We start from the raw sequence: 72,089 nt of genomic DNA on the forward strand, positions 1-72,089 counted from the left end.
GATCTTGAAGCGTTATGATGAAATCTTTTTGGTGAAACGAAAAAGTTGTAATCCTGGGATTTAGTTCTGCTCTTTTTTATACTTCTCTGAGGTATCGATAGTTGATTGAAAAAAAGTTAAATTCCAAGTTTTATTTAGTTTTTTTTTCATAATATAATAAATGGCTCTGTAGTGACTTTTTATTTAATTTGTGATAGTTTTGTGACAAAATATTAAAAAAAAAGTTTAAACGTAAAATTTATTTTTTCAGTTAAGTGAAACACGTATAAATAATAACGAAAGAGAAAAATATTATGTGAAAAAATAATGTAATAAAAAAAATTATTAATCGGCAAGTAATTCAAAGCATTTAATTGAATTTTTTTTTTTAATTCTCATCTAATGATAAAACACAATTCTCGGCAAACCCACTAGAATGTCCCCACACGAATAAACGTACAAAACAAGTAGAAAAAACCACCCAAGCCAGCAGTAGGGTGAAATTAGTCAAAAGCCATAAGCTCTTAGTTGGTGTTATAAATTGCCATATCTGTCGGTTATCGAAGCCCGCTCGTCTCTCCACTAGTCCCGGTAACGAGCCATCGCCAAAGTTCCAACACATGGGGCTTCGCGCAATATAATTCAGAAGGGGCTACCGCGCGCTTGCCTCTCATTAAAAAAAAACACGTACACAAACATACACCAAAAAAAAAGGAGCATCAGCAGACAGAACCATCAGCACTCTTATCTCTCCGGCCGATCCTTTCACCCCTTGCACCCCTTCAGTGCCTTGGCTCCTCGATTCCAATTTAGTCCATGTAGCATTTACCTTGACTGTACGCGTACATGTATGAATACACATACACACGAAGCGAGAGCATAAACGCGTTCGCTCGCTGGCGTCATCATCATTCACTCGAGATAAATAAACAGTAACCCCCGTCTGACACGCCTGTGTGTATACCATACAGGCTCCCCCTCTCTAATGATGTTCGGAAAATGGCAAGCTCGTAGATATATATACACACCGCTCGACACGATGTTAATTAGACGCAGACACAGGCACATTCTCTTTCTCTCTCTTCCTCTCCTCAGAGACTTTATTGACTCGACTCGATTTCGAAGTTTTAGGCTCGACTCCCATCCCCTTCTCGCTTTAAAGCAGGAGGTAAAAGATCATCAGAGACTGCCTCTCCTATCTATATATACAGCTCACAAATCCTATATTGGGTTGAGGATTACCTCAGACATCCATCACACCCTTAAAGAACCACGGTGCGGTGACTTTCATTGTAAGCGCGAGCGCTCGTGTTGGAACACATCTCTCTTGCCTTTTTTTTCCCCCAGTTGTTCCCCGTTTGGAGAAACTTTCCGCTTTGCCGGAGCCGAACAACTGAAAAATCTTACGACAATTACGCGAGAGGTGTCGAAGAGAAAGACCCGCGCGTATAGATAGATCCTCGAGGAGGGGTCGCCGAGCTGAGATTCATGGGGTGTTGGGAGTCACAATTATAGCGGCCGTAAATATACCGGAAGGCCTTTGACACTCAAAATCCCGCGATAATGGTCTGTTTTGGGTTTTAATTTACAGGCCGGATTAACACCGCCGCTCGTCGTCTCTCTTTTGTTCGTGATTAAAACGTACGCTCGAATGGATATGTCTGGGGGTGGTGCAACTTGTCCTCCACGAGCATCGAAAATTTATTAGTTCGCGACTTTTAAATTGTAGTCTCGGATCTTATTTGGAAAAAGTCGGAAATAAATACCCACAAATATATTATAATTTAGGGTGAACCATAAATTATGGTCACTGTGGTGGTTTATTTAAAACATAACATGCCAACAATACGCTATCCATTAAAAATTATTTATTTTAGGCGAAGCCAAGATAAAGCGATTGTGATGGTTGGTTTAGTGGTTGAAGGGAGATCCTAATGATGTAGGCTCGGCAAAAATATCGTTTTGCAATGGACGACGAAAATCGAAATCTTTCAAATTTTATAGTTGACAGTTTTGTACAATGTATTAATATAAATATTACATAATTTAATTTGAAATATGAATCCTTCCCTTTAGAAATTACTGAACTAAAAATCAACTGCAATAATGCAAGTTTTTAACTGATATTTATGTATATGCTGGGTGTAGTGAACACATATTAAATGAAATTGTCAATTTTGAGGAATTTTCACAAGTGAACACAGCAAACATTGTGAAAAAATGTTTGCTGAAACGTATAAATAACAAAAGCTGTAAGTCGATTTATTACTATTCTTACCAAAAAACACACCTATAGGAGTATACACTCGAGCACTGTAGCTCTGCGTAAAACAACCCATGATTACAATGATTGGCTCGTGCACGCGTGCGCGTATACATGGTAACCCGACACCGTCATAAAATACGGGCTCCATAGAGCCCGTACGCGCACACCACCTTTTTTTTCCGAACGAGAGCGGCGCCGCTGATCTCCTTTTAAAAAGGCATTAAATCTCGTGCCGATGATTAGTGGGGCGTGATTCGAGAATAATATCTTATAATTAAACCGAAGCGTTCGCGTCAGCGCTCACCGGACCATCGGTTAGACTTAGCGGACCGATCCGTCAAACGGGTGCAGAAAATGTAGCGAAGGGGTTGCTCGGTTGTCCGGAAAATTCCAACCCTTTACTTGGCACAGAGGAAGTGAGGGGCAGCTCGTGTCACGTGACCCTTTGTTGAGGAGAACTAGCGGCTAAAGCCTGACACGTGACCCTCAGCTCGTGTGTTTTAGATACGCGTGTCAAGTCCCGAAACGAAGGCTCCCTTCGCTCCCGTCTCTCTTGCACCTTTTTTTCTGTACCATCATCTTTTCCGCTTGCTCTCCATTCCGATTCTTTTATTCGCGACTTCGGGAGCTTTTGTTGGGCTGTGAGCTCCGAGTCTCTTGTAATTCACACCGGGCATGTTGTATGTATTTATGCGACAGCGCTCGTAGCGTTTTCGATTACAGCCACCGGTATGGTTACAAGGCCTTAGTAGCAGCTCACGGGAAGAATGGCGAGGCAGTGAAGAGTGGAGAGGGAGAGAAAAAAAAAAAAAAGAGTAAAATGGGCGTTCGCCTTGGGGATGATACGGGCGGTCACAAATTATGTCTCGCGATGACAATGAGCGTGGCTGCTGGGTCACGATGGTTTCTGTCGCGCTCTCTTGTCGTGTAAATAGGTATGGAACGGAGAATGTGGAAAAGAGACAGTAAAAACGACTATTGATGAGACGCATTTGCTTTCGTTTTGTCTTTTATTATTTTTTACAAAGACTGTTTTTTGGCAGCATAACAATTCCCCGGTGACGAGTACTAGAGATTTTTTATTGTAAGTTTCATGTAAATCATCATCAAAGATAGTTTTGATTGGTCTTAATATTGTACTGCCTTTTTTCCTCATACTCAATAGAAATTTTATCTTTGGGCATGGAAATCACGGAAACTCTGTATTCCAAAGCTATGGGACAATGATTGTGTGCACATTACGAAAGGCAGCTCACATCGAAGGAAATGATCATGTTGGCAGGAGCATCGCTAATTTCACAGCAGAAGAGAAGGAAAAGAAGAAGAAGAAGCTCCTTCGCTAGGCTACTCTTTCCCTCTGCCCAGTTCAGTCCAGTTTTCTTTTGACGCAGCAAAGAGTAAGAAAGACGCGGCGCACGTTAATAGCCTCGTAAAAGTTAACGACAATGTCCCATCGCCCTCTCTGGCAATTTTCTCGGTACCGTTCTTTGTTCCGCTGCTTCCATCACGCCATGCGAGCGTGCGTATACGTTTCGAATTATTGGTGCGGACGTGGAATTAAATTTCTACGACGACGGATGCAATTCACTCGTACGGAGAATCATCTGTTCCCTGTGCGAGTGCACATGCGAGTGTGCGTCGGTGAGTATGTGGCGCCGGACTGCTTCTGCTTCTGGACTACGAAACGGAATGAAAAAGGAAAAAAAGGGTGGAAGCTGGATATCGAATGAAGAATTTTTTTACGGAAGAGTGTATCCTGTTGCACAGAATATAACATGCACACATGTGCTGAATGGGCACGAAATTTCGCATCTAGTCGTGCATGCGTTGTGAAAAATTTCTAGAAGACGTTTTAGAAATTTTTATATCGATAAATAAAATAAGGCTTGTGGTGTGCTCTTTATTTTTGGGGTATAAAAACTACCAATATTTATCAAAGAGGATGGAAAAACATTTATTGCGGTTGTTATAGGCTTAAGTATTCCAAGACTCGATCTATTTTTTAAGATATGCTTAATAATTACACCAACTTTATTTATACAACCAAAACTTAACCCTTGATACTAGGAACAAGGCTCGATAGACACTCCTTTCAAAATAATGACAGTACTCCCTTTACAGAGTATGTTTTGATAATAAATATCCAGAAATACATTTTAAATTGAGGCTTATAGGTGTAGGTAGCTATGAAATGTGACCCCACCACGTTAAATTGGATAAAAGAAGATATTATGAGTTACACTACGATGTATATTCCCAGGGTGGACATTCACTGCTCCGTTAATTCAAAAAGTTAAATGATATCCGAAATGAATCACGTTGCTCGAATCCCTGACTACATCACGCGACAATTAGACGAAGGCTTAAGTCATATAACCTTTTACAATTACGAGCAGCAGCTAGCTAATAACTAATGGCTGCTTAGGGTGTCTAATAATTCGAGCTCCCTGCGTATACGTATACATGTATACATGCCTACATACCATCCCCTTGACTATACTGTGCCAGAGTCTCACCTTCTAATCACCCTCAGCCAGTCAGTCATTGCGTGTAAGCGTACGAAAAAGAAGGGCTGTGCAGGGGTGAGACCAATCTGCTTACGACCCCTTTTGGCTTGAATAATTAACCAGAGACCAAACCGCCTGGCTATTTTCTTCCCCCTTAACTCTTTCTTTCTTCCTTTCTTCCTCTTTTGGCTCGACTCTATCTCTCTCTGTTTTTTTTTTCTCTCGTTCTCCGCGGCACATCATTTGTTATCGAAGATCAACGATGTCATTTCTATTTGACTCGAGATTTACATGTCTGCAGGAACAGGTAGCCACGAGGTTGTTTGATCGATCGCACCGAAATCTGTCTTTCGTTAAGCAAACAGGGTGCCGTCGCTTCATTCTTGAAAGTCGTTGGCCGCGCGTTACGCTTGCTCTTTAATTTTTTTCTTACGCTTTTGAGCGGTGCATCGTTGTTTGATCGTTACCTTTTTTTTTTTTTTTTTTTTTTTTTTCTGCCCTTGACGAAACACTTAGATCCTCGTACGGGCGAGTGAAATAGCGTGTCTAATCTCCGGAAGTCATTAGTCAAACTAAAACGACTTTGCTTCTGTCTATGTGAAAAATTGATTACGCATGCAAAGCTTTGTATTGTTCCATGTTGACAGTCACTTTTGTTTACACTTAAGCAAAAACGTAGTTTTTTAAAAAGTTTCAATGAAAAATGCACAAGTGGAAGAATATTTTTTTATTGAGTAACATTTGCGATTAGTTTAACACGAAGAGTTTACCTATGGAATTGTGATACTTAAAGATACATAAAATTTGCTGAGATCAAAAGAAATTTGCTCTTTCAGTTATCGCCATAAATGTAAAGTAAACTTGTATGTTTGATGTTACAGATAAAAGCACGGCTGTACCCTTTTTTCGTGAGATTGTGCCCCGAGGATGTTTGAGAGGTACTGTTTATTTTCTCTTGCTTCGTTTTAAAATAAACTTGGAAGATAAAACTCTGTGAAGAGGCAAATGGATACCTACAAAGTAAGTAATATTTATTGAATATGTTTGAATATCAAATTGAGAACTTTATAAGAAGATATTGTACTACAATTTATTTCATCAGTTGCCACAAAAATTTATACTTTTGCAAATATGCATTAGGACATGAGCTACAGGTAACAATAAGTATCGCAAAAATCAATGCATGCTCATCAACTTGAACAAAATTCAGGCATCTTTTATTTTCAACTGAAAGTAATATTATTCAGTCGTTGTATTCATGAGCCAAAAAATAAGCCGACAAAAAAAGCCAAAACTTCCCCTCCAGCTGTTATTCAAAAAAGGTTAAATCTTCTTAAAGCATGCGGAGCCCGGCCAACTCTTTTGTTTGGCAAGTGCGCGCCGAGCCAGCCCTTCGTTCACTTTTAAAAGCCAGTATAAGCCGCCACTGCTGCTATCGATCCGCAATAATATGCGCCCATAACGCGACTCCTCCCGCCCCCCCTCTCTTTGGCTCTGCAATTAATTTCCCGTGCCCACTAGGAATGGCAATTATACCGATTTGTCAAGTGTCCAAAACGCGAGCGCGCGAAAGATCACGAGGGTCGTTAGGTTTATTACAAATTTCGTCGGACCCACCAGTATAGAAGCAGCAAGACTCTCTTTATGCTTGAAATGCAGTGAAGTCATGGAGCCGCGAAATGGATAAGAACGCGTTCAGGGTGAGTGCGTTCTATTCCCCCGGCGTGATATTAATTAATAATCACGAGATTTCCGAGTACGATAATAAGATGCTGTCGTGAATCTCTCGAGGGAGTTTGCATTTGAAACGCAATTTTGAAGCAGAGTAACAAGACGAGCACGATTTTTTTGCGAATAAAAAATGTTTTACTACAAAAGGAATCCCAGTTGACAAGTAAATAATATCAAAGCAATTAACTTTGATTGTTTGAGATTGATAACTTGTGATGAACACGATTTCCCTAAATTTTACTATATTAAACATAATTATTGACGATTGAGTTGATTAACCTGTATTCTCTCTTAGTACATAATAATGAAGTGCAAAAGAAATTTACGATGGCTAGCATATAAGCTGAAGTTAAAAGGAACAACGTTTACTGAAGTTTATTTAGTGAAACTGATGAAATATATAGAGTAATAAAATATGAAATTAATGACAAAATAAATACATGACATTTACCTTTTGTAATTTAATAAAACTATGAATAAATAATCGATCTCAAAGATCATCGCAATGTACATACTTTCCTATGAACACCATTGTTAAAAAGAAATAGTAGCCAAACATCCAAATACCGAGCAAGTGTACGCAAACATTGTACTTTCATACGGAACTAGGGTGCAAGAGATAAAGGGATGTTTAAAGGGATCTATAGAGAAAGTAGTTCAGTTTGACACCGAGCCATTTGCGACAGCATGTACGTACACGCGTGAGCAAATGTACGCTGACTGAGTAAGTACAATTGCTTTATAGGCCATAGTCTGCGTGAAGCGGAGCCAGACCAGACCAGATAAGCCAAAAGGGGTTGGAAAAGATCATTATCGGAAGCCTAACCACGCGAAAATTTTTAATCAAAGGGTCCTGTGCATCATACTCGCGAAAACGAGAAGCTACTGCCATCGAACGCCGCTTATTTGATTCGAAGCTCCGGGACAATACTTTTGACGCGAGAAAGGGGTAGCGTGGGCGCTTGCTGTCATGTTAGTCTCTATGTTTGACGCATATGGACAAGCCATTGAAACCATGTGATGTGCTAGCAACGTACATCTACCCACCCGTTACCAATTAATCTCCATGCGCTTTAATTTCTTTTTTGACGAGGAAAAGTGGCCATGTTACACTATCCAAGAATGAATGAATCATTGAAACCTACTCTCACTAAAATAGCTCTTGATAATTCGAATGAGAATAGTTGCTTCTTTTTTATTTTTTTTGATTCAACAACTAACTAAAAGCGATTGATTCCAATAACAGAATAAGAGTAACAATAAAATTTCGAAAAAACCGTTAAAAAACCATAGATTAGAACTTTCAAGGGTTAACCAATACATTCGTTCCTAAATGCTAGCTTTAATCTAACATCTAGCCCATGCATACATAACACATCCCTGTTCCTCTATTAGAGCACCCTGCGCCTATAGTTAAGTGATAGAAGCCTTGTCCTCAAACGCGTTTACAACGTGTCTTCGCGTCGCTCGACTCTGGGGTATTAAAGCAAACGAAGCATGAGAGCCACCTCGTCCGAGCCTACCGACGACAACATGCTAGTCAACAACAACAACAACAACAACGCCAACCCTACGGGGTCCCTTCTCTGATTAGCATCATCTTGAGGTCGTCCTTGTATACATCGCACGAGCGCTCCTGAAGAAGAGGAGAACCACCATCAGTGCTACTCGTGCGTTCCTTTGGCATTCGTATGCAAAATTTTGGCCAGAAGATGCCGTTGGCGCAACGTTAGATTGGCCGTGATTTAATTTACCGGAAGTCCAAGGGACCTTTTGGCTACCAGTAACCGATATCTGTATAGGTGTTGGATGAGAGGACTGCGGCTCAAGATGCTGGTTGCGTCCGTACGGCCATCTCGGAGACTTTAGATGCAAATGAGTAACGAACTCGGCGAGAAAGGGTCCTCGATCGTCTCGGCTGGCCTAACTGAAATTGACAGACACGATGCTCAATTTCGGCTGGCATATTGATTCCGCCTCTCTCTTTCTCTCTCTCTCTCTCTGGTTCCATCTCTGCTACAGAGGATGGCTGAGAGCTAAGACTCTCGTAGTGTGGTAGAATTTTAATGGGTCCTTATAGATAGATGGATAGTGATAGTAGTGAGTTGAATTATTTAGAGAGTTACACGATACATATTTGGTGGAAACTATAGTTCTTGTGGTAAACTAATATTTTTGCTGTTATGCTATTGTAAACACATAAATCAAGAATAGGATATGTAGGACAGGACATATCCTACTTTTTTTATGGTTGGCTTTCTTTCGGATACTTTTTAATAATTTACTTTGGTCAAAAAGATTTTCCCAGTAGAGTGTAGCTTTGACACAATGCTAGTTTTTATATAAGCAATTCAATAAAAAAAGGCTAAGCTATTTTGCAGATTGTCTAATCTTTCTCAGAGAATACTAAAGTCTATCGCCAACATCAAAGAACTCGATTTTTTGTTTGTTTGATTATTATTAACGATGAAAATGTTTAGCCGTGGTGGTATTCAAGCGCTGATGTTTTCCTCCAGATCGATATAATACACCACACTCCAAGAAGCCTACAGTATAGCCTGTGTGCGTGTATGGCATGTCACATTGGGGTACATTTAAAGTTAATACGCTCAGATTCCAGATGCGTCGAATTCTCAGAGAACCGTGAAACACGGTATTAATCGTATATGTGCGCACATAAGTGCGTTTCCGAGGGTACGCGCGGTTATCCCTTGATTGTGACAAATGATAGGAAGCCTTAATGGTTTTTCTGGGCTTGATTGTCGCGAAATACTACCGGCCTTAGCTAAAAGTATTTCTCATGATTCTCGACTATCGGGATCGAGTGTACACACATACGTGGACTTTTGATTGATTGTTTTTGTCACTTAAGCCACACCAAAGACCATGGAATGACAAAGCTTTACTGGTAAAGTTCACTACAGGATTGCTTCACGCGGCTCTACGAGAATGTTTTAATTACAGCCTTCGATTATCTTTGCTGCCACGGCTTCGTTTAATGGTTCTTTTGTAACGAGCGTGGAAAAAGGATTGGAAATTTCGCTTTTGGGGATGAGGACTCCCTTTCTGAGGGGACATCCTCGAATAATTTTTATTGTTGGTTGCAATGGTCTGTCTGATCGGATGGGTGTGTTTTCTTTTCGGATTTAGGCTTTCTGATGTTTTATTTAGTAGTTAAGTACATTCTTACGGCCCTTTACGGCATCTTTTTATTTTAAATAACGCAGTTACTAAGTAACAGTGTCACTTTGGAAAATAGAATAATTGCAACAGCGTAAAAAAATGTTACGGCTCTAGCATAGGATCCAGAAATACTGGCACATTTGTTAACTTATTTATTTACTCAATTCTTGCACGAGAAAGTTTTGCTGAGGAATTTACAAGGGTTACTCGTTAAATATCCGTGGTACTGTAGGTGTAGAACTAGTTTATACGAGTTTGGCGTACATCCATGCATCTACGTTTGAATGTATTCAAGCAGGTAAGCTCACACATGTGTACTCACGTGTATGTTACAACTCTAGCGCTGACGACTCATGTTGTACGTGGAAGCATGCGTGGGTAACGTAACAACCGGCACTAATAGAGGATGGGGTGAGCGGACAATTCCTATAATTAAATCCGTTAATCAAGGCTTAAAACTTAGTCCCAGGACTGACTCTATAAACTTGCTTTATTGTGATCTAGACGTAATCTATGTGGAAAGTACGAGTATTAAGACAGATAGTCCAAGTTGGACTGGATCCATTTTCTTCGTACCACAAGGTCATATTTTGAGTGCTAATAGGTGACAACATGTATTTTTACTAATGTGTTTTTATGACTGTCAATTGTCAGTTCATACCATATAAATTTTCTGAAATTTTGTATAGAAGTATCAATTGAAGGTGTTTACTTGCAGCGTTAAGCTTGTAGTAGAAAAACTATTCAATAAAGATAAAATTGCAATACAATCAGATATTATCGATTTTCAATGTTTTATTATTTCAAATGCGTACATCCAAATATCTTACGGGTGTGTAAAAAATCAATGCACATCCTGGACAAAAAAAAGTTCTGCTCCTTGCGGACTCCTTAAAATTAATTGTCTGGCTTATCTTTTCGTTCCAGGTTCTCTCTTTGACGCATAGCGTAGAAAAGCTGTGTATACGCGTCAAGTCAGCAGTGCTCTTCATAGAAAGAAAGAAAGAGAGAGAAGAAGATGGGAAGTATACTCGCTCGACACATATTGATCGTCTCTTCTACAGAATTTTTTCTTTCTCTTCTCTTAGCAGCTTTAAAATAATAAGAGTCAAGTATTGGTGTGCCAGAATAAATAGAAAAAAAAAAGAATATAGAAGCACAATTGGCACTGAAGTGGCCACTCATCTTAGTTCATTAGAAAAAATATCATCCCCCTATTGTCGACGACTGATGACGACTGAAACATGTAATGTCTTTGTATCAAGCAGAACTTTGTTTTTCCCCTCCCGTATCTGGTGGATGGTCAACTCTTGTGCGTACTTTTTTTACTTTTCTTTTGTGTTTTTATTATTTTCTGTGTATCGTTACTGGCTGTTAAACAAGAGCCTATAAGAAGCTTGTGACAGTCTTATCTGGTCGAGTGTGACGAAGAATGGGTGGGTTGATTTAGAAGTGGATTCTAGCTTCCTCTCTCTCTCTCTCTTTCTTTCACTCGAAGCTGGATTAAGGAATCTATGTTCACGTATCAGTTTTGTATCTATGCTTTGTCATATTGTTAACCATTATTTTCAGAAATACACGAGAATAAAATGATTTATTATGAAAAAAATCTATAATGTTGAAAGATTAGTGTAAAAAAATCTAGTTATTCAAAATTTTTGTTGAAATAAAGCATAGGTATCGCTTGTTTCCGTGCCCTATCGTATAAGTGGCTAATACTTGTTTTTAACAATACTTAGGTATAAAAATTTTTTTTTTTCAAAAATACAATATTTCATGTGCAAAACTTGACTTTTTCTATGCCAGAGATGATTCTCACAACGAATAGAAATTTAGATTTCTAAATTTATTACGTTACCAAAAAAGCCTTTGAGGAAGTGTGGTTCGACTATTCATGGTAAATGAGCTTGTGATTGTCTTAGATGTGTTAATAGAAATGCTGGAAATGTGTATACCAGTTTAAGAATTTTTAAAAAATTTCATGAGGTATCACCACGATTTTAAAACTAGAAAAACATCAAAAGGATTCGTTAATATTTGAGTTGTAAGCTATTTAGTATTAATGTTTAAAAATGCAAAATTTTTTTCGCTTATATTTAATTTGTAACATGTATTCAGACTCTTACGGCAACCTACCCTGATCATCGAAAAGTTACCCATTATTTTTTTAGAAAAATCTCATTGAACGCAATTTGCTCTCAAACTACTACTTATCTGAGCCTGTTCAGATCTAAAAAAAAAAGAGACCAGAACTCTGCATTTTTTCGCGCGACCTACTCAATGACCAGCATATTTAGCCGCATGCTATTCGGCACCGCAAATTAAGCCCTTCCGCTTCTTTAAATTCCCAAGTGCTATGGCATATCCTCGAGAAAAGAATATACTCATCCTGAGAGAAGACAAAGATCGATCGTTAGCGAGACAACGACTCTTCAGCAGTTGCAGCGAGCGATGCAGAAAAAGTCGCCAAAAGAAGTATACGGGCACGTACGCTTTTGTACTGTAGGCATGTGTCTGAGTGTGTGCCATTGTAATAGTGTGTTTGTTGCGGCAACTTGTGCACGAGAGAGATACGAGTGGCTTCTTGCCACCCCGTTGGCCCTTTACATGCATACCTGCATACGTGAACGCGCTGGATATGTGCCCTTTGTTCAGCCGAGTTTGGAAGCACCTGTTGAAACTTCGCACTTTCCCTCCTTCTCTTTTCTTCACCCTCCAAAGTTTGTGCTCAAGTATGCGGTGTGATGCCGCATGTACGAGTACTTTGTAACTCAGCTGTGCAACCGAGAGCTTGCACACACTGCTGTAGAATGATATGATCGATTTTCATGCCGGAAGTAGGGCTTGAAACTTTGTGATTCATGCAGCATCGGGGTACGTTTTTTTTTTTTTTTAGTTATCCTCACTTTACGAATGTACTTGTTTGTTACAAGCGACACATATCATGCACCCAAAAGAGTAATGTTCTCTATTTTTTTTTTGTCAGTAAGTATACAAAAAAACTATTAGGTGCGATACCTCGATGAAATCAAACAATCTAACACATTATAACATGCTACTTTCTTTTTTTTTTTTTGCACGAGTGAACCCCAATCTGTAATTATAGCAGATACACAGGCCATCAGCCTCAACTCGTGCGCGCAAGCAAAAAAAAATAGCTGTCACGCAGCGCGAACCTCTGCTCGGCTAATTGCCTCCCTTACCCTCGCTCCATCGTGTTCATTTTGCAACCATTGGGTTATTTATAGGGCTTGCACAAAACAAAAATGAAAAAAAGCGATGCAACAGTGTAAAAAAGCTCAAACATCAGGCACCTGCTAAACGGTAAGTGTACGCGCATTGAGAGAGCTTGAGCGTTCCCATGCGATCTGAAATAAACTTGCGCGTACTCGGGTACGCGATAAAAAGAGGGCACTCGTATATGACAAGGTGGCTTCGGCCTGCTTTGCCTCTAAATATATAACAGGTGCACACATCCGAGTGGTGGTGCCCGAGGAAAACGCGGAGCAGTGGCTTCTACGAAAATAGAACACACATCCAAACATGGAAGCTCGCGCTCGGCTATATACGTGTGATGATGCGACTCTCCCACGAAGCTCCAGCGTATTTCGTTGATTTATATACACGGGAGTGCCCCGCGCGTGTATATATGCTGTGCTCCCGTCACTCTTTGAAAGCTTGGCGCTCGTTAACGTAACCACCGAGCGAGGCATATTTAGATAACAAAAGGACTTTATGACTCTTTGCTGGTTGTTGTTGTTTTGTTGCTGCAGTATGGGGTAGGTAGGAGTAATTGGACACGTGCGGTTGGTCCGTTGGGTATTGGTTTTCAGCGAAATGAGGAGTGAGTTTTCACAGAAGAAAAATGTATCGTAACCTGCACCTCTGCTCTGACGAATCGACGAAAAAAAACGAGATCTGTGATATTTTGTAAAAAGTGAGCTTTTGGACAAACAATGGTTTTTCAGGAGGTAAAGATTAGATTCACCGATACACACCGATGGTCGTAAATTTCACGCTAAAGAAGAAACATAATGTGAGTCGATTATCGTGTATCGGTACACGAGAGATTTATTAGAAATACAGCAAATCGCTAGTGCAACAGTCGTCCGTGTCGCATTAGGCTTGATAAATAACCGCTAGATCATCATTATTTTCATACAAAAAGTGTAACTCACCCGCTATCGTACGCATATAATGTATACCAGCTCGATCTAATCGCGTGCTGGAAAAAATGGGAAATCCAGCCGAAATCTCGCACTCGTTCTTCTTCCGTGACACATTACCCCTCTTCTCGCGTTGTAAAATGGAAAAAAAGTGGCCAACGTCCTCGTGTCCGGTACATTAAGGTTGTAGCCCCCTCGAAGGCGCGTTGTCATGTCCATATGAAGAATCGCTGCCGAGGGGTGGAAAAACACTGAAAAAGGACCTGCAAACATCCCCTAACAAAAAAACAGTCCAAATGACACACACGGAGATGCGCATGTAAGATAACCAACTAACCAACCAACCAACGAAAAAAAAAGGGCGAACCAAGTGCCGCTGGCCACCCTTGGAATCATTATCGTTGCCGCGATATGGATTTTATCGGATGAAAAGTGGACGGGGAATGAGAGATGGAGATACGCACGGTGAGACGGCTCATTACCCTGCTATGGTGGCGCTGGTCAGCCTGTGCAGTCTCCCTTTCTGTGTGTGCAAAGCCCCGCGAAGAAAAAGGCCATGTGTTACGCCAGACTCGACCCTCTTCGGTACCCTGTCCCCTTTGCTTCCTTCTTTTGGTCAGTGGCTGCTACTACAGCCACTCCTTTCACATTATAAAACCATAAAACGCACATTTTCCCGCGACGCTCGCTCGGGCTTCCTGAAAAATGGACCTCTCTTGTCGAGTGGCTTTTAAAGATATTACGAAAACTTGTTGTATGTATACATTCGCGCTGCTATTGCCTCTATTTTTCTTCACGTTTGGGGAGGTAATAATGTCGAACGAAGGGGATGAAGAAAAAAAAATAGCAACGTGACATTCATTTGATTCTTTTTTTTTGTTCCCTACAAAAATAAGGATAGTGCTCTGTGTCTTCTTCTACTTAGATTTTTCATTTTTGGCGAAGTATTCGAAATCAAATTACGAGGCAAGAGTTCGTAAAAAGAGTTATACCGGGGGTAGAAAGAGTAGATGGGGCACACGGGGGTAAGAGTGTAGAGTTGATGCTGCGCTATGTTCAATTGCCATTGTTATGGGTCAGGGATAGAGGGAGAAAGAGCGAGAAAGTGAGTCGAGCAAGAAGAGCTTTTAAGTCTGCTGATGAGATTTGTCGGTGGCAAGACACTGTAAAGTCAGGGGGGCAGGACAGAGATGGGCCAAACGAATAAACGGACTGCCGTCTTTGTTCTGATGGCTTGCGGGATACGATTTAATTATTTTCCCTGCTCTTGGGACTCCATTAGCCCAGAGATGTTTTTGTGGCTTGGTTGAAGCAAGAATCTTATTTATGAACAGCAAGAGTTATTTATCAGTTGTTCGGCTTCACCTTGAGTGTTATAACACGTACGCGTGGAAGTTCTGTTTCCCCCTTTGTAAAAAAACATACTATGAATATGATTCAAAGTCTTTGCAAATCTCCGTAAGTCTTAAAAAACTTAACAATTTTTTGAGACTCTCGCAAAGTCTTACAAACATTTCAAAATTTTCATCGAGCCCTGCAGAATATTGACTTTGTTGATTGAATAAAAAAAACTCTGAATTTTTTTTTAAGTTGTTGACTTCTTTTTACTCACTTATACATTATTTTTTAACAAAACCAAAATTTTAGCAAAATAATGTGAAGTACTTTGGTCTTGTCTCGTTTTTTTATTTGACACTTGTTATTTTGTCTGGAGGTTTTTTGACAAAAATCTTATGTTAATTTTGTCTCGAAAAAAAAGGCAAGATTAAAATTTTCTCAAGCTTTGTGACAGTCATGTTGTACATTATTATCAACAAAATTATTTTTTGACCTAGTTTTTACTGTGAAATATTTTTTACTAACCATAATGAAATTTTAGCCTGGATAGTCAAAAATTCAGTTCTTGAAAAATTATAAATCATGAGTACATTATGAACAGTAGGTCAGTGGTAGAAATTTTATTTGAATTTCGTTGAAAGGATGCAATCGTGGGAGTATTGGCATGAATTTTCTCACATCATCTTTGAAAGAATGAAAGAGTACTTACCCGGATTCAGCAAAAAAAAAGATGCTAGCATAAGGAGGTTAATCCCTCACGGGTCTTAAGCGACCGTAATAATGCTATGAATTGAGAATGGATATATCTAATTGTGCAGTGGTGCATACACGGTGACTTTTTTTTGTAGTCATCGCAAGGTCGGTGCTGCTGCTACTGACAGTATTTTAGCTTTTAACAAATAAAAAGATGATCTACAAAGCTAACAACGCGTGTTGGAGAGCATTAGAAAGAGCAAATGTATCACCCGAGTGGTAGGATCAGATTCAAGAATACACTTAAAGGTGAGCTTCTTACAATTTTTAGACTCTGTTAATATTATTGGAATCTATGTTCGCATGATACATTTACACAGCTTATCCGAATGTCACTGATTTTTATTGATATTTTATTCCATTCTAGGCACTTTTTATATTCCGTACTCTACTGATCAAATTCCAAAATCATATAGCTATTTATTTATACATCGGTTGATCGAACTGATAATAATCTACTTCGAGGTTTATAAGTAGCTTAACAAGCAGAATAATATTGGTTAGTAAATGAATAATGTTTGTACAGGGTAGAAAAATAGAGTTCCACGTATAGATTAGTGATGGTGTAGGTCAATGAATTTTGAGAAAACTATTACCAATGTCGCACTGATTAGCACATTATTATAATTAGTGACTAGCACAAATTTGACAATAATAAAAAATTAAAGTAATAATTTATCACTAATTCAACGAATTTTTTTTTTTTTCAGTTTTAATTAAAAATTTTATTGCTCGTACGATATACATCAGCGGTTTCAGTATAATATCTCCAAAGAACATTAGAGCTGTAATAAAAATCAATCAAATCCATTCATCTATTTTACTACGCAAGTAATACATGGAAATTAGAAATCGTTTGAAAAAACGCCCAAATAGCACGCTCTTTTTGAAACCCCAGAGCACCCATTCATCTTAAAAAAAAAAAAAAAAAAAATCATTCGTACCATCGCGGTGACTCATCGCCAACTCTGAGCTCAGATAAAAATATCGAGGACGCTCGACTACTGCAAACAAAGACAAAAATGCCGGATGATTTCGTGCAACATTATTCCAACGAGTAACCGAAAGCATCTCCTTCGTGCTGATGGTGAGATGGAAAGAGAGCCGAAAAAAAATGTTCACACGGGCAGCGGCACCGTGTAAGTACACGCACATCCACCTGGAAATACAAGTGGTGCGCTCGGCAGTATATCTTTGATATCGATCTAGCGCCTCTTCTTTATCATCCATTCAGTCGTGCGGGTCTTTCTTATACACATGTTTTTTTTTCTTCTGTTTAACGAGAGGAAGATTAAACGCACCTTCACCCTCATTCACTTTTTTTTTTCTTGAGACGATGGCTCTCAAAAGAGTTGCGGGGGCTTTGTTGATTTGAAATTCCCCCCTCCCTCGTGCTACCTTTTGTGTGGACGAGGTGATTGCCTAAAAAAATATATCCCCTCGTCGTAAAGCTGCTAGGAGGGATTCTATCTGGCGCCTAAGGTAAATAGGTAATGACGACGACATGTGTTTATAATGATTCCGTGGACAAGAATGCGGCTCTCTGTCGTTGGGGGGGGGGAGGGCAAACGCTTTCTTTTCTCCGTTGAGAAATAGGTGCGCAGGCGGATCAGACGAACCGAGAATGGTAGCAGCGCGCGAGAGGCTTATGAAATAAGTACAGGGGTCGTGAGTCACTTTGTGATTCGTGAGAATTGGAATTTCGTGCGTATGTAGATTGTCCGCGACAAATGTTTGCTTCTGAAATAGATGAATCAACTTTGAGGCACTATTATTGTTGTTGTTTATAAAAAATAAAAATACGTGATCTACATATGGTTCGTATTATTTTGCAACTTGAAACAAGTATTGTAAAATCGAAAAAGTAAATCAAACAAAATAAAGTTGAAGGAGAACTAAAATTTTAATTTCACGAAGGAGTTATTTTGTCCAGCAATTAATTAGTTCTAATTTATGTATGAAATTTTATACAAGACTGTGATTAGTAGTTTCATCAAAACAATGTAGAGAAAAGGAAGACCAGAAAAAAAAACAATATGTAAATATTGATGAGGAACCCTCCTTCCCATACATTACTTACAAATAATATAGTGTCCCTACCACACAGGTCCCCGACATATAGGTATATATACTTGAGAATGCGATGAAGCACGTGTAAAGGTATTCTCGAATAAATCGATGAAATTAAGCGTACGCACATTCATGCAACTTTGATATTTTTTTTTCAGCTTAGCAGCCTGCGCACATGCGTCAGTTATGGATCCCCCTAATGATGGGAAATGCGGTTCACCGGATGATCTAGAACACGAAGAGGGAGAGAGAGAAAGGAAGTTCTTTTTAATTTTTGTGCGAACGAGTATCGACATTTCGGAGGTTATTGTTCAAAACCAAGATCCCATTCCTTTCGCATCGAACGGTAATAAAAAATGGAAAAAATACATGAGCAGTCATTTTTTTTTTTACACTTCCTGGGTGTTGGAGGTAATGCAACGGCCTAAAGTGATTGATCCAAACGCATATATTGCTCAAGTAAAAACAGTCTCTTTTCTCACATACGAAAGTTCAACTTGATGTACCTCTTGGATTTTCTTGAATCAAACATCAAGCAGTCCATCTTCCGACCAATTAAAGTTGTACAAGTTCACTTCTGAGGTACGAACGAAAGTTTTCACAACTCCGTACAATAATTAGTATAAAGTTCTTGCGTTCGGCCTGTCCATTGCATTAGGCGTCTGAGATCTCGATCACGGGCTAGCTGGCCGTTAATCATTGAATCGACGAGGATGGACGTAATGTATTATACACAAGACGGTCGTCGAGGTACAAAGGGCCTCTTGGGTATATCCGACAAGCATTCGTTGCCCTTCCATGCATTTTAAATTAATTTTTGAATCTATGTATTGCCACAGGGTCGATTTCGAGACCAATAATGGTCTCCTGTCAGCCATTGTTTACGCCTCATTTGATTCGATAAACTTGGGAGGATGTTCGAATTGAGTTTTAGCTAGTCGATCAGTTTTCAGTTGAAAAAATTTCCAAGTGGGTATACGGTATTCTTCATTGTGAATAGGAAAAACACAACGAGTTCTTGACTATTAATGTAGACGATACTCAGTGTACTCTGATGATCACTTTACTTTCTTTTGAATATGTTACTTGGATAATCTTTGAAAAAAAAATTTATTTTTTGTTATAAAAATTCCTTTCTTTATTAGTTTATTTAATAAGCAATTTTTATTTATTCGTAAATTCACAATGAGTTCAAATTTCTACCATAAAAATTGACATGTATATTGAAAAATAAAAAAAAAACACAATAAAACCGCTGAAAAGGCCGTTTTAACCAGAGGCATTGTTTTGACAGTAATCCGACGTAACGAGGACGAACAGTGCAAAAGAACGAAAGGAAAAAATAAATAACAGCGATAATAACCCATTGAAAGCGAAAGAGTTCGATAAGCGAGGATATTCGCTCGAACAATTAAATCTCTCGGCAGGTTTTAGCGGTTCAACCATCATACGGCAATAAAACGCGAATTTATACTCCCTCAACGGCGGCGGTGGCTTGTTAAGACCTATCCCTGCTAATTAAAAAATACCCTCGTTACGCTCTCGCTATGTATGATAAAGACCCTTGGCAGCCTAGAACAAGAGAAAAAAAAAAAGAAAAGCAAAGAGCCTTCCTTTTTAATCGCATTCGCACACACGTACACGCTAGAAACAGCGCTGGCGGAGAAGATTTACGGCCAATCGACGAATTGCGGCGCATAGTGTGTACACACATATACTGCACTGGGAGATATCGATGGCGACAAACCCATTATATCTACACGTCGTCGGACTCTTACGTATTCGCTCGCAGCACACATACGTGACACCTGACCATGTGGGACTTTGTGCTTGTAACTTTGCGCTCAGTTGTTTTATGTTGTCCCTGTACCTTCGCCAGCCGTCGAGCAGGTCGAGCTTATCCGAGAGAGAGAGAGAGGGGCACACCCACGATGTCCATAAGTCACTCTGCTACGTTGCCTCCATACAGCTGCGTCTTTCTCTCTCTTTTCTGATACAGTCAAGGTATACCTACATGTTTATGGGCGGCCTTTAGCCTCGATACCTGCTTGCAAGTGTATACGAGCCGACGGCTAGCACTACCGTACATTGCCTACGTCTATTAATTTTTCCCTCTTTCTTTTTTTTTTAACGATGTACCTATATTCCAACGAGTCCTTTATGTCGATTCATTGTCTTAATCGTAATGGAGATTAGATGTTGCGTACTCCGCGTGACTGAGACGATAGAATGTTCGCTTATAATTCCAGCTATCGACGTGCTCATGCAGTTACGATTTGTTAGCTTGCGAGCTTCTGGATTTTTTTCCATTCTTATTCTTGGTAAGCTAAACAAAACGACAACCCGTTGATTTTTCTTCTACTCGTGGTAATTGTGTAAACAGGGTTATCAGTTTTGCCAACAAAAATTATTGATTTTTTGTGCAAATTATGTACTTAAAAAATCAATAAAATTAGGTTTCATTGCACGTAAAAACTGAATCATTATAAAATTATTTTTTACTATCCAGAATTTTCCCATGGACTGTATCTCCAACGTCCACTACCACCTTTTCCCACCTAAATTATTTTCCTATGAAATACGGCCCAGGTCTAAAAAAAAGATATTGAGCAGGTGTTGCTCGGTACCTACAAAAAATTCACGATATGAGCCTTGATGTAAGTGTTTGTGCGACGTCTACGGTCCGAAAGTATCCCCCAAATAGCCGGCGCTCACGCGACGAAATACCACATCGCAGGGTCGTTTGCACGCGTGGGTCTGGAAAAAAGGAGCTTCGGGAAAAATTTAATTACGTCTAGTGCGCTCTGAAGAGCTGTTCTCAAGTGCACGTGCATGTGTACACGTGTACGCGGGCGATGTTGTATAGTGACGCCGCCTCGAATGTTGCGTGCTCGTGAACGAGGGAAGCTTTTCCGAGGCTGTATAATGCTCGTGTAAAACGACCGACGACTTATGTCGATGTTGCTACCGGATGCGGAAGCTCGTGTTTAATATGTTGTTAACGAGAAGTAGAGATACGTGTATCACGTGTGTTGAAAAAAATCGTGGCTATTGTTCAATTTCACCGAGATACTGAAGTATTTTTAGGATATGCTGTTTAATTTATTTATCATCAAAAAGCCCTTTATTTGTTCCGAATGCAAATTTCACAATGGAGTTGAAAAAGAAAAAGAATTTGTTGTCAAAGTTGTGCTGAACCATTAGGTGTCTTTATTTTCTAATAAGTGCCGAATAGGTACTCTATGCAACACTCATGCATAATATGCATTTTATATTTTACTCAGTTAACAACGTACATAAAATTTGATTTGGCCAACAAGTATACAGTGTTTATTTTTTAATATTATTCTAAAGATTTTTGGTTTTCCTAGTCGTCTCGAAATACCACTCGGAAAAAATAAGTCGACAAATACACATTAAACAGAAAAAATAGCGAGGAAGGAAAATAAAAAGAAAGCCCCAGTGCCGTAAGCATACTCGTGACGAGTTTTTTTTTTCACAGGCCTTGACCGGAAATTGCGTTTATAATGCTTCCAGCGTGCCCACGCGAGAGAATACAACCACCCCCGGGGTTTAAATTGAAAACTACAAAAATACGTGCCACTCTTCGGTCACTCGAGTGAACAAAAAAAAAATCGAGCGAGAGTGCGTGGGCGATATTCTTTTGTGCCGCTCGCGAGCGAATAAAACAATGCACTGTACTCGCACACGTACGCGACGTGAGTGAATCGTGAATGACAATACGGCCTGGCAAACTTTTGACCGCTCCCATGCGCTGGACGTTCGGCATTGCTCGTGAAATGTATTTTCTGTGGCCCAAGCTCTGCTTGATACAGTCTTTTATAATACAACGAATTCGTAAGTATCAAGCACTCTATGCATCTGATCTTTCTTTTTTCTACTATTTTCAAACAATCATTTGTAATTCTGTCTTTTCTGACAAAAACCAAACTAAAATTTCATAAACTTCTAACTTATCTGTATGACATTTTTACAACACACTAAGTTGCAGAGCGAGTATCAGCTGAACTTAAAAATCAAAAAATAAGGGAAAAAAAGCGGAAGGCAACCGGTTTCCAAAAAGTACGCTCATCACCATGATGATCATCTCCAAATACAGTGCTACGCGATCGGTCAAAACATAAGCGCCTACCAGCGTCCAAGTCTACCCTTCTCGACCATAAAACGCGACCCACCCCTCGTTTCCTAACACAAAAGCTGCAGTCACGTGTCCCTGCGTACACTCGTCAGAGTTTGAGGGGTTCGTTTCAAGAATCAGCAGAGATACCACTTCTCTCTCGTCCGCTCTCATGGACACAGACCCCTGCGCGAACGCCGGCCAGTTCTTTTCTTTCTCCCGCCCTGTTTTTCTCGGTGTGGTGATGGCCACCCGTGGCGTGAGGCGTAGACTTACGGTGTGACCGGTAACCGCCACTCATTAACGAGCGATTCTCGCTTCTCTTCTTACTACGTATACTCACGCCGTGTCCGAGTGTGAAAAATGAGGCTCCGATTGGCGATAATGAATATTCGATATCTACTGCTCACTTTACCGAGGAATACATGTATAGGACTAGGTGCTCCGGCGTTTGACTCCTGCCCAAACATTGCACTCGAAAAACTACATGCAGGGCCTTTAACTGATGATGCTGTCAAGTCTCGCTATTGCGATCATACATTTACAATGCTCACTGAACAGTCGCCGAGCTTTTGTTATTTTATTTCATTTGAGTGTTTTCTCTCGTCCGATAAAATGATTATTAATGACAATTATAGTAACGGGGATCTTTGCTTCCGTCCGAGGATCGATGGATATAAATGACGATTGACAGTAAGCTCAACAACTCTTATTTATCATCACGCACCTCACATTAACGCCGATACTTTCAATGTCCAGCAATCAATCTATGTTTGATGAACAATCAATAAATGTTTTCTGTTATCGTTTTAAGAGCCAACGAGTGTCCGAAGGAAAAATTACGATTTCCATGCGAAATTCGGTCGTTTTCGGTTCAAACGTAGTGTTGAAAAGGAACTTCAAATCAGAGACTTTCAAACAAACAGCGGACACGAGTTGCACCCCTCGCGACAGACAACAGGGACAAAAAAATGATACAAACTCACTCACCGACCGGTAACCTGTGCATAATACAACTTTTTTTCCACCGCAACACCAGCGATAGCATCAAAAAACACACACAAGTTTCACGCTCTCGCTTAAAACGTAATATACTCGTGTCAGGCGTAACGAAGCGAGCGCGCTTGCACACCATTACGTGCAGTGAACACGAAGGGGCGGGAAGGAAAAAATTAGGTACGCTCGGTGTATCGACTCGGTGGTCGACATAAACACGCGCACTTTAGCGGGGGCTACGCGGAGATTATTATTTTTTTTTCCATCCCAGACTCTCTGCGTAATCGAAAAGATGCTGCGGATAGGCGATGCTCGTTCGGAAGCTTCTTTATCTCATGCTGATGTGAACAGAACGTGCGTGAATGTACCTGTGGGCATTTACTCTTTTTTTTGGAGCTACTGTATTTTACAACTTGGTTATTATCTATACTCATTTGCGTAAGCTGTTTATTTTATTCGTATAACTGGGATTACCACGATATGCAATATTCGTGAACTTGTTATCAAATCGTCTTTATAACAGGTAAGCTCCTACAACTTTATCATTAATGTAGATATAATACATTTCATGGATGCTTCAGTAAAAAATATTTCAAATTTGTGGACGCCGTGGCTCGCTCAGGGATGATCGATCATTTGAACGATCGTACATTCTTTTATTTCAAATTCATCGATCTATGATTCGCGATTTTTTTTTAGACTTGTACAAAAAAAGCCGATCCACCTCAATGGCGGGGATAAAAAAAAAATGTGAATCATATAAGATTTGTGATCAATCGTTCCTCAACGATCTGCACTGTCACCGACATTATTAATCATACGCAAGCGTCACGCGTGAGGAGTTTTTTTTAGCTCGAGTGGCGCACAGCCTACCGTTTATCGAGAGTTTTGCCGAAATGTGTTTTTTCGCTCGTCAGTGCGAGAGGGTTGCGCCTAATGTTTCTTCTCCCTTTTTCTTTCTCTTTTTTTTTTTTTTTTTTTGGGCAACCATTTTATGAGTCACCAAACGTCATTAATCACGCGCATATATGACTTGGGCTGTTGTTGTTGGGTATGCGGGTAAATTCACGGTTAGACGTGCCGCAGAGTGGCATCGAAGTTATTTTAATGTTTTCTTTGTGTAAATTCAATTACAGGAATTAACTACACTTCATCAAACCATGAATTGTATGGAGATAAAAGCTGTGTCTGTTTTGCTGAGTGTATTGTCATGCAGATGTAAAGGAGTTGACATTTTTTTTATATGTTTTAAAATGTACATAGTCATCGAGCATTTTTGTTTTCTCAACACATTTTTTATACAAAAATTTATTTTTTTAATCAACATGAGATCATCACAAAAATTAATGATACCAATAAATATTTTACTTGCATAAATTTATTCAACAAGGCCTGAATTTTCATTAAGTTACACTAAATAGTTTTTCATTTTACACTAATTTTTTCGCAAGTGTGACCATCATGATCAATCTTGTAACAGACTGAATTTTTTAAACTTCTTTGGTAATTCTTTGTTTATTTAATTGATTTTTTTTTTTCTCATTGAAGCAGTAAAAAAATGAATACGCGACAATGCCAAGAAGAGAAACAAGACGCGTTCGTTCCGTACGACTGGCTGAAAAATGTACTGAGCTACTGTTGCTACCACCGCTGTTTTCTCTCTCCTCTCCCCTGTAGTGTATATAAAACGGTGAGGAGAGTACACGTATACATTCATATACATAACAACCCTCGAAATGGGAGTGAAAAATTGGTCCCCGAAAATTCTGACAGTCAACACAATTTATCAAGCGCTGGAAACCGCGTGCACATATACGTATACATTCGCCTTCGCTCTCTCCCTTGCTCTTCCTCTTGTGTTTTTGTCGAGCGGCCTATCCCTCCTCCTCCTCCTTCTCATGCTCGTGGACATCTACTTTTTATGTATATCAATATGATATCGCACATGAGAGGACATCCGCGACTACTATTTGAAAGGAAAAGGGTGTGGGGGGAGGGAGGGAGGACATACGTACGTGTTTATATACGAGGGGGACACCGAGTTTTTGAGAGGAAGAGTAGACGCGGCGTGTCTCGGGTTTCAAAATGATTGGGATAAAATTGAGGGTAAGCCGATCCTCAAATCCCCGCCTCCTTGTCCCCGTCCAGATTTCTTTCCCGCAGTGGTCTTTGCGAGTCTTCCTTTTTTTTTCTCTCTCACTCTCTCTCTCTCATTCTTTCCCTCTCTTTCTTCGTCTAGTATAAAAAAGAAGAAAGGGAACTTTGATAACGGTATGTATACGTCTGTCGGCGTCCTCTTGTGTGTCTTTATGGTTGATACTGCTGGTCAATTTGGTGCTCGCATGTCGAGAGACACAAGAAGAGGTGGTGAGAGTGCCGTTGTCCCGCAGGGCTCTCTGTTTTTTTTTCTCCTTTCGAGTAATGACGAGATATCCTTATGGACTGGACATTAGAGAGGAGGGGTCGAAAGCTGAGATTTTTGGTCGTTTCTTTTCTGTTTCGTGTTTCATCTGGAAGGAAAAAGAAGAATCGAGTGATACTCAAACCCCCCTCCCTCTTGCCAAATATCAAGACTGGTAGCCAGGGAGTTTCACTTTGTCTAATATCAGAAATGAAAATATCTTCTGTCATTCAGCAGAAGAGAGTATGACCTCCGAGAAACGGATTTTGATGAAACTTTGGGAAGTGATTTCTGGCATTCCACCACGATAAAAGAGAGTACTGTCAAACCGATCCCATTGATCCTCATACTCCATATATTGCGAGTTTTAGTTGATTATTTGTCGATACAAATGGATGTTATATTTATTTTTATACTGCTAAGCACTATTAAACGATAGAGCCATATTTAGTTGGGCCATTGTGAAAGTTCATAGTAATTAGTTTAAAAAAGAAATTTAGCCATCAAACGTAAAAAAAAAAAAAATTACAATGTTTGTCTTAAATTAATAAAACATGCTATGCCTTGAGTATGAAGACCTATAGTATCATTCGAGTGATACACTCTTCGAAATCCGTTTTCCAGAGGCCAAAATGTTTATTTTTGTTATTCAATATTAGGAATACTGGCAATAAAATTGTTATTTTCACATCAGTTTTAAAATAACGTTGTATTCACATCCATACATGTTTCAAAGATTTTGATCGCTTTAACGATACAACACAATGTGTTCATGCCACACCGCTGTCAAGTATCACAACCCCTTTTCTCTAACGGCTCTAAAGCCCTCACTTCCCAGCTAGCGTACACCGGATATAGGGTCTCAAAAAATTCCGTCTAATTTTTCGCAATGCTCAACCACGTCCCCAAAGGAGCTCTAACGAGGTCCGGTGCATTTATATATAAACGTGATGCGTGCCCAATCCCTTTTCCACGGCAATCACGTGGAGTGTGCCTAATTCTCGCTGACCGCTCTCGTGATGCCCTTACCCCCTTTCTCTCAGATCTCTCGTATACAAAAACGTCCACAGTTCACGTCTCAACGATACAATGAGGGTATACTTTCTCTCTCTGTCACCGCTTGACCGCTACTCTCGAAAAAGAGAGAATAGCGTCGGATCAATGAGCTACACCTCTTCGCATTAGAGGAAAAGGGGTGAGCGACAGCACAGCTCTCTGCTTTTGCGACAAAGGTAAAAACCTTTTTGGCTCTACCCAGCCGTACCTAAATATGCTAGCTCGTCGGATCAACATCTGACCAGTGGTCAGTTTCTCATGTTGAACTCGCCTCCATGGATATCTATGTCTGTAGTGTAGGTGTTGAAGTACTGTGTCTCTCTTTTGTGCGCTTGTATAAGCATGGTCGCACTGTCATCCGGTGTTAAGTACCGTGAGACTTGTCATGTACGTGTGTGTTTGATGTGACGAGTCTCTTTGCGGACGAGTTAAGAAGCACATAATTGGGGAGCACGTGCTTCGATGCCTGATGTGTCAGTATTTCCGAGGGGAAAACAAGTTTTCTTACTCGCCTTTTGTTTATCTCGATGGGAAACGCATGAAAAGCCGATGGCGACACGTGGACCCTGCCAATCTTTATTTACGCCTCTCTACGAATGTGATGTGTGGACGATTGTGTCGCTTTCGCCTGTAGATGTAAGGGCTTACAATTTTCTGTGGTAAAACAACAAGGAAAAAGTGAAAGAGCTCGTCAAGTCAATGGGTGAAGGAGTTGTAAGGTGAACAATAATTTTGGGGGAGCACGTGACAACGAAAATATTTGGATACGTACTCGTTTTTTATATGACTGGGACGAGGATGCATACAGTATATATACGAACAAGTGTATGGCCATATTTATCTTTAATATATGTAAAAAGAAAGTGTACATGTGGAATAACAAGGGTTTTTTTCGATTTCTGGAAATGCGGTTAATGCCTTGTGCGAGCGTAGCATTGTATTTGCATTAGAAAAAGCAGTTTTATTCGTGTGAAATTCGTCGTGATAATATTTAAATTCACAATAAAGGACTTTCTCACATCACGGATCTACATATTCGAATAAGCTATTTCACTGATAGCACGGTGCTATGGAAAACTACATGAAAAAGCACGAAATGAAATATCAGGCTGTGTATACGAAAAAGTTGGAAAGCCTCGAGTCTTATACGTCAGAACGGGGGTGGAATTGAATTCTCCAATACATCTGAATACGAGAGCCAATTACGCCTGATGTACGAAGAACAAGCTGGCATGTGTGCGTTTGAGGGTCCGCCTTGGAAGCGTCGCATTGTACATTCACAAAAATGTCATCTTCGCACGCTGCCGAAATTTGAATGTCATCTCTCGCGCGCAATATCCCTCCCACTGCCTGTACTAGCGTATCTCGTATATACTGCTCAATTTATTCCGACTTTGTCTCTCTATTTCGGAGAGAGAAAAAATGAAGCTCCTGCGGATAATTTACATTTCTAGAAGAAGCATATTCGTATACATATGCGTAGGGATCGGCATTGAAATGGTGGCTGATCGTTTTTATTGTTTGGATGTAATATTGGTGAAGTATGAAAGAGTATTGTCTTAGAAAAAACTTTCTTTTTTCAGAATGGAGGTTTTGAAGTATCGTATGTTAATCTTGTTAAAAAATCAATTTCTAAATATTCTTGAAAATGAGGTTTCACGATCTTACAGGCTTACAATAATTGTATCACATAGAATCTACAATTGTGTATAGATATTAATTTTTTTTCTTTAATATTTCATTTATATCTTCGATAGAAGTCTACAATTTTCTCTCACTCACAGTATCATCATTAATAAAAATGTCAGACAACCAATCTTTCGTGAAATTTTTGTCATACTACGCTTTATACGTAAAATCTATCGCTAGCGTACATACGATACTCACAAAAACACGAATCTCAACCCTCGATTGCCGACGTACCGCATTGAAGCGCGAAAGTATCTTTTTTGACCTGACAAATCGTTTTTCGTGCTCGGAAATTGCGTTTCGGAAATGATGATCGAGTCGGTGTGGCGAAACGACTGCCAAACGTGAGAGCAATGCGAATTCGTTGTCGACGACGCGTGTCTCTATTTACAGCTTTTTTTCCTTCTGAAATGCAGTAGAGAATCTCCTTACTCACTGAATACGAATCGCACTGTTTTTCATGCTGGCTTTTACAACCCTTGAGTTGCTCTTCTTTTTTCGTAAATGGTTGGGATTTTTCTACTATTTATCAGATATCTCGTGTTTTAATTTTTCCATGTTCAAAAAAAAAAAAAAAAATCAAACGTTGTATTTAAGAAGTATTAAACTTCATCATTCAAACTCAATCCGCACGAGCTCAACTTTTTCAATAAAAAGAAAAGCTCGCTCTCCCATCATTGCACAAACATATATAAGCGCAGAGCTCTCGAAATATAGGAATTAAAATTTCATAAAAATACCGTGACGGCTGCAGTGCGCACTCCATCAAATCTCCCGCAGTCGCCGAAAATTTCAATGTACCACTGCACTTGATCACTCCATCAGGCTCGCGCGAAACAGGCCTTTTTTATCATTCATGCGTCTATATAGCGCGCTCTGTTTGCTCGAGTCCGCACGATTGATGCATTGTTTGCGGTCGCGCACTACTCCGAACGACAGTCAGCCCCAGATACAACGACGCATTAATAAACTACTACTGCTACTACTAGGTATTAAAAAAAGTTTGTCCCCCTCCCTATCTTCTACGCTTTTGGAGAGATGATGCAGAGCGAGAGACACCATGGCAGTGCCATCCCTCACGTGTATAATGTTTGCATGTGAAATTAAATGTCTGTTTGCGAATGTATACACGCATGTACGGGCGAAAAGATCACCGCCGTCGGCTGAGTGTGTATTTCCCTTCTCTTGCCGTGAACGTACATAACCATACGCAGGGGCTGCTTCCGTCGCATGGCTGCGACTAGGACGACGACGCCACTGTGATATTCATAGAGAATAACGTATGTACGTGCACGCATATATAAAGCATTCTCTGTGATCCTTCGGCTGCTACTGTCGAGAGATCCTCTCCATACCGCACGTCCTTGGCAATCTGATTTTCATAAAAAAAGGAGGATGGGAGAGGGGGTGCCTCGGGGTAAACGCCGGCAGTCACTGAATAAATTTCGGATATCGCACGCGGCGCGTGCGGGGATCGAGTGCCTCGCGAATTTTTTTGCTCCTGGACCGGTCCTTCTTTATTTGCAGTGTAGTCTATTTGCAAGGATGTTGTGAGTTTTTCCGAAAGCTTACGGGGGAATTTGAATAACGCTGTTTCTTGGAATATTAGGGGAATCGGGTCGGTCGGGTGCTTGAATAATATATGAAATTTCGGGGGTAGACAGTTGGAGTTTATATTTTTTGTTCCGAGTGATTTGTTGTTGCGATATATGATGTGCAATTGATTTCGAAGCGCCTACAGCTCATATATTAGTAATTTTTTCCAAGGAGCTGTACACATGCCGAGTCGCGGATGTCGCGTATATAATACGATTTGTATTCAATACGAAGCTTTTGGAGCGCGCCCATCTCCCTTTGATGTGAAATTAGACTTTATTGAATGTAAGGCTCCCCGCAATACTATCAGAGGATTTCAATCAGTTCGCGGTTTCGTCTTGCCTTTAAGATTAAGGGAAATACGCAATTACGCGTATTACTCCTGCACGCGGTTGAACTCCGTCTTCTGTGATGCTCAAAATTACCTGGACTAATGGAGTGAAGCGCTCCTTTTATGCTGCTTTGGAATATTATGTACATGTTTCTTTTCTTTACAAATTTATATGAGTATAAGGGGATTCAATGGTATATTCGAAGTCTCTTTTATGAGAGAAGTAAATAAGAATCGGATCCGAGGGTGCTTTAAATTAAGTATTTTTTGCTGCTTTAAAAAAAAAAAACATATAAGCCATGTCAATATTTCGACTGCGTTTATGACGTGATAATTTTGTTATTTCACGACCTAAAGTCAACTAAAAATCTATTTTTCTCGAAAATGTACGTGCAGTATATTGCTCGTTGCTGTGTTTGTCGAATCGTCCCCATAATGTACGCTACTTTACAGCCTCTGAAGAAAAAAGTCTTGTGTGTCCCCTTGTGAAAAAGTACGCTTTTTGTCGATACCTTTTTTTATTTTCGTACCTGTCAACGTTGCTGCAGATCAACAGGCTGCACAGTATTGTCGCATTCATCTTCTCCGCGTGTCAAAGCACGACCATAAAGATTTAGGTCGCGTTGCGAGGGAAAAGAAAAAAAAAGATGAAGTGTGCACACCCCTCCGGCAGGTAATAGGGAGTGTGTAACAGTAGCAGCACTGCAGGTTACACCTAAGCGGATGAAAAAAATCTCACCCCTTGAATCAGGCGGTTTATAACGGTAAAGCGATAGGCGTTTATTAAACTTTTTTTTATAAACGAGTTTTTACCACCTCGATTCGAAAAAAAATTCTCGTAAATTAAAAGCGACACAACATTTTTTTTGTATTCGTCTGGAATAGACATTTAATATTTGTACTGTAAATAATGTGCATTGACTTTTCGACTGTTGCATTTTTATTTACATGTGATATCTGGAGGCGGAAAAATATTTACCAAAACTGTTTCCTTTTATTTTGGTTACAATTATTGTGACAACTATTGTGATCTACACAAACAAACGAAAAACATTTAATATCCACGATTTGCACGTTGTCACAGGTTAAATTAACTTGCTGCTCTCTATTTGTTCTGCAAATAGAAAAATCTTTTGACAAAATGTCAATCCAGGTTCAACCTTTACCAAACACGAAAAATGTAACGGCACTAAATAATCACAACCTTTCAATATACGAATAAACCTACAATATTTTTGTTGTTATCGCACATTCTCGTTTTAAACACAGGTTTCAATTTCACCCTTTGACACTTAATAAAAAAAAAATTAAAAAAAAATCGAGCTGCCAGTCACTTGACTTCCGTTTAATTGAAACTTCTCCCTCGATGTAGGGACTACTCCCTCGTCTCACACGATCAGCATTCCGTTTGTGTGTACGCCGGCTGCTAGCAATATTTTTAATTATGAAAGCATTTTGAACACACATTCTGAATTTTAATACAGACAGCAACGGTATGCGCGATTGTTAGGTACGTGTGCGCTCGCCACGGCGGCCTTCCCTTGGCTAAAAAGTTCATCTATAGGCAAATTGTCAAATTACGAGACACGGCAGTAAATTCGCTCTCCAAGGTCGAGTGCTTCCACCATGCATTAAATTTTCATTTTAGCCGCATATTTTTCCTGGAGTCAAGTATTAGACATATTTGTAGTGAATTTTAATTATTCCATGTTAATAAAAAAAATTGTTTCGAGCATAGAAAAGCTGGTAAGATACAACGTTGAGTCAGGCAAAACTCGCATCCCTGGAATCGAAGGAACAGTCAATAAGGTTACGAGCCACAGCCATAAATGTTTACAGTTCGTAAAAAATAAATGAATCTGAGAAAGTCTCAAACCCCGAAAAGCACGCTTTTGTTGTCATACACTTCTCCTCTCGGTGTAGGTACACTTCCACCCTGTGAGCGTGTTGACATTTTGTGTGGGTTGAAAATGAAAAAGAAATGAGAAAACTCCAACGCTCACGCAGTAACATGTATACAAAAAAAGGAAAGAAAAACTCGGAAAATGAATGAGAGGGGGACGGAAAAAGGGCTGCCGGTTAACCGCACTGGTCTCGGATGCCTCCCCCCCTTTTTCTCCCAGTAACTCTCTCCCGTTGCCTCGGTAACCCTTCCAGCCTGAAAATCGCCCTTTTCCCTCACCCTTTCGAAGAGTGATTAAAAACAATTACCATTTTGACGGTTCCATCGCGCGCGCGATCGCTACCTCGGCAACTTTGCCACTCCCTCCCTTCCTCTCTCGTCGTCGTCGTCATGTTGTCAACCCTTTTTCCCTCTCTCTTCCGACTCTTCGCTTTTCTCCATACTACGAGAGTGACAGTCCTTTTTCCTAATGAGGAAGACGGAGTTTCGGAAGAGAAAAACGCAATTGCCGGTAAGAGCACTCTAGCGGTTATGGCTGAACATATAATTTCCAGGCTCTGTTTTCCCTGTCTCCTGTTTCGAACTGCCCTTGTACGCAAATATTGTCAATGGTGTTTCTTAATTAGTTATTAGTAGTCTTATTTTTGATGGACGTAGTACTATTATTAAAAATTTGGTGTTAAATGTAACGATAGCAAAATACATTATTGTATATTTCTTGCTACATGTTATTTTCCAAAAAGCTTTATTCAGCAATACAATGTAGACGTGGGGTTGACAGATACTCGTGCTCTTTGTCAATACCACTCACTTTTCTACGTAATATTCAAATCGAACTCCTCATAAATATTTTAAAAAATCATCAAAAACTTTCTTTTTTTTTTTTTTTTTTTTAATGAAGTTAGAAAAGAGTTTTTAATGAAGTTGGAAAATAACAAAAGTTAAAATTCGTGATTGCATATGTGTTATAGAACTCTGCACCAACTTCAAACATCAAACCCTCATGATCCGAAATGATCATCCGGTCCCTTAGACTTTGAACTACATATTTGAACAAGATGGGCTTAATTCTGTAGCTACGAACCCACACGTCAGCCATAAGTAACAATAGCCGAGCTCTCGGTCTGAAATACGCATACCTGACCCTATCTCTCGCAGAGAAAAGAGAAGAGGTTTCCGTACAGCTTGTATGACCAGAGGGTCCGCGTATGTATATACCACTCCCCTGGCGGAACGCATCACGGGGATTCTCCTCGAGCACCTCCTTCCCCTTTCGTCAGCGTGCCAAATCTCGAAATAACTTTGACCGCGTTGAGTACTATACGCATACACGGGAGAGGATTGCGCAAGAGGGTTAACTCTTGTAAATCGCTCGCTGCGCGGAGGAAGAGTACAAGGCTCGAGTTGTTTGGATGAATTCCTACGGGCTTTCGGAAATATCATCTCGCTAATTAACAATTACGCGGCAAGAGGGAGCGGGATCCTTTCTCTTGCAGCGACTGAGTCGAAATGTGAAAGGGAGCTTGCGGAAGAGGTGAAAGGAAAAAAGGGGGAAACAAAAAGAGGATGAAAAGATAATTGCCAACTAACAGTTAGGTGGGTGGCGGTAGAAGGGAAGCAAGATCGAATGCTATTCAAAAAATGTGACTTGGAAACTACGTACACGGTCAAGATGAAAACCCAAAATTTTATGGTGTTTAATGCTAAGGGTCATGTTAATACTTTGTTAACACTGATATTTTTTACTTTTATTACTTATACTTTGGATAAAAGAAGGTAGGATTATTTACATATCCGTCACAAAATTTACGTATGGTTTCAAAATGTTTGTGAGTACAAGTTTCAATATATCAAGGGAAACAGAACAGTTTTTTGTGACAGTTGATTTTTATGTACCTATAAATTGGATTTTAAAGAGATATACTGGTATAATTAATTAAGAGATTCATGAGCCTGTATTTCATGCAAAGCATAAAAAAAAACCCAGAGTCAATTGAAAAATCGACGATCTAATTAAATGTAGCATCTTTGATAAAAATTTCTTCCCAATAAAATGGTAAGCCTAAGTAGTCCTTTTCCAGATTGTTTAACTTTACTGGAAACAGATAAGCAAATGCACGCGTATGTTTGCAAGTAGAATCGTTCATTGCTCGGTTTATTAGCAGAAAATAGTACGCGCTAAGCTTTTAGTGCGGTAGTGGCAAATCGTTAATGTCACTCGTGCGTATTACATACCACACCGCGACCAACCGCGGCATGGGCAGTAGCAGCATGGAATGTAGTGTAAAAGCTCTCTCGTGACCATGTATGCTGCAGTGTAATCGAGCCAGACGTGTTTATGCACACGTGTCGCGTAATTTTGCCAAAGGCAACCGCACGCAAAATATATACTCACGTGTGTTTGCGCGAGAGTCTCATCATTTATTTCAGCTAGACTGAGCATTCGATTCTGTTCGTGCAGTTGATATGGACGGGTGTAATTGCTCGCGCCGCGATAGAGTTAGCTTATTCTGGGGAGCGTGAATTTCACGAGAAATTTTGTATCATCGCTTCCTTTTTGTGAGTGCGTGTCTATGGCAAGCTCTTTATTTACTTAATGGCATGAATGATAGCATGTGTCATTGTTTTTTAGATTTTTTATTTTATTTACAAACATATCTATTGTGGATAATTGAAAAATACTTAGATTTTAAACTTCCTTTTTTTCTTCCACATTTTTTTATATCTCCTATCTGTAGCCGACTCTTTTCGTAAGATTTTCTTCCATTTTTATTACTATCTACTTCATTCTTTGTACTTGACTACTTTGATACTTTTTTTTACTTTGACTGCTTTAATTGATACGTTTTATTTTATCCTATCAATTACTTTACAATAAGCATTCGTAACTCCTTTGAATTTGATATTTCCTTGTTCTTTATAATCAACTAATTATAATATTAACTAAGTCCTAATTTTTTTTGTGTTTATTTAATTTACATTCTAATACTATGACTTTACTCTTCTTATCACTTTTTTTTTTAATACTTATTATCAGATGTGTTATTTCTATTTCCTCTATAATGTATAAGGAATTCATCGATTTTTTTCACTTTTCTCTTTTATAACTTACTCTTTCCTTTTTTCCAGTTTGTTCTTTATTTTTTTATATCATTTACATGAAATAATCTCATTCAGATATAATTTTTACTGTAAACTAGGGTAATGTATCCCCTATGAAAAACATAAAGTAAAATATTGATCTTATACTTTCGATATTTTTCCTAGTTCTTTTTTATATTATTGTTTTTTTTTCTCGATGTATTCTTTTACTTATCTCTTTTGCTCATGGTTTTTTGATATAATAATAATTTCTACTTTTTTATTAAATAAAAAATTTAATTAGAGTGTCATATAAACATATTTACATTTTCAGCACTGTAGTAAAATCTTTGACTGTTTTTCTAATTAATATTAAGTAAAATGGATTCTAATTTTTTTCAGTAAGAAAATTCAAATCTTTTTTATTCTTAACTACTATTTAACTATTTGAAACATAAAAATATTGTCTACTTTTTTTCTAGCTTGTTAAGAAAACGTTTAGTTATAGAAGCTGAAAAATTTCACAATTGTTTAAAGATTGAAATGCACTGGAAGGTAAGTGAAGAGAGATGTGGCAAAACAAAGTATACGTTGGAGAGAGTTTTTCAATTTAAACGTTCTTTCTTTGGCTTTTGTGCAAAAAGCTAAGGTCAATATTGATAATGGTTCGTTCGTACACCCTCTGTGTTAACTTTTAGGAAAAAATGGAAATGAAAATGAAACAAAAAATGTCACGACACTTTAACGCGTGACAGCGTCGTTTGCAGAAATCAGCTGTCAAGGCTGTTCTGTAGTGTTTTTGCTCTCTTTTTCTCTCGTGATTGCTCTAGCTATACCAAATGGTCAAATGCCAACGGCAAGAACACGTCAGAATAGCTGGAATTGTTGCCGGTCGTGTCGTCCAGCTATGCGCCGAAATTCGGAATGTCGAGCAACCAACCGGATACGCTTCCTAACTCTGTATACATGCACCATATACATGTCTACCGTACACATGTATACATTGAAATCTACAAAAAATTATAAGATATATGGACAATTGAAAGTGTAATTCCAGATATCTACGTAACATGTCACTCAGACTTATCTTACAAATTTTTTTATTATTGTTAGCTTTATTTGACTTATTCAATTTATTTTTTAGTACATCCTTTATATTAATCCTGGAAATTAGTGCTTAAAAAGGTGATAGCATAATAAAACAAATTCAATGAAATTAATTGCTGCTCTATTTCAAAAATGTTTCTCGGTTCAGGAGTCTCAAAATAATTTAGTTTAGGCTAAAAGTTTCATGACAAGATATAGAATTTCAATATTTTTAATGTCTTTTCTAGGAACTTTCTTTTAAGATGATAGCAAAGGGTATGGCATGCAACAGTACCAAATGAATTTGTCAGATAAAGTTAAAAATAATGACTACTCATTTTTTGTAGATTTCGACACGTACATGATCTTTAGGTTGCCGAGTTATTCATAGGGAGAATCCTAGTGGTCGAATATTTGGCAAATAGTTCATGATGTTTTGTGTGCAGTCTTGTGATTGACAGACTTTGCGAACCTTTGGTCACTCGTGAATGTGTATATGTTTTTGGCCATTGATTTGGTGATTTGATTTTGAAGCACACAACCATAACAAAATAGTTTAAAGCACAATTATTCCCTTTGAAGTTAATCACATTAACAAAACTATTATATACAACCGTGGCTAGTAGCATTATACTTTATTTCATTGCAGTTTTTATAATATAATAATAAATAACATCTTTGCACAACATATTGCGCAATACAGTGCAAACTTTCATAATTGCACTTCAGCAAAGGCAATACACGGGCGTGTCAAATCGACAAAGTACAGCGTGTTTTTGAGCCCCAAAAATTTCAAAATTGAAATCACTAGTCCGTGAATGCGGAGACACAAGAGAGATGAAATAACTGATGTTTCCCTCTGACCAGTGTGGAATGCAAAAAAAAAGAACACCGCTGAAAGAAGAAAAAAAAAGAGGAAGCCGTGGAAAATGTGCAATCTCCCGGGCCGAGCGTACGATCGTAATACCCTTTGAGCCCTTGACAAATTTCGCTGACGTATAGGCGCTGCAGCCGCGGGGAGTCTGCGCTCTGTAATATGTTACATATACACCTCTCGCGTTTACCGGTCTTTCGCGCTGCTACCGTGTGACTGCGAGGCAATTATCAGAGTCAGTTTAACACCTCCATTTGCTTTCACCAGCTGTACGCCAACACCAAGGTATGTGTGAGTGTGCGGGTGTGCCGGAGCATGAAACCGATGGCACGTGAAAAGGGATGTGCTTTTGCCAACAGCTCGGATGTGTATGTATTACACACGTCAGGACACGCGGTGCGTCCTGTCCCGGTGTAATATACAAGTTACAAAGTGTGTACACTCGTACAAATTTACAGGCACGTGTATAACACGCACGAGTTGATTACAAGCGCTTTGTGGACGATTTTTCGGTTTGCAGGAAGTAGGCAAAGCGCGTCGAGATATGAATTTACGATTGAAGCGGTGCGAAGTTATGGATTATATTACAGGGTGTAATGTGAACCTGGTGAAGCGAGGAATGAAGCTCTGCGAGGATGAAGTGCGAGATGTATACGTATACGTACGAGGAGAGAGGGAGACTCCGAAAGTAAAGGGGGTTGCCTGCGCGCTCGGCTCGTAAAAACGCGTGTTTTAGTTATTCGGTGCTGACTCATGTGAAAATGTATGTCTGCATGATTGAGTTATACAAGGATGAGACTCTTTTCGCTTTACTGCACCAATTGGATCAAGTAGGTGTGCAAGTGGATATTTGTTCTTTTTTATTTATCTTTTAATATCAATATACTTAGTATGATTTAGTGAGTTCAACTACGATAGCTGAAGGAGAAGCGATACAAGCAATGAGAGACACTAATTTGTGTGTAATAATGTATCGAGGATTATCTCAGCCACGTTTTGCCTCTCATGGATGCCTGGATTGTAAAAAAAAAAAAAAAAAAAAAATTGTGACAGTTACATTAGCGTTGACTGCTTATATATAGAGCGGACGATGTATTTGTTAAGAGGCACTTCACACCTAAGCCCTAGACTTTTAAATGAAAAATCAATCGTAGATCCATAGTTTTTCCGACGCCAACGTATACGTATTGACAGGCGCACCGAATACGTATCGAACATGGCTCGTACGACAAGCACGCACGCGTATTCCTCGAGATTGGCTTATTATTTATTTCAGTGTACAATGCAGGAGCAGAGCGAGCGCGAAAAAAGCGTAGTACGTTGGCCACGTGCGGCCTGAAGACTTCTGATCAATTAACTCCTCACTTTGGAATTGGCGCGCACAGAGTGGCCCGCTCCGCTTTCGCACGATGCACGTGTGTATACATATACATATACGAGACTGGGCACACGCATAGCACTTCAGTTGCGACTGGTGTTCGAACGCATGTATAATACACGTGTATACACAGGCAAACGAGACGATGAGGTGGTACTCGAGACTCTTCGGTACTCGAGACCCGATGCGCATTGGGTAAATATTGGGAGCGCCTAGGAGTCATCTAACTGAGAGAAACACTTGTGTGGGTGGATGAAGAGGGGATGGAATAGTTGTCGCCCTGGTCGAGTACCTGGTGACGATGCCGATGAGGATGACGTAGATGATGATGATCGACATCAAGAAATACTGTACGTACGTATATACATATGTATGTGCGTGTGTGTTGGACGGACTCGCTCGAGGATGTTTTGACGGGCATGGGAAACACTCCAATCCTCATACCCCAGGCGGCTCGAGAATGAGTCGGACTTGCTATACATAAGCATATACATTATACTCTTGGAAGTACCTAACGTGGCCCATTGAGTAATCGAGTGCGCTGCTCTTCGATGTTTGCATTTGCACTCGCGTGCATGGATAAGTAGAGTATAAGGCGAAAATATATGCAATGCAATCGTACATGGCACGTTGTATTTCAGAGTTCCCGTATAATGTACGTATATAGGCAGGAAATATGTGTATCGTCTGTCTTTTTGTTTTTCGAGTATCTACAGTGTTCTTTTTTGCTGCTACCTCGTTCAATGCTTGGTACACCATTTTTCGCGAATACAGGGATGCAGCTGTACCGCGAAATTGCACACATTGCTGTTAGAGTTTTTTTCCTTTTGTGGGTGTACATGCATTGGGATGTACTGCAGATTTGATAGTCAATTAAAAGTAAAATATTGTTTTTCAATTTTTCAAAATTCAAAAAAAATTTTGACTTCAATAGCAGTGGAAAAAAAATGTTACATTTTTTAGGAAATTTTTTTTCCTTTTTTTATTTTTAATTGAAAAATCTGTACCTGAGAGGTGTTCAGTTTTTCAAAGAAGAATTCTTCATGTTTTTCTATTCAGTGATTAATTAAAATTGTTGAAACTTTTTTCGCAATGAATGGATGTAAACCGTAAAAGTTTGTAAATACACTTTTGTCAATATTAACATCATTAATTGGTTTGTTGATGGAAAAAAAAATAACCATGGGTAGATTATATAAATAAGGTGTTAAACAAAATTTAACAATAAAAAAAGGATGGTCTCTGTTAAGTCTGCGCAATATCTATATTCTGCAAAATCAGGCAAGAAGGTCTATTATCTAGGCAAGGTTTCCGTAAGCCTTGTCTAGATTCGGTTTTGTATTGATGTATCAAGATTTTCTGGATGAAAATTGTAGGATGCGACGAAAAGTTTTGTAACATCCTTTGGTATCACATATGTCTAGTCTGTGTTGTATCCTCTGTGTCCATCTATGTTTCAATTATTTGTATTATTTGAAAAAAATGATCTTTAATTTTTAATTATTTAAGGAGACATTTCAAAAGTAAAGAGCAAGTCAGTCAGATGTGTACGCAAATCTACGTACGCATATACATCTCTTCCCATAACACCCTCAATTAATCGATATACCGAAAGAAAAGAGACAGTGGCCGAGGTGACTCTGCTAAAGTGGTATTCCATCGAGGATACATCTCTCCCTCTCAGTAGCCCATTGTTACACTTTACGATAAGATCGTTAGTGCGAATGACGCAACACAATGGCGAGCGGCTGTCACTAGCGCTAGAAAATATACACCCCTTGTGACGGATATGTACCATCGGACTGATTTTTCTTCTTTTTATTACGGAGGTGTCGTCGACAGAAAGAGAAGAGAGAGGGAGAGGGTGGTACCGTTGTGGCTGAGTAGCGCATAATGGAAATGGATTATTTCGCGGGGTCCTTTTTTTCTCCGATGGCCATTTATTACGGCTTAAGCAAGAAGCACACTTTTGCCCCCTTTTTTGCTTTTTCGAAAGCTTTCATGACTCCTAACAACAACAAAAAAAAAAAAAAAAAAAAAAAAAAAAAACGAACGATAGGCCCATATGCTGATTTTGTTGATCTTTTTGTCAAGTCATCTAGGCATGTGTTCGAATCGAGACATGTAATGATAGGTTATATATAAAGAACACGATCCGATTATTATTCATCACAATGTGTATTATTTGGAGAATTTTTTTCGTTAGTGATATGCTTGGTTAGTGCTGAATAATTTTTGTTTTTTAAGAATATTTTCATGATAAAAATGTGTGACTCTCGAATATGTGTAAGTATTTGTAGAAGGAACATGGTAATTCGAGATACAAATATTTAATTGTAAGATAAAAAGCCTGTTACATTAATGAATAACATCATTGAGTCAGGTAAAGAGCATCAAACTGACATTAATCTCTGTCTCTACTAACCTAAATCTGACGACGAAAACATTATCTCTCGACTAAAGGACTGGCTTTAAAACAGCGTGAAACGACAAAAAAATATCACCAGTGCATCACCACATGTTCTCCTGTCATCTCTTTGAAATGAAGGGTGTACCCTGAATTGGCAAAATTACTTTTACATACACACAGGAACGCGACTTGCCAAGAGTTAATCTGTCGATAAAGCACAAGTTAGAAGGGCGTTGTTGCACTAAACCGCCGAAACCATCGTTTCTCTAACGTTAGGGTACACAAGGTACGTGTGTGGCACGGTAATAGTAGCATACGTTTCACACATACACATACGTACATGCACACCATGGGCGTCCGTTTGTTGTACTTTTCATGAGGATGGACTTTAGAAAATAACTCTGCGGGTGAACTTTGTGTGCCAACTTCTCGTCCTGTAAATGAATCAGAAAAAAAGCGCTTCCCACACGTGTCGAGGGTGCCACGCGCTGGATAATTAGATATTTCTTAGGGCTGCTAGTTGGCGCTCTTTGCTCCCCCACTTTCCCTCTCTCAGCGTGCAGTCTCCTTTCCATTAGTCCGCTCGAATTTTTCGCGCCTCTCCTCGTGTTGTTGTTCTTCCATGGCGTACGCCCATAGTCATATCTCACCCATACGTTCGGCAGTTACATCAATTCTCGAATAGGGCGAAGAGAAGTCCAAATTTTTCAGCGTGGAAGCCACTCGACGAGGCGTCGAAGCGCTCCAAATGTTTACAGAGATGAGCGAGCGGAAGGAAGGCGCGTGTCGCGTGGGAAAATATGAAATAATACGCTGCCGTTGGTAGACTCGAGTGCCGAACCTTTTTGCGCTCTACCCACGTGTGTTTAGAAGTGCTCACGCATTTGAATCGCATTTATGCCTGCGTGTGTGAATGTGTTTCATAATGTATTATACATACATCAGGGGACGTAATTGATGCTAATGCGTACAAAATGCCTGTCTCTCTTTTTTTTTATTTTATTTTTTTTTTATAAAGTATATAAGCTGATTTATACTCGTTGTTGCAATGAATTAATTATGTTTATTGAAAAATATAATCTGTGAAATTCAAAGTTGAATAACTCGAGACAACGTGAAAGTTATCGTGAAGTTCAGTTTTCGGTACAATTTACATGGTCAAATGATCATAACAAACATCGTTGAAATTGGATGTACAGCGAGCATGAAAAACGATGGGGTGTAAAAAACAAGCCGAGCATTTGTCACTAAAAAATCCAGATACCCTTAATTGACGCCGCTTCTGCTCTCAGCTTCGACCCCCCACCTCCAATTTCCCGTCTCGTCCACACTCGTTTCGTAATTTCTCTCCCTCTCATCCTCACCCTTTTCTCTCCTCCTACTCCTTTTTAAATCCAATTGTCGAAAAGAAGTCCCCCGCACTCGCACTACCACTGTACCAGGGATGGATATGGAATCGAGCGCGAACGGGATTTCCCCCTCGTTCCCGGCGATTGCTGGTATTTATAAGCGATATGGCGCAGAGGCACAGACACTATAAGCGAGCGAGGCTTAATATGGTAATAAAGGCAATGGCCCATATTGACATGAACGATGCCAAGCCATTAGCGGACAAGTCCGCCGCCGACTGTTTTTAATTTTCCTCGCAAAGTGAAACTCGGCGACGCTCACTAGCCGAGGGTTGATATTACCTAGCATCATTTATCTGGCCCAACAATATCCCTTATCTGTTTACTCATCCCGGACACTCTTACTCTTAGTCTTTTTTTATTTTTTTTAGTAGCAAAAAAAATTGCTTTTCATTAATATGCTTCTACTCGATCTTTTAAATAATTAACAAAATTCTGCTCAGAAATTAATCATTCCAACCTCCATTAATTTATTTCAATAGTTGCAATAAATAATTACTTGTAATACACTTTCAGTAACCCGAGATATCGAGTTGGCTCCTGTAAGTAGACAACTTGTCAAGTTAGCTCCCATATCATTGAAGCGTACGGTCGAACTGGCTTCCGGGTGATGATTAAGGTGTATGTTGACTTTGCTGAGATTGACATAACTAATGAAAATTATTATTTTTTCCGTCACACTTTATCCAGGCTTCGGACTGGCAGTACAAGAAACTTTAAGTACTGGCGTGTTTAAAAAAATAACAATAGTATTAATCCATATTCAAATTGTTAATGAAATATAATACTTGGAAATATTAGAGTCCTGATAGACAATGCCAAGTGATGATTCACTGTGGCGAGATATAATGAACGAACGTATGTGTTTGATTATGATAAGTAAATTTGTATTAAGTCGAATAAGCAATGATAATTGACGACAAAAAATGATTGACGTATAATAAGAGATAACGATCTAAATTTATATAATTGGTAGTATTAAACAATGATATTTCATCTTATGGTAGACAAAGTTATACGTAAAATATTACTCAATTAAACAAGCATAATGCAATTACAAACTAACGCATGTTCAAGTTGATAAACATTGCTGGGAAGCACCTACTGTTCAGTAGAACCTCGCACGCTAAACCGTTAAGATTCTTGCTGTAATCCGAGTGGTGGACAAAGGGTGTACAGCCTGCTTATACATGTACGTGTACGTATATACAGTTGCTGCACGCAGCCCCTCGTCCTTTCGCAGGATTAACGGCCACCTATTAACGAGTACATTAAAGTTGCGTGTCTCCGAACTCCGCCTCTACGTAGATCCGATGATTCACCAGAGCTGCCGGGATTTATGTCCTTTCATTCAGATTCTGATGCCTCTCTTTCTCTCTTAGTTCTCCGACTACTGCGGCTTCTGTGGATAGGTACACTAGATCTTCTATATTTCGCGAATTTGCCACGGAGCTTCGAGAAATGATCACTTCTATCGTTTCTGACATGTATTAATGACTGAATTTTAATAGAGCTTGATTATTCTTTAAAATTTTGGGGTATAGTAGATATTATTCATCATTTTCACTTACGTTGTTGGAATAAATTTGTCAAAAGTGAATTTAATACTTCCTTTCCAAACAAAAAAAAACAGCGTTTTTAATGAACCTCCTTTCTTTCTTTGCCTACGACGAATAACGGGGAAAAGGGAGCTTAATTTTGTAATTATTGAAGCGAAATTAAACGAGATGGACATTCAATTTAGAGTTGTTTACGAATCCCGTTTCATCTCCAGATATACGTCTACTTTACTAACTGTACGATGGACGACTGGCGGCGCACAATAGCTCATTATTCGGCGAATTGAATTTAAAAATAAATCCACTTCAACCGCTTATTGTGCGTTCGTTTGTATGCTTTAACGTAAAATAAAAAAAAAAATTTTTAATACGAGAAAAGAATGTTTCTGCGTGCCTCATTAAAAATCGACGGAACGAGAATAAACGAGGGGAAATGAAATGTACGATCAATTATTGAAAACTACAGCTGACGTGTTTGTATACTGAGCTGATAATACTAGCCACTATCAATCTGAGTTTCAAACTGAATTTAAAGTTCAAAAAGTTATGAGCATCAATCGCTCATTAGCTGTTGGAATTAACCTAATAATATCATGATAATATCCCGTTAATGCCACGATTATAAATGGGAAGCATACTGCAACCGTTTGATTGATTTTAATAGCAATCAAAACAAATATAATTTAATCAAAACATCCACGTCCATTAAAAGTTCGCATCATTTAATTAGATTCGGTTCCCTAAATTTTTAATTAGAATAAAAATTAAAGACATATACTCACAAATTGTTAATTTTATTCTTAGCTTTTTTTATGATACAATTATTTTTCATCTCCCTTAAGTACATGGTCCACAAAATATGAACTGCGAGTAGTATAGGAACAATTAAAAGTATCTCCTTTCAGAGTACATACATCATGTTGATAACAATAGTACAAAAGAGGCAGACCATAGAAGATAATATGTGGAACTCGCCACATCAGATCATGCACCAAAAATAAAAAAGAAGCCCCACGCGTACGCAATCCACTTGCGTCGTTTGTTTGTTGAATGAGTTGAGTATTTATGGTGATTTAATTCCAGTTTCACTGAGAAAGAGATGAAGAGAGAACGAAAACGAGAGAGAGGAACGAGAGAAAGACATAAAGAGGTAGATTGAAATATGTCTCTGTGTGTCCTACGGGGGGCTATGTCGTGGGCGTTTTAACGCTCACTTGATGCGCTAGAGACAACCCCAAAAAAGGGGGAGGTTAGGGGACGAGAGTCAAGCGCGAGCGCAGGTGTCTGTTCGGTCTCTCTTTTTTATCTTTCTGTCTCTCTCTCTTTCTCTTCCTACCATCCGAGTTTTAGCTATTTTTGGTGTCCGATGACACTGCGCTTCCATGCGTGCACACGCACACACACTCGTTAACTCCCCCTCGTATTTTTTTTTTTTTTTTTACGTGTGTATCATGCATACAATACCGGGGCCAAAAAAAAAGAGGGAAGGGCAGGGAACACATGTGCACGAGCTGCGCGATAAGATCTTGGGCGGAAAAATGATGCTTCCGAACGAGCGTCAGATAAGCTCGTCTCTTTCTCTTTTTTTCCATCCACTACAAAACTTGCTCGAGACTCGAGAGGTGATAAGAGAGCTAGGCCGCGTTATTGTTTTACTGCTAGGTCCCCCGCAGTGGGTCGTAAAGAATTCGTCCGTATATCACCAGCTGCATATATTGAATAGAAGGTATACGCGAGGTGGAAGAGTTTTTTGTCGATGCATTTGGGGCGGAGGGGTGCAGAGTTTTTCCTTATCTCTTTTATGTTTTGTAAATAAATTTATCACCGCTGTCAAAGTTGACGCAGTTGGATGATTACTATTATCGTTTTTGAAAATCGTAATCGGTCGTACTCACCTGTTTTTATAGGTTTCTAGAGAGCGAGAGCTCAAAATTTGGATTAATTTACAGACAGATGGTTTCGACGTAGTATATTTGTTATCGTATTTGTAGGAATTGTTATCTCTATTATCAAATCGTGTATGGTGGCCAAATGTATCTGTTTGATTCCAAAAAGGACAGCCCTCATCATAATCAGTAGAAACATAGTGTCCACATAAAATCTCTATCCAAACTCTAAATAGGCAACCAAACGAGCGGCTTGCACTTACTCAGCTGAGACTCTGAACAGCGGAGTAACGTCCGCGAATTTTTACGGTTTTACCCGACATCAGCGGTTTTTGTTTGAGAACACACACAACAGAGTTAGTTCTTTTATGGCACGCCGAGCATAAGCAAATTACTTGCGCGCTTCCGTTAAAAGGATCGTAAAACGTGAAAGCCCGAGCCTCTGAAGCTCGGCTTTTAATGACGCAACACCCGTATAATACGCGTTGCTTTTCTTCCGTGCGCTTGCGAAAACCTCGAGAAAAAGATGATGAATCTTTCTCCACCCTTTCGTTGAGACAAACACGACAAAAACACCTCTAATTCATGAAAGTTTTGGCATTATAGAGCAGAGCTAAATGAAAAAAATCGATTCAAGAACTTGTTGTATATTATATTATTTGAAAGAAAATGTAAGATGATAAAAAATTTATCAAAATAAAAGCATTAAAATTTTATTTCTCGATTTTAGTTTATCCCATATGAGTCAAATGAGGTACGATCCCAACCACCTGTTTTGATCTCATTAAAACTGAAACAAAAAAAAATCATGATGTAATAACAGTGTTATTCAAATCTGTGAAATTAAAATTTAATATTACATGTGCAACAGTGACTTACATAACTTTCAATTACCCAAACTATCCCCAGCTACCAGCAAGAGCGAAAAATCATTTGCTGTCACCCGAAGTATACGCTATTAAATGAAAAGTTCACGTATGAGTATATAAATAAACACAACGTATATTGACTTCAAACCTGTAATTATTGTTACTACACGACTTGCATGCAATTCTTAGAAAAAAAAAAAAAAAAAAAATTGCAATAAAAACAAAAATAACCTCTAGGCAAACGATAGGCCGAAAAATAAGTATCCACTGTTGACTATACGAAAGAAAATCGAAGTAATCTTCGACATATGTGTGGTTAGCCTTTCCCCCATTAGCTGTAGCTATCTCCCCGTATCTCGTGCCGACAGATTGCCATGTAAGCATACTTAGCGCGAAATAATAATCACCATAAAAAGCCGAACCAAGTGAGCGAGCAAACCATATCAGGTTTGGATCAGATTTGAGGCCACTGCGGCGATTTGAGCAATAAAAATTAAAAATTTAGCCGTCGGATATTACGTTAGAGCCGAGCAGGAGCCTAATGATAGGCTCGCGAGCCTGGTAGTCTCTCGCGTCGCGCTTATCGCGCGCATTTATCAACGCGAGAATGACATTACATCGGCGAGCCACGCCGTTTTATTTGCCCTTTTCAAACTTTTTTAGCTCAGTGTGGATAAGATTCCTCTTTTTTTTTTTCTTTTTTAACACAATCGCGGATTCTTACGGGTCATCGACTTGGGCGGTAGAAAAAAGCTTTGTACTTTCATTCAACTTTTTACTATTTGCGAATGAATAAAAAAATATTTATTTTGATGATGTACTGTGCTACTGGAAAAAAGTAATTAATAACATTGATTTTTTTTTTCTGTTAATAACGTGTCTTTGTCTTTATTTTAAAAAGATTTTTTTTTTTTTCCCAAGAATAATGTTAGCACAACATCGAAATAGTCTCATGAGGGTTGAGCGACGTGCATGAAAATAAGAAAAAAAAAACTTTACAAAGGATTTCACTTGATTCGTTAAATAAACTGGCCCTCGATGCAAGTCAAGCTTAGACCTGTATTGACGTGGTATTGCAGGTTTTCAATGTGCATCCACGTATAGGTGCACGGTTACGCGATACAGTCAAGGGTAAGGGGAGAAGTTGATTGTTGAGAGTCAACAAAAGGGAGGAGGAGATGCAAGGGATCGAGAGTGAAAAATCTCGTAACGCGCTCTCGCGGTGTTTACTGTGCTCCCTATCTCCCTCTCTCTTTCGCTCGGCACGATTACAGAAAACCGGCCTGATTTTCTTCCTTCTCGTTCTTTCGCGCGAACGCCGAGATATCGAATATTATCGGAGTGGATTACGTGAAACGGGAGACGACGCTCCAACTCTCTCCCTCTCTCTTTCTAGCTGATCAAACAAGCTCCCGAGAAAATACCCTTTGACTTATTTTATAGCAGGGAGAGCAGGCCATTGTTACGAAAGAGCCGACCTCGTCATCGTTGGGGGTCTCTCTCTCTCTCTCTCTCTCCCGGTCTGGGAGAACGTGATTTTTTCTTTCGTAGAAACCCGGCGAAATACTCAGGGGGAGAGAAGAGAAATCCAATGGAAGGGCGTATTGTTTACGATCGGTTTTTTTAGGTTTGATCGGATTTTTGGCGTAGAGAAACCTGTTGGGGAAACGGTGCGCACTGGACGTGACTATTTTTATGAAAAATTGTATTTTGATACGTGCGCCATGGGATTATAGCCGTGCTGGGGGGGATCAATGATATAGCTTTTGTTATTCAATGTCTATATCTTTAGCTGGGCAATTACTTTTACTTATGTGCCTCGACATCAGAAGCCAGGCTTCTGATTATATTTACTTACAAATATAGACTTTTTGTATTTAGGGTTGTAGAATTAATTTTATTACTTATATGATCGATTGAATGGGTCATGACCATATCGATAAAGTTATTTTATATAAAAATATAACTTGCAGTACGCTAACGTTTTATAATCATCGCTAAAAAACATGAGTTGTCAATTGTCATTTTATCTATAAAACTCTCATGGTAGCAACCATCATTAATTAATTATAGTAGTTTTAGTAGTTGTTACTAGTATTTTTAATTTTATGCGAAAATAAATTAAATTAAAATATTTCCATCTGTAAACTATTAGACAAGCGAGGGGTGTGACGATATTGGACGTACTATCATTTCATTATTCAATTATGTCCTGTTAGCAGCGAAAAAGCGACAAAATCTCTTAAGGTGATCCCCACGCCCCACTCGCTCTTGTATACAACAGCCGCGTTTAGATTATGAAAAGACGACTCGACGATCATCGCAGCTGGAAAAAAATTTTCTCGCACACATAGCCCTGCCGCTTCCACTGCGATGATACGCGCTCGCAAATCACGGCTTAACGCATATCCCAGCAAACACGCTTTTACTGTTATGGGACCTCGAATATTTTATAGGGATATTGTAAAATTAAAAAGCCGACCCCGCAAAGGAGGGGACAGTGTGGCAGTGATACAGGCGCAAAATCCGCGTAACCATATGTTCCATGGGTATTGCTCCCTTTTTTCGCTCTCGTTTTTCGGCTCGGGTCTTAGCTGACTCGTTTTTCCATTACAAAGAGCAGAGGGTCCGCTGAGCCGCTATTTGACTTTCATTACGTCTTCCGCGTGCTGTTTGGAATTTATTGTCCCACTTTTATTTTCTTGTGCGCGTGAAAATCTATAGTTTCATTTGATCAGTACCTGCAACGATTAAATACATCATGATATACGTAGTCTGTTTTTTCTCTCCGACAGCAAGTTTGAGAAGTTTTTAAATGTCTCGTTTACATGTTGTAAACTCACCTGATATTGATAGCATGCTATCTGCGACCATCCCTTTTGTGACGAGATAAGATGCATGTTTACTTTCTGAGGTGGTGACGGATCGTTGGTTTTGCAACGTAAATATTCAATCAGAGGGTTTTGTACGTACGCGAAGTTAACATAATACCTTCCGAATAGATATATGAGATTGTGGTCAAAATTTAAGTCTACCGTGAATATTAGTGCAAAGTTTTTTTTATTTTTACTTACATGAGGACTTTTCTTTTAATTTCGCAATTCCATATCTGATGCAGCACTGTTGCATCCGATCTGTCGATGTGAATGATCTCGTACCTAAATTAGCTCCAATAAAAAGACTTGAAATCTTTAACTGTGTAAGCAAAGCCAAGTCACGACAATAATCACACGAAGAAAACGCGTATGGATGCATGGTGTATTATCGGGACAGCAGCGCATCGAAATTACAAACGCGCGCGTGCAGTCCACTATGCTGACTCAAGGAAAATTCTGCAGTAATCACTGGTGAGTCGCACGGGATCGTACGTGCACGAGAACTTCGCTCTACTGATGTATAGTAATATACACGAGCGTATGTGGGGACGGGCGCAGGTGCAGGGCAGCATGGTGCCTTGTAAGCTCCTTTGTGTTGCTTTTTTCTATAGGTACATTGACCAGAAACGTCCGCGAGGTGTTGTATATAGTCCACCGTCGCCATATAGTTACGCACATAATAAAGGCAGCGTCGTCACGCTTGACCGCTCGCTGATTTCGCTATTAGCTTATTTTCTCCACCATCTCGATTTCAGGTTTCTTTGTCTGGAATTTTTTTTCCCTTCCTTTTTTTTCAAGGATTAGTTTAGTTCATGTCTGAATGTGTTAGCGGATTAAGGGGATCTCTTTCAGATGGTTTCTGGACGTAGAGAGAATAAATACATGATGCAATTAAATTTAGATACCGATAGGGCAGTTTCAGGATTTTTGTTTCGGACAACGAAACGATGCTTATTATTTTTTAACTGTTTAACTCAAGTGAAATAAAAAATATTTTTCACTACAAGATTCATTCAATTTAATACAATTGTTGTTCCATTAAGACTTTGAATAGAATATCTTGTATTTTCTTATTGTGGTAGGCCTTTATGTATTGGTCGTAATGAAGATTAAATGAAAAAAATACCCCTGCATTAAATTTTTGATGAGAAAAAAAAAAAAAAAAAAAAAAAAAGAATAATAAAAAAACTTTGTTCGTCACAGCTGCCTTTTACCACCTCGACGTTCTCAAAAATTGATGTACGCCGCGTTCACTGGCTGCTCGACTCCATCTTAATCCTTAATTTAGCTAGCCAAGAAGCAGAAGCACCAGGAGCTATACACAACCAAGCTTATACATCCCCGATTTTCCAAGTCATCTTGTCTACGTGGCTCCGAGCTCATTTCTAGCTCGTAAAAAAAGATCCCTGACAAATCTCAGCACGCGTTCAAGAAAAAAAGGCAACCCTCTCTCTTAAAAAATGCCTGATTCCCTCGACCTTCTGCATACCTAAAAATCTACGGTCGACCATTCACCCTCTCCCCCTTTCGCTTTAATTAAAGCGAGCACAGTTTATGTTCCTTGCGTTTAATTAAACTTGATGAATCATTAAGCAGGAGGCCAAAGGGATAGATGTCGGAGAGACAAGAGGAAGAGAAACGAACGATGGGGCGTGAAAAGATACCGCGGATCGATTTGGCAACGTTTGTATGAAATGTCCGTCCGGCTGGTAGGTCTGCCGTTGACATACAGTATAATTCGTATGTATATGTATACGTGCACCAGTGTGGGTGTCCTTCATTGGTTAACTGGCAAAGAGACAGGAGGGTAGGTAATTTGCCAGTTATTTAAGTACCAAGTGTTAAGTGTCTGCCTCCGTTTATGTTGGGCCGTTATTGTTTTATGTTGGACCAGTGCGCCCCTGCCCCTTTGCCGTCTCCTTCATCGAACGTAAACGAGCGAGAGGCCCTGTTCCCGTGTACAGCCCGCTGTTGCTGTTCGGTTGTTGTACGCCCATGCCCCTGCAAATATCGTCTTCTAAATGTTCTTATACATGTATATGGATGTGCTTTGCAGAGGTATAATATAAGTCATCGGCATGTAGCCGAGGAAGAGCAGAGCACTCGAGAGCGCGTACGTACATATACATACACACCAGTGGAAATTAATTCGTCTTTACGAGTGCTGCTAAGAGTTATGTATACGCGGAATATACGGCCGAGCGCGATAGGCCTAAGGTGCCTATGCTTGTTTGCTATGACGGGTGGAGCTTAATGTGCAGATGAAATGTTAATGGCTTGACAAATAATATCGGTATGTGTGGTTTTAATCATGAAATTGGCATTTGTGTCGTTTGAGATCGAGTATGTAGTATTACTGCAGAATCAGGTAAAAAAATTAGAAAGGATGATTTTTCTCACCTGTGAAGGGTTGAGTTCTGGACTTGAATATGGCAGGCAAAAATTTATAAAAAATTTTTTGTAATTTGGATAGTATACAATGGTGTCTTGAGGTAGCTCAAATTTATGAGTCTGTTAGACATCGCATTAATGAATATTGCAAGTTACTTGGTAATGGAAGTGAAGAAGCAATTTGATTATAGATTGCGAATCGCGAAATGATAAATAAAATACGAAATTCCAAATAATTAAGTTCCGTTGATATTATTTATTGGAGTATTTTCTACATAAATTCATACATGATTGTTCTTGAATCCCTTTTAATTTTTAATCTTCTACTTCATTTTACAAATTACGCCATAACATTATAAACAAAAAATATGGCTAGCCAGCTGGATTAAGATGAGCTTAGCATTTATCACAATATGGTAACATATACGAATTTCGGAAAAAAAGCTTGAGATTGAATGGTCGTGATGGCTAACCTTTTTTCTCTATCTTCATGATATTTCGAGATCCCATATCTTTGACGCATATATACGAAGCGTGTTGCTTATGGTTCTGGATTTTTTGATCGAGGCCTCCGTACGAGAATTTCATTTCACTTTACGAGTTTCCAAGATTCACGTGCAGATTTTTTTTCTTTCTCTTTTTCCGTCTCTTGCGCGGTATTGCTGCTGTAAAACATAACTTCATATCCTTTTTATGCGTTCTGTCGTGAGAGCTGTGGAATTTTTTTTCTTTCTTTTCGACTTGTAGAGACAAAGGCATTAAACAGAATTTCAGCGAACAAAAAATATGAAAAAGACTTTAAAGTCCATCCGTTGATCCAAATTTTACCGGGTTTAGCTAATATTCAACATGGTAATACATTCCATTCACCTCACTTTTATTATCTATAAAACAATAATCGAGAACCATCACGTTATCTACGTTTAGACACAAACTGGATGTATAATATGCACTCAACTCAAACATAACTAAATTATTGATGGAGTACGTTTTTTAATACAAAGTTTTGAATATTGAATCTTCTGAATAACGTCATATTCTGTATTTCTTATTATCGATTTTGTTTCAACACCACAATTTAGTTACCAATCTAATCTAACGGGATGAATCTCAAAAGGGGTATGGTCCATCCCAGAAAATAAAAGAGCCCATCACTCCTTCTAAACCATTAACACTCCAACCGTAATTTCCCCCTAAACTCGATCCATCCGCGGTTACAATCATACCCGGGGTAAAAGACGCGACCGAATCAAAAAGCCATTGCTCAACGACTTAACGCAGCTTATGGCTCAAAAAATATTGGTAGCTCGCGCGTACTACCCCTTTCACGCGCTAAATATGATCCCGTAAAATTACCATAGCGTGACCGGACGCGAAAATAATCTACAGCCCAGCGCGTCTACAGATGCACTGTCGCACTTATGTGAACTAGCAGAACCACATCATAGACAAAAGAGATTGCTACAAGCACGTATAGCTTGTAACGAAGGAGTCGCAGAAGGAATAGTAGAAAAAGAAGAAGAAGAACCCTTCCGGAAAAAGTATTTCCGGGTCATTACGTGTCTACAATGGCTTTCTTCGCGTCCCTCTCTTCTCCTCCCCTTGTCATCTCTCGCACACTCGCGCAAGCCGGAATCCCGAAAACTCGCAAAACTATTAGCATATTAATGGCCCTCAGCCAGGCGGGCAGACTGATTTTTAACCCTTTCGGATCGGCGCGCGCCAGATTTGCATTTCGCGCTCTTCTTCCGCACACATGCACGTGCATCGATGAGAACAGAGGAGACTGCGTTGAAGCCCACGCTACAGAGAGAGAGAGAGAGAGAGAGAGAGAGAGAGAGAGAGAGAGACAGAGAAAAATTAACATGACAAACTACCCTCAGCCACTAAGGGGTTAGCTGATACATACGCGTGTATAGTTTATACGGGCGCGCTTCAGAAACAATAGGACGTCGATGACGATGCCAATACGAGGGCTGGTTGATACTGCCCGAGAGAGGTGGGGCTAAGCGCTTTTCCGCTCTCCTACACGCGCTCCTCCTGCCATTCTAGTCTCCCAGGATTTATAAGTTTATATTTACTTCTATGAACATGCGCGCACACGTATGAGTGTGTGGGTACACCCATACACAAATGTTCTGGTGAGAGACAGAGATAGAGATTCGGAAGCCAGAAGCTCGTTATGGAGTCATCGCTCGCGAAAGGGTTGTATTCAAATTTCTCAGGCGCCGCTTGAGTTTAATAAACGCCCCCACGTCCCGTGTGATTGCGCGTATTACTTTCGCATTTCTCTCGCATAATTTAGGTTCAGTAGTTTTTCTCTTCTTTTTTCTGGTTGGCTTGCTGGTGGTGATGAGCTCCAGAGTGGCACTCTCTCGGGTAAGTGCTCGAAACGCTAACCTAGTGGATGAATGAGATGACATTTTGGTGATTTATGTGGTAAGGATTGCTTTGCTTGTATTCAGCGTGTTTTACCGGCAAAATAGTCTTTTGAGGCGTCACTTGATTGTTATTGGAAATCATTATAATAACAAAAATTATCACTCCTGAACAGAGATGAAAATGCAATCGTGACGGAATATGACAACTTTTTCCACTTCCCCATAAATGGAAATAACTTCCAACTTCAAGAGTAACTTTAACTGCTAGTAAAAAACAAACTCGGCTCTTTTTTTTTCTTGAAAGACAGACTTGCAAAGAAAAATAAAGTTCGGTCGATCAGAGAACAGCCCCAACTACCTTCTGTTTCACCGTAACAAAAAGTTTCTTTGCACCGATGTCCGTACGAAGTCGTCAATTTATTCATCCTTCTTTCTTCCTTTCTCCCACTGTTCAGCGAATTCCGCTTACTAGACTCACAGAGGCTGGCGTCCAAGAAATTGACGGCAAGAAATTAGCATGCCTTGGTCCCGTAAGCTTGCTCGTAAACTTTTGCAATCAACGCCCGCCTTCTCTCTTTTTCTTTCTCTCAATTGGAAGCAGCTATTTCCTCTTCATAGCAAAACGTTTGTGATTCGCAAATAATTTTACTCATTTTTTATTGAGCTCAAAATTGGTGCAATATTCAAACGATGGCACACAAAGGTCCAGCAGAGATCGATGGTGGTTTTCTATTTCCGCTTCAAGCTTATTGGCATCAGTATGTATGCATTGCTTCGCGTGTACAAGGCAACAGTATCATTAAGCTGAACTTGGAAACGGTAGTTTTGATTAGCTTCGTCCAGTCAAGAGGGTAACTGTAGCTTTTGAATTTTTTCCTTTTATTAGTTTTGTTTCCCTACAAGCTGTCTTGCATCGTTGATTAGGGAATTACTTGCATAAAAGTATTGAAATGTAAGTATTAGTAGCGTTATTATCACGTGTGGCTTCTAGAGATATAAAGACTGCGTATGTAAGTAGAAACAAATATTGTGAGAAAAATACCGAAAATTTTTTGTGCAATGTTTAATCTATGATTTTTAATAACGATTCAGGTAAAGGAAAACTTTACTGTGCTAATGGTAATATTTATTAAACTAAACTAATAAGTAATGTCACAGCAATTCTTAAAAAACTTTTCATCAGCGTGTTGAAACTGTATTTCACCGCGTCGACTGAATGAATAAACAGTTGCATCGCTTGCTCTTGTTTTTTGCTCCGTAACCAAATGACACTCGAAGGTGGAGATGTATACATAAACGAAAAGACCGTAGATTTCAGAGGAAAGGACGTCCTCCGCGGTATAATGAGAAAGAGAGGAGAGCAGAGTCACGCCTGGTGACTCCATTCAAAAGCGTATCGCGTGAGCGCGTCCGGATTTGATAATTACTAGGAAGGATGATTATTATCATCATTATTTCAACAATCCTCCCATCCCCTTCTTGTTGCTAGACCGCGAGAAAATTCAGAAATCCGCTCATTAAACGAAAGCTCGGCCGGAAAAGAGAGCGCAATCGCTTTTTCCCTCGGTTCCTTTCCAGAGGCTATATCGACCAAGTCGCACTTTTGACGTCCATTGTGCACCTTAATTGAGCTGCTCAGAACGACAGAGAGGGAGCATACAGAAAAAGGAGGACCGGATCTTTGCTTGGATTTATCGTGGGGTTAATTAATGGTCGTGCCTCGCTCGCAGTATAATTGATGGTGGCTGGCTTTCGGAGAGGGCCCAAGTGGTACTGCTCACGGGCTCAAAATCCTCGTAGCTCTGCTTTGAGCTTTGAGCTTGCGCTTCTGTGACTTTTAAGTCTTTTAATCCTGCTGTGGTTGATGATTGCGGATATAATTAGGCTGTCCATCTGTATATGTAAGTGTCTTATTTTAATGAAACCTCGCGTTGTATTGAAAATGTTGTGTGGGTCTCAGATGGTGACATTAAGTATCGGAAAAACTTGAGTGAATGAGAGAAGAAATAAAATTGTATTTAAAGTAGGACGCTATATGTGGTCAAAACGACTTTTCCGTGTGAAAATTACGTTGCATACAAAGCGCGAAAAAAAAAGTTATTTTTTTCTATCAATGAAATCTTCTTGGACGGTGTCGACTAATCTTGATCATTTTTTTGGATCATGTAACTAATAATAAGTTTGATTTACACAAAGAAAACCACAATTCGACACTATGTACCTGGTTTGATGCGTATCGAGTACGAATGCTGTTTTGCCTATTGAGGGCGCAAGAAAGTTAAAAGTTGAAAAACATGCCTCTGGTAGGGAAGATAGTTATGAATATCGGTTTACATCCTGCAGAGATACTTTGTTTTGAAAAAAATCTTCCCTTATACACCGAATTCTTTCATCACATTTTCTTTCAGCTACTTTTTAATTTTTTTCTTAGTCAATACAGGTTTAATGTATTATTCAATCAGTCAATTAAGATCAGTTAATTTATCCAGACCCTTACCATCTGGGTAAACTTCATTAACACCAACGAAAGTAAATCCCATCGAAAACTCAATTTTCTCGCGCGAAGATCAGTCATTTGTTGGAGGCGCTGTCACGAGAAATAGTAGCTCGAAAAAAAGCAAAGCAAAAAGTCTAAAACAAATAAAATGAAGAGAGAAAAGTTGCGGCTCGTTAGCGGGACATTTTTCAAAGAGGGTCGGCCCCTCCTTCTCTCGGCCGTGAATAATTGGCCGTTGTTTAGGTATCCTCGAGATCACAACTGTGCTCGGCCATTCTTCTCGTCTCACTCACGTGCGTAGCCCTTGTTGGTTCGCTTTCTTTTTTTTTTTTCCATACTCACAGCCAACCGACGGGGGAATGAGCATCTAGGAGGAGTTTGACAGGTTATTAAATTAAACGATTTCTTTTCGAGATCATTCGATGTCTACCGCCGATATTGTATGGTACAAGGGAGTCTCGGTCGTTTTCGCTCTTTGCCGCCCCTTCCGAGTCCCGTGGGGCACTTCTTGTCTTCTCTCGGTGGTGCTATGGATGGGGGAGATCCGTATTATAGCACGCTAGAGAGAGAGGAAACAGGACACCATGGCAACCCCTGCTTGGACTCCGTAATTATCCCTTTTTTTTTTTTTATCATTGTAGACCTTCGCACCATCTCACCGGGCTGATATAATAAGGCATTGTCGGTATCAGAACTCTGAGGGCGGCTTGAGACAGTTACACAGGATGCCCGACTAATTATGTTTTTACAACTCTTGGGACCTAAGCCTTCCCTAGATTTTACTGTCGGTCCGCCTAATAAACCTTCTGTTTGGAGTATTGGATGGTCGATATGTGTTAATGGAGACGGCGGCATCAGGCATGATACTGTATTGAGTATAATTACTTACTTTAGCAACAGGGCAGGTTCTGCGTAGCATATGTATTGATCCACGTTGAATCATCGAATATCTATGGACTGTTCAATAAATGAGTACTATGTTCAGTTAAAATACTTGCATACGACAGGAAAAAAATTTTCCTTACTACTAAACACGTGTCACGCTACGACTTTTAGAAAATCAGTGTAGGACTTTTGACAGAAAATTGCAGCTGAAAGCTTGCATCAAAAATTAAACATGCCTCGAAAAGCTGCTCGTCACATCGTGGAGCGATCTGTTAGGCGTCGCTAAAATTTTCAAAACACTCGGCTAACTTTAGACCGCGGCTCTTGTACAGGCGTCTTTTACGAATTACTCAACCCCATTACACGTGTATAGTATTTCGAGAGTATCTCTAGCGGCACGTCAAACAAGACCCCGGTGACACAAAGCCTCAAGCCTAGCGTAAATTTAACTCTCTCGGATTCCCTTCGTCGCTATCTCTCGCACACTCGAACAAACGCAGAAGAGAACCGCACAAATACATGGTGCCCGTCCCGATTTAGTACTGTTGTCTCTAATGAAGTAGACCACGGAGTCGTCGTTGTCATCATTTGTAGGTACAGCAGCTGATTGTATTTGGGTCAAAATGCGACCTCTCCCGCGTCGTTGCAGCGCAATTCCTCGCCTAAATACTGTATATCTGTTTAGGTACTGCGCGTCATCCCTCCCGTGGACCGTTGCTCTCTTTCGTGCTCTACCTAACTGCGGGACGGCAATAAAACCGTAACGAGGAGACGCGTTGAAGTGTTTTGTTCGCGCGTGAGGTCAACAGCTCCTCTTCGATAAAATATTCATCTTTTCTCTCTGCTCCTGCTGCTGACTTGGCGCGTATAAGTTATATACGGTAGTGTGTTATTTGCATGAAAATAATTGAAGCACTGCGAACACGTGCTAGTCAGTCAAGGACATTAATTCCCTTCTTGCTCCACCTTTTGCTCCGTTGGGACACTTGACTTATTTTCTTTTGTTTTGTGCAATTGGATCTCCAATGAATAGTAATTTAATTAATTCATTGTGTTTGCCGTTTGCATCTTTAAGAGGGTTTCTTTGATTCATAGTTAAAAATTTCGTGATTTGGGTGATCTAATTTAAATACAGCCAAGAAAAATGTCAATTTACGAAACGGGAAAAGTTTTGTCAAAATTTTGTGTGATGGCTTGCGTATAAAAAAGTAAGTGCAAGCTTTTTGTGAATATCAGGAGGAACACATGAAACATACATACCATGCAAATACTTTTTCTGATATTAAAAAAAACAAGAGAGTTTATTCAATCATTATCTCTACTATTATAAAATGTGAATTACTTCAAAATGCAGTGTTTATTCCTTAAACCAGATGAACCTTCAAAAATAATTTTAACCATCCTGTTTCTGAATACTTGCGTATTAATAATCCACCTTATCAAATAAACAAGTCTGCGACATTTTGTTTCACCGGTTCAGCTATCGTAACTCTAATTTTCTTATCAAAACACAAGCTAATATTAACAAAACACACATCTACGAGCAGACAATGTAAATCTCTGCTCTAATTTCTGTCTAAATTGCACCTCGGATGGTACCCTCTCTTTAAAGACTAAAACCACTCCCTCGCCAATGTACATGCCATCACCTCATGCACATCCCCGTAGCCATATAGACTGCAGACGCACAACTGGGAGCAATTTGCAGTTGTTCCGGAAAATTCGCCCGAAGTCGGAGAGTTTTACGCCCGCCGAGCAAATCCTGTTGGCGGTAGTATAAGCCCCATTGTTACTTGAGGTCATCGGCGCCAGGAGAGAAAAAAGTAGTGGAACGGGAGAAAACAAAAAAGTCAGTGGTTATACTTGGCTGCTTGAGGAAGGTTGGACACGCTTACATGTGCGCTGGGGGTTTATTTTATATATTCGCGGGTTTATCGACCTCCCGTGGCAGCGTTAAAGCGACGGATACTGTAGCTCGGAAGTGGGAACTGAAGAGCTTTTCTCGCCACGATTATGGCACAGTCTCGCTTGCGAGTTATCAGTTGAGTTCTCTTTTTTGTCAGAGAGCGAAATTTCGCGAGGAGTTGGAAAAACAAGTGATATAAACCAATTGGACTCGGTTGACTTTATACGTGCGTGTGAGAGGACCACTTTATGGGCACTTTGTTTACACCCGGGAAGTTTCTACAGAGTCAAGTTTAGTCGGAGACTTCGTGAGATTACAAAAGTAAAAAATGCTATCTCACTGTTTTTCGTTTATCCGACTGTAGCCCGTACTTTTTAATTTATATACGAAGGCTGGAGTTATTAATCACCAAAAAAGCTTTTTTGAAGGAACTTTAGACTCGCAGTGGTGTCAACAATAGCAGAAAAGAATTTGTCGGAAGGAAGCGTCTTTTAATCCAGCTAGTTTTAATCTCGCTTTCATGTTCCTACATGAATGATGCACGACAAGTACAAGCTCGATTGAGATATTATGATTAAAGCGCCGCTCGGCTTTCATTATTGAAAAGCTCTCTGTGCAGCAGAGTAATATGGAAAATGATGGAAAGAGAGACCCGAAAATAAACTGTGGTACTTCGAAACGAGAGAATTCAGAGAGGCGCGAGATAAGAATAACGTTAGAGATTAAAAGAAAAAAAAATGACGATTCGCCTTGCCAGGAAGAAAGGACACAAAAGAAGAGCGTGTCTTTTTTTTTAAAGCCACGCAGGCGCGTTTTTGCTTTCAATAATATCGGAGTGCTGCGACGCGAAGATATCTTGGGGTGTACACAAGCAGTGGAAATATAATGGCTATCTATATGAGTACTTGGGTAAGGTGGAACCGTGGAACGAAGAAAGAACGGAAAAAAAGAGGGGATGTCTCTAGCTGTGTATTTTCCATTCGAGTGGCGAGAGCTTCGTAGGTAGCGATGCGTGAACAACAAAAGAGCGAGGAGGTGACGAGAATTTTGGAGCTGTTATGAAATTTTACGTAGTTATTCTCTTTACGTTTAGAAAATAGAAAAGAAAGGAAATAATTTTTGCGTCACTTATGATACAAAAGTCTAAGGTATGTGCACAGAAGCACCGTGTTTGGCATATAATTGTTTACCTACGTTCTGGTTTTTTTTTCTCGCTCGACTCGCTTCCTTTTTTTCATATACCAGCCCATTCAATTTCTCCCCCACTCTGGAAACCGCGTCCCACACCATAGTTTGCTTCCCTTCTTACTAGCTGCCGCTGCTACTCTCGGCATCTTTCAATCCCCGGGGTATTGCTGGGGCCAACACAGCGAGATATCGGATCAATTTTTTAAGCCGAGGGTGCCGAGAGAGATTTTACACTTCGTGAGAACGATACACCCCGTGTATATACATGTATACGCGTACATCGAAAAAGAAAAAAAGAAAAAAAGAATCAGCAGCGGTCGAGAGACGCGAAAAATACAAGGGGGGCTGAAGTGAAAGAAGAAGAGGAGGAAAAAGAAATCAAGCCGCGAGAAGAAAATTAAAACGACGACGGTGACAACCCGAATTTTTTGCTCTCCCCTTGCGCTCCTCTTGTGAAAAGGACGATGACGCGCGCTCCAGGAGAATCAAGCACTTAGATGCTCTCGTGCTGAATTTCCTTCCGACTTGATGCTTGCCTCGCAAGAGCTCGGGCTGAAAAACACTGTGGTCTTTTTGGCGCCCTCCTTGATCTGTAGCTTTGGCTATTCTTACTTTTTTCTTTCGATCTTTTCTTCATCTCCATGCTTCTCTCTGGCCCCCTTTTTTCTTATTCCCTATTCTTAACGAGACACTTCACCGCGTACGCCAGTGCTGTACTTTGAGTTAAAATATTCCTGATAGTGTCTGACGGTCTTTTCAATGTCAGCAGGTTTTTGATGATTGTTAATCAGACATTTCCATGCTAAGGATCGTGACGGCGTTATTCTAATTTTTTATCAGGTATCGAGCTACCTTGTGCTGTAGGGTTGAGTTTGGTGGAAAATGTGTAAGTGATTATAATAAAAATTCCATGCTCTTGTCTGTAGGGATTTCAATGGCAGTGTTCGCTAATTTGAAAACTGTTGTATTAATATTTTTATAATCGTGTTATAAACATGTTGTGGGATTAAAGAAGATAACTTCAAAAATACAAATACAAATAAAAATGATCTGCAACTAACAGTTTGACTTGCACAAAGGTTTATGTCGTTTAAAGGAAAGAACTATCCTTGTTATTTTAACATAAGCTGACGAATGAAAACATCAGACCTCTCAATAGAATTTTTTTAATAGGGACTTCAAAATGAATATTTTTGTCTTTGGTTTTCCACAAAAATTTCCGTGCAAGAGAGAGTGTATTTTCTAAGATTTTACGTAAAACGCATAAACTACTGCAAAGAAACGTTGCCCAATTGAAAATTAAGCAGTTTATAGATTAAACCTGTTCTTGACAACAACTTAGAAATTAAAATTTTCATCATTTACATTAAAATCATACACATTAACAACGAGTCAGATATTACAAGTTGTAGGGTAACGATTATTCTTTGAAGTTGCCAAGAAATCAAAAGTTTATCTTAGTAAACGGTCGAAAAAAAATACTAAATATTCCTTCGAGCGGTCATTAATACAGTAACAAAATATTTACTTTTGTTACCACACAAATCTCGAAGCACGTAAATCAAAGCATAAAATAGATTCCGTTTCCCATTCTTCCCAGTTTAACATTTACTTTTAGCCTCGAAATCCTGTCTGTTTGGACTCGACGGTTTATAACAGCGATGCTTTTCTTACCAGATCAAGCCTTCTAGCGAATCTCCTCCACAAATCGCTAAATCCCTACTCTCGGTATGTACAGCCCCTTTCGATATAAAATAAATCACACGTCCATAAACAGAGCTGATTCTTGACGCCATCATTTCTACTTTTATTTTTCACCCAGTCGACGCTTGTGATGTCACAATAATATGGTTTTTTAGAGGTACTTCTGCCCCTGATCTATAACTCTTGGAAAAATTCACTGTGCCATTCGCACTTACGCCCTTGTACTTATTTATTTAATGACCGACAGTACGGCGACGAAAGCCGCAATCGATGGGCATCAGTCGCACGAACAAAGGAAATTATAGCGGCTCGTGCATTATGGTATCTTCTTTTTTTTATTTTTTTTTTGCATTTTATTTTTATTATTTTTGCGACGACTCAGCAATTTTCGAAGGGGAAGCCTAGCGTAAAGTAAAGCGTCGCGAATTATATGCTACCTTGTGGCCTATTTTATTTGCTGTTCCGAGATAATGGCCTTTGTTGCTTCCAGCGTCTGTGTATATACTAATTCCTCGTAAAACACTCAACTTTATCAGATCGAACAATTGCTGCGCAAATAACATTATTATTGTATGGTTTGCCGGCCAACATGCTAGTCACTGTTGCGAGATCCCTCCTATTACCCTTCGCTCTCGTAATTCATTCGCGCGTTCACTGGCGATCTTCATCCATCATTGTTTCGCTGCACGTGACATCTACAATGTTGAAAATCATCTTCTCAATCAAAGCTTTGATTTAGCTTATGATTTTATTTTTAATTTTTACATGAGTACGTTGATCCAACTTACATTGAGCAAAATTGCGTATTTTCTTACAGCTTTCGCAGCATGTGTTTTGTCTGTATGCTTGTATAGAATGTATGACCTATCCATAAATACTTACGTAGTTTTTTAAAATAACAAATATAACAATGAGCTTCGCAAGCACTATCCAGCGATTCTCCTGAATTTGAATCATCATTAAATAACTCGTATGAGCGGTATTTCCCAAAATTAAAACACTTAATTCAATTATTAACAAATATGCGCAGGCATCCAACAGACCATAATGACGAATAATCAACGTGCATTCCATTCCAATAAAACAACTACAGCAGGTAAATTTATTCAATGAGCGCTGGATGATGTACATCCGAATAATCGAGTAATGACGTTTTAATTTGCTATGAGCCACTTGATCCTTCGCCCCTAGTAATTACCGTATTTTCGAAAATTACGGTAGCGTTCACCGCATTAATGAGCCGACGGAAAAAATCCCCTGCCTTCAAAATTTTCGAGACTCTCGAACAGTAGAGCTTCAGTGAATAAAATACAAAAAAAAGGCTCTCTCGCTACGAATATTACCACATAAATCACAATTGCACACCACGAGCGTATACAGTGAGATTGCAACAACAATTCGACGTGTTAATTAATGTACGCGCTCGCTCAATGTGCACGCTTGCTTATATATACACGATGGTTGACTTCGTGTATGTATGACACAGAGACGAGGGTGTGTATGCATAGTACGATCCACTTGACCCAATTGTGGCAGATCAGAAGTGAAGAGAGAAAAGAGGAGGAAAAGTGCCAGTAGTACTTAACAATTAAAATCAGGATTGTTATTGTGCTCGGTATCTCAGAAAAAAGAGAAGTATTGTAAAGAGGGTACGTATACTGCAATGTGCACTTGACGCTCCTGCTACTGCACTACATGGACGCGTCGGCTTTAGTACTGTCTTCATTTTTCTCATCGCAACCTTTCCAAAGATTCTCAATTTCATTTCTCGAGCGAGATTTTTGTTATTTAGAAATTCACTGACTTTACTTGGTGTCAAGAATGACGAAGAAATATTTCTGACGGTTATTCACTCTTATTCTGAATAACATGGTAATTATACAGTTATTGATCTCGGTTTATAAGATTATTAGATTATTTTTGGGCTATGAAGAGTTGTTTGGGGCAGTGAAAAACAATGATGGTTATTAATAATTAATAATAAGTATATAACTTATGGTAAGAAATAGTTATCGATGAACATTTATTTTCTATTTAATCTCTCACTTAACAAGAATCTGTTTTCTTAAACACCTCAAGTAGATCTACGTAAACCATCGGATGCCATACTTTCGCCCTCAACCGCAGTAAAGCAAAAAAATCCTCAAGAGGACAAAAAATTTAAAGCTCACAGTTCTGTTTTGAATTGTTGGCATTTTCGTCGCAAATGAAACGTCCACAGCTCAGCAAAGGGATGAGGTTCGATACTTATTTCTCCTTCTCGCGGCTGTCAGTCACAGTTGTGCCTCTCCTAAAGCGTGAGTCGTAAAAAAGCCGCTCGAGCGTAACATCGGCACGTAAAATATGCAGAGCTGGGTTATGCCAAGTCTTCTGTATTTTATACGGATATGTACGAATGTTTCGAACGGCGAACGCTGCACGTGTGTTCCGGTCGATTTGATACCAGCTACTGGTTTATACTGCTGGTCCGTTTATGCTGTTATTTATGATTGGTTGCTTATTTAGGTGTATCGTCTCATTCTTGGAGAAAAAATGATAAACTAGAATCGCGCAATTAGGAGTTGATACTTTTCAAGCTCAACTAGGGGAAGAAAAATGTTGAATTAGTTCAACTAATTTTATTAAAAAAAAAAAAAAAAAGCTTTTGTGCAAGATATATTTCAAGAGTTTGAAATTATGAAAAGTATGTAATCGTAATGACGATTATTTCAGTTGAATTGTGGAATAAGTCGAAAAAAAAAGGTTTCATTGGCAAATACTTTTTTTTATTTTTTTTCATCAAAAAAACCTCGATGTCATCTTGGTGGTGAGTGACGATAAAAATTTTATTCTTCAATGGAAAATAAATATTTACCGCGTAATCTCTCAAACCGTGAAAATCAAAGCATCGGCCAGACGATAATGATCCCTTGATGTCTTTTCACCGAGTTAAATTCAAAAGCTCAGTGTGGCCAGCAACGGTGCCATAACTGTCGCAAAATGGCGCGAGGAATCTCTGTTTTCCCATTCGTCCACGGCTCGTCGAGTGAGTGATAACCAGCTAGTGAAATAAATATTATACGATGCAAAATAAAAAAAGACAAGCAACAGCGAACGAAGAAAAGGAGGGACACAAAGAGAAGGAGGCCGGCGTAAAAAGTCGGACGTGTGCCATAACTTATTGTGGCTCAGGGAGTGTTAACGATCAGCTCGTGAAAATCGAATGCGAGGAGGAAATTAGTTTCTAAAAAACGTCGCCCACTCGCGTATACCCGTAGAGATCTCAAGGGGCCACATCGTGAGTAGAGATAAAGGTGACGTCGATCGTAAGCTCGAGTGCACGCATTTGCGGTACGAGGGATGTGCAGGGTAATATTAAGCCAAGCATCGCCGAGGGTATAAATAAAAAGGAAGATCACGCTATAGGAAATAAAGCAAGCGGTGTGGACTGTTTTCGCGATTATAGGGCCAGGGACGCTTGGGCTTTACTTAAAGTTTGCTTCGAGCCTAAACCCTCTGGTTAAGGAGTCTATCTAGGGGTGCGAGGGCTTTTTCTTCTTTATTATCGGCACGCCGAGTAAATGGCCAACCATCGCTTTTCGCGGCTCTTCGATGCAAATAGTCGCTCGTATCCGGGCGTCGTGCACAGCTTCCTGAATCTGACAACGAGCAGCGTACAGAGATGTATGAAAAGAAGAAGGAACAAAGAAGCGAGTCGTAAAGACAGTTGGAACAGGAAGAAAGAGTAGTGAGCGTAAGGAGTAGGAGAAATGGAAGACACAGAAAATGGGTGGGTAAATGATGAGATGAAGAAAACGAGAGCACTGAATGCGAATGTGAAAAGTAGCGTAGTCTCTGAATGGTCGAAGGGTAGTCACGATGTAGAACCCTCGAGTTTTTTCTTTGCGTTTCGAAGGAAATTGTCGGTAGGTTTGAAATTTCTAGTGGCAAACAAGGGGAATTTCAGTATTTTTTACTGGTATTGTTTTTTTTACGTGTACATAGAGCAGAAAATCTGCAAAGAATAATTGTAAACAACATGAAGGAAGCAAGGAGTTGTGAAGCTGAAAAATATGTTGTCAGTTTTGTGAGGAAGGAAGGAAGAAAAAAAAGGACAAAAAAGTACGTCTCTCGTCTTGTCTTTATCTACTGTGCCAGAAATAATAAAATGCAGAATTCATCCCCTTATTTCCCTGCGGTTTCCTCAACGGAAGCTAGGAGAAGCCCATGATCCGAATTAAAATCCCAGATAACCCCCTTAGGGCGGCTTTTTCGAGTTTGCCTTAGCTTCGAGAAAACTTTTCAAACGATTTGTGATCTTTTTGCTGCTTTAAATGCAAAAATTCGAATTGCGAGCTCGCACTTGGAATTAGTTTCGTTCTTTTCAAACAGTCGTGACAAAACTGTGTAAAACTTTTTTAAGGCATGCTAATTTATGTCAAGCTATTGCCGTTTGTAATTTTTAATTCATCAAACTTCTCTCTCAATTATTGCTTGTTATTCGTTGTCATAATCACATTCAACGTACACGTTTAACAGTGCAAAAAAACTCCATGCAAAGCAAACAAAAGTTTAATATTAGGATGTTTGAACTTGTTATATTTTAGTATTTTCAATATTCTCTTAATTATAAATTTCTTGCTTTATGGGCATAGATATAGTCATTAAAAATAGAAACAATAATACCAAATGAATACTCAATTGAAATGAAAATGGCAATGAGAATGCATCTAATCTCAATCATAGGTCAATAATCACCAAGTGCCTTTCCTTATAACAGAATAACAGAACCTCATATTTCAGCGTCATGCCGATAAAAGCTAGACGCAGAGCTATATCACACGATTTCGTCCCCCATGCATTTGGGATGGCGTTTACATGTATAATTTAGTGCGGCGTGAAAAAAGACGACTGCGTACGCATACACGTAAAAACAGGCGAAGAGGAAGAGACAGACAGAAAACGAGAGAGAAACACGTCCGGTAGTAGTCCGAGTGGAAAGTAGTGGTGAAGGAAGGATGGGACAGGACGCTCGAGCCCCGTTATATTTTCTCGCGGCTGCTGGCGCTGGCGCGTTATTTACGATCCTTTTCCCCAAATGCAGAGGTGCAATCGCTCACGTTCTCTTGTTTTTTTTTTTTTTTTTTTTTTTTTTATTTTATTTTTTTTTTTCGAGGCTACTGCATGTCTTCACAGAGCCGAAAGTGAGGGAGCGAGGGAGAAATGCGTCGCCGGCCTCTGGGCATTAACGCTCGATATTTTATTCATGAAGCACCTTATACGAGTGGGTTTGCAAAGGATGGACTGGGAGAGTACAGAGTGGGTAGTTGGAGAAATGAGAAAAAAAAGGGATAGAGTGCCAACGAAGTCTCAATAATACAAGTGATGGGTGACGGGGACCTATTTTTTTCATCCTATTTTTGTATGTGTATTTGCAAACGAACGATTCAAACGTAAAATTTCAGATGAATCCTGGTAATTGGTGAAAAATTGTTGTTCCCCTTGATTGTACGAATGCGTAAAGAAAGAAATTTGTAGAGGCTTAATTTTTTTAAAATTTACTTCAACGCGATGTTAGATTTCAGATCTAACTAATGAACAAATAACGTTCGCCCAATAAGTGACAATAAGAACTTGCGTGAAAAAGGAAAAAAAAAAACAAGGGACATCCCGAGGTAAACGAGTCTTGCTTGAAAGAGCTGGTTTGCGTACGGGCGATCGGCCTCTCCCTGCCACTAAATAAAAGATATAAGCAGCTCCGGCCATAAATTCGTAGGAGGCAACACAGCAGCAGCAGTAGCAGAAGCTGATAGATTTACAAGCCGCCCCCTGCCAAACTGATATTTAAATTAGTCTAATTTTATACTTCGTGGGGGAGGAGGGAGAGAGAAAAAGGGAGAAAAGGAAGAAGCGAGAGAGTGGTATCACCTAGCCTTGGGGAGCCCTACACGGGGAGGAGGAGGAGGAGGAGGAGGGATTCCACCTCGAGAAATATGCTCAGAGTTCTCCGTCCCTCTTTTCATGCTGCCGGCTTCACTTCTTTCTCCGCTTCTTCTCTTACGCAGCTAAGCGCGAGGTAGCTTGCACGGGTATCTCGCGCCTTCAAAGAAGTTTTATGCGCCCAGCCAAGTTGTAAAGGATGAGCTCGTACTTATACGCTTTACGGGCGCGCTGACAGCCGATGTTGTACGCGTGTTTTCGCGCCGAGTAAGTTTCCTCGTTAAACGCGTCCTGACTTTGAGTTTGCATGCAAGCGCAGGGAGAGCCTTTGAATTGAAAATTAAGTTCCGCTCTTTTGCAGCGCTGCTCATTCTCAGGGGAAATTTCCGATCGAGCGATAAAAATTATACGGGGGAAAAAAAAGAGTAGATTTCATCTCGGAATGATGTATTTCGGTGCATTCGCAGCGCCAGTTAGAGTGTCGAGAAAAGTTTTCTCAAAAAGTATAACGAGAGTTCGTTTGTTTGCCTCCTTCGTTGATCAGCCGTTACATTGCAGTGAGCTGTGATGAATTACCTAGTGATTTTTCCAATGGAAACTTTTTTCAAAGAATCACGCCTCTGCATTATTATTTCACACCTAAACGGACGAATCATCTTCCTGCAATCGGCCGACATCCCAACCGCCGTACATGACAAACTGGATTCTAATTTCTTACAAAGGATAATCTGTACTGTTCTCCGATCGATGCATCACTACCCTTTACTTCCGTATTGTAAGAAAAATTCTGACTCTGCACTTTTTTTTGCAAACTGTACGCAAGATCCATTACACGCAACGAAACCAATTGTCACTTAGCGAACATTCTCGTACTCCCCTCGAGATACACATTGACCTAGTGAACAGACGAGGCTTTACTCTTCAACCCCTTTGCAAAAACCAAGCACTGCTGCATATTTTCTCCTTCATCTTCTGTCCCCGCGTGCATACATTCGCGCGTGTGTGTGTACATACGGGGCTCTCTAGCTCCCCCATCCTTCATTATTTAAGCCCCGCGTGCCTCTCCTTGCGAGAGGAGGCCCTTCAAGAAAGAGAGACAAAAAGGATCCTTCGTATGACGATGAAAAAGAAAAAAGGGGTTGTGTGTCGCTGCCACCGCCTCCGACGACCTCGTTTTCGTCCCGATCCTCTCAGCATGTGGGCCAATGGGCTACACTTACATCAAGCCGGAGCTCCGCACAAAGGAATCCTAACGATTCCATGAATTATGGAGAGAAACGGGGTGCGTGTGCACACTCTCTCTCTCTCTCTCTCTCTCTCTCTCTCTCTCTCTCTGTACATGTCAGATGACGTAAGCCGGAAGGAGGAAAAACCGCGGATCTTGACTAATCATGCAACAAACGTTGAGGGCACTGGCAAGGGGAAACGAGTTTATTGTGAGAAAAGGGGTTTGACCAATGTGTTTTCTGATGCATTGTACCGACCTGTTTGCTCAATTCGCTCAATATATTTTGTTGCCATTGTGTACGGGCTGGCGTGACAAATACAACAAGCATAGTTGTCGAGCATTTTCTGCAACGCTGAATGACTTTTCGGTTTTCTTTGATTCCATAACGGCGTGTACAGCTTTTTCTCACGTATTCCGGGAGGAAGTTACCCCAAGTTGTAAGTACACTTTTACAACACCAGTTGCGAAAAGAAAAAAAAAAAAAAAAAAAATCCAACAACGCCCAAGTACTCTGGGCGTATTCCACTTTTGATGCCTTGTGATTCTCCATTGTACTAATTACCAGTGAGTAATTGACTATGAAATATGCATTGAGCGCAGGTAGCTGGTGCAGTATTAATTCTTGAGGATAATAAGTAACAAAGACTTGTTCTTTACGTGAAAGAGAAAGCAACCCCCTTGAACACGACATACTAGCTTTTCTCAAGCGTATAATCTACAATGCACGAGCCCTCTTCCTCTTTTTCAGGGTATAGTATGCACGTTTAAGAACACAGAGGGAACGGACTAGTTGAAATATAGTTACACCCAGTGCTTCAGTTTAGCAGAAGCTTTCAATTTCGCACCTTCCTGCTGAAGAAGCCTGGAAACGCCTCGACGATAAAATGTCTACACCGAGACAAGGCGTATAATCATAGTCTTGGAACGAAAAGGTGGGCTTCATTGTAGATAGTGAGGGCTCCCCTTAGAATTTGGCGTGGGAAAGCGCGAGACTTATTAATGTCTACTTCGTATTCTCAAGGATTAAAGTTATGACTGGTAAGGTCCAGGAAGATAATGTATGCTGAACGTTACGATGATTTTACGAAAATCATAGATGCAAAGGGATGAGCATTGTTTATCAAAAAGTTGAGTGGATATTTTGGAAAAATATTCTTGAGATTGGACGTGGAATTCGGAACAAGAACAACATTTTTGACTGTAGAGATAAGCCAAGCGCAACGCAGACAAATAAGTCATAAGACGCATGCATGTACCGAGAGCCGGTATTGATTTATTTATCGGATCTCGCAATATCGCGGTAACGGCCTGAAATTACGACTCCTAAAAAATAACTCACTCCTCCGAGGCGAGAGATATGTACTCGGAAGAGAAGAAGCACTCGGCAATCCGCTTATCCAAGGCTGTAGCAGCGAAAAGAAAAGATACGCCGGAAAGAGGAAGCGAAACTGCCTGCTCGCTCTCTTCCTTCCTTCCTCCCTCCTGTTCTTTATGTACGACGATTGTGTCGCGATTGACAGTCGAGAGGAGCAACGGAACTTTACGACTTGGTGTTTGGCGAAAGCTTGCCATGCTTTGCCCGCTAAAAACGGCTGCTACTGTCGGGCTTGCCTCCCTTCTTGTGCTATACGTCCTCGACGCAATGATGCAAATCCTTTTGCCCTCTGAGATATCTCTTTCACTCTCCCAGGCTCTCTCTAATGACTATCTCTTTTCCTCTTTTGCTTTGGCTTCAAGGCCGTCGCCACCATCTCCACCACTACGAATCGACGCGACCAATTTCTCTACGACACACTTCTCTCTTCCCTTTCTTCCCTTTTTCATCACCGCGCCTTCTCCGATAATGGTCCGCTCGGTATGCACACTCACTCCGTGCAATTTCAATGCATAAGAGGGAGGGAGAGATGAAATTGTATTGCTTTTCGGGAAGACGTATACTATATTTTTCAAGCTCGACTCGCGACAGACGCCTGATCTTTTCCTTTTACCGACGCCGTTATGTGCTACGCGAAGAAAAAAAAAAAGAATAGGGGGCTGCTGCGTGCTTTTGCAAGAGACTCCTGCTGGTATAGGTACTATATACTACCACTATACTCGTGGAGGAAAAGCTGCAGTTTCCCTAATGGACGAGAAATTTAACTGTTTTATGTGCCGTTCCTGCTATCCTTCAGTATGTATACACGGGTATAGGTACAAAGGATTTTCAGTAATATATTAGAGTTTTTACGACGTTGAATACGAAAGCTACGCACGTCCGGCTGCCAGCATTAATTTTATCTTAGTTCTCACCCTTGGTTTTCAAGTGAAAAGCGAGAGTCTCGTTTGATACATTGTTAATTTCGATACTTTATGCGTACCACGTATGTGTTATATTTGTAAAAACGGAGTGTTTTATTTTTAGCTTCTAATTGTATTTGTTAAGTAATTCAAGAGATGTAGGTATAATTTTTTATTGTGTA

This window comes from Copidosoma floridanum, unplaced genomic scaffold, assembly GCF_036245765.1.
Source record: "Copidosoma floridanum isolate Cflo_tuat_1 unplaced genomic scaffold, Cflo_Japanese_pri ptg000029l, whole genome shotgun sequence".
Lineage (NCBI taxonomy): Eukaryota > Metazoa > Arthropoda > Insecta > Hymenoptera > Encyrtidae > Copidosoma > Copidosoma floridanum.